Genomic DNA, 72,089 nt, shown 5'->3' with positions numbered 1-72,089 from the left:
CTTTGACGTAATGGAACTTCCTCTGAAGGGTGAAATCTGATCGGTTTTTGCTAAATGTACCCGCCAGATTGACACTGCTGCTGTGGGAGGACTGTCCACCACTTTCTACACACAGCAAATTACGAGAATTTCAGTGGAAAACTATTTTGTACAGATCAAAACCTACAGCAGTCATACTGCATTGACAGTTAAACGCTGCAAAAGTAGTCTACTTATCATGAAATATGGGAACCATCGCCAAAGACGTCAGTTATACTGCTGTGCTACCGTTGAGGAAATCTTGATTTTTTCGCATGAAACTGGTATCCAACCAGGCTATATCTCCACATACAGTTGTACCACCATATCATATACTTGTAGTAAACACACAATTCGTATCCTGTACCACACAAAATCATCACTTCTGCATCCTGCATATAGTTATCGACCGTCATATATACATCACGAAGACACACATCTCAAAAACATTAGCCCACGCACCGTATATAGTCTCAGCACTAGATATTCCCCGCAAGGTCGGTCAGTCATTTACTGCAGCCACTGTTCATCAGGCAACTGCCCCTCATATACTCTGGCCTGAGGCCGATCAGAACGTCTTCTGCAGACAGCAGTCATTCTACAAACTCGTGTGCCAGTGCTGCGTTGATTTCCCCAGCACAGATTCGTCCTCCAACGGTTGTGTTTCTGGTCCAGCCTGTTTGCTGCCATGGTTTCTGCAACAAGTTGCGACCATCTCCAGACTCTGGGATTACAAGAACATTTACTTTCTGAGTTCTGTCGATGAGAAATGCTTCGTCGATCGTGTTTAATTTATCAATCTCGAAACCGATATCAGCTGCAATTCCGATCTTAAACGCAAAAAAAAACAAAGAAAAAAACAAAAACGATGTGTTGTGACACTTGTGTGCGGAAATCATCGATTAGCATTTGAATATTTCCAGAATTTTATGTATTTTCACATGACTTGCCAGAATATCATGCGATGTTCTCGATATCGATGTTCTCGATATCAACAACATGGCAGCATGCTACAGATCACCTGCACAGTATAATTCCGACGATGAAGGGTGGAAATTATATCTCTAGAAAGCCGAAACTTTAGGGATGTCTTAAGTGGGACATGCTGCTAACCACTGAGAAACTAGAAACTTATCTCTTCCGCGAAGATTTTTACATGGAAATTCGAAAATGGAGGAAAATGGTCTTCCACTCATTTTTAACGAATACCGATGTCAATGACATAACTGATTCCAAATCATCCTTGTACTTTACAAAGTTGACTAAGCCTTTAATACTCATAATCATGTGTGTTTATCATGTCTAAAGAACCAGCAAATGCCTCATCCACCTGTGCTTCACCATCTCGATGCAAACAACACATCACAATGTATGTTTTCTCAACCTAATAAAGGCGGGAAATGTGTAAAACGGCAATACAAGCAGTCGACCGGTCAATTTACATGGGTGGGGGATAACTGTCCAGCTCCTACACTCGCCATATTGAATGTTCCCAAATTTTCACATAAAAGTCGGAGAATACTCGCGATCACGAAGGCTACGCAACACATCTCTCCCACCCAGAGGGCGACACGGTTAGGTTAACTGCATTCCCGTTTGTCAGTGACAGCTTGCTCCTTACGCCGGAAATTCGTTCCGGTCACCAATTACCTCCGCCACGCGCCCCGCATGTGAAGTGGTGCCGTCCTAGGAAACTAGACACACATTTATCAGTGTAATTATAATTAAATACTACGACAGCAGCCTCAGTCTGGTGACATTCGACAATGAGCAAAGCAGCGGAAATATCTCCGCCAGATGGCTGTGGCTCTGGAAATATCAATTGTCCATGTAAACCTATATTCTTCTTATGTTTGGACGTAACTTTGCAGGTAAAATCTTTCATCTCCCTTATGGCTATCGTTGCGCGAAATAGCAATTTTCCACGTCGTATACATACCTCCCTTATGACTGGACATAATAATTTTCTTTTGCACATGTCGGAACTCTGACTATAGTTACTTTACACCGCGACACATGCTTTATAAGCATCCTCATCACAGCGAATCTATCACACATCCGCTACTAAGTATAATACTTCACCTATAACTAAATGCTGGCGGTACCAAACAATATAGAGCAAAAATTCCGAGATGGACAGACATGCTCCATTTCTTTTTCTTGCAAGTGATACAAGTGTGTCGTAGGAAGAGAGACACAACCGTCTTATAAGCGACCAGTTATTAATATCATTATCGCAACGATTATGTTACTGTCACCCTACATAAAAAGCAGTCTTGGTTTTACAGGCACACACAAATATCGCTAACGATATCCATGTTAAAAACTACAGATGCGTTATAGATCGAAGTATGGTATTGCTTCCGATGAAGTGGTCTTCCACATAAATACCGCGACATTGAATACAGACGGTGATCGCTGGGGTGTGTGACCGAAAGTGCGGGTGCATGTCAAGTGGTTCAAATGGCTCTGAGCACTATGGGACTTAACATCTGTGGTCATCAGTCCCCTAGAACTTAGAACTAATTAAACCTAACTAACCTAAGGACATCACACACATCCATGCCCAAGGCAGGATTCGAACCTGCGACCGGAGCGGTCACGCGGTTCCAGACTGAAGCGCCTAGACCGCACGGCCACACCGGCCGGCGGGTGCATGTCGCCAGTGGTGTAAGCTCGTAATAAAATTACCCTTCTCACCGAATTTAGAATGTGATTCGGCTGAGGAACGTGGTATTAAGCCGATATTTGGAACTCCCTCGTGCCGCTGCTAGCTATTTCTCACTAACAAACAGTATTAGTAATGCATTCTATCTTAATGCTATGTAGACAGTATAACAGAGGTTCTGCGACATATCCACTGGGTTATTGCTGAGAGAAGATGATGGTTGGTTGAGAATGATCACATACAAAAGATGGTGTGCTATGCGGCGAAACACTTAAAAAATTCAGTGCTAGTAAAGTCGTAAGAAATGTACAAATTCCTATGACCAGTTCAATGGCTTTTCAGATCTATAGTGTTACGCTTTTTGGTAGAAATGTTGTCTGCAATTATTAATCAAGTGTCTCCATTCAAAACACACTTGTGTTGGATCCTATGGAAAAGCCTTTTATTGATTACAGCCACTAATGAATCATATTCGTGGCACTCTCACGTCCCTAAACGAGTCACCTTTTTCGAACCTATCTGCTAAGGACCTCACACAGAAAAACTCCAGTGTGGTTTTAGATACTCTCTCTGCATGTTGTAGCTATTACTCAGTCTCTGCTTCATCCTCCCTGCAGCTTTGTCCATGAAATAGTTCCAATTTAAGTCAGAAATGAGCAGAAGTCGCAGGACGCTACATCTACCACCTTCTACATCATGTTGAGAAACAGGGTGAGACAGGACCGTGTCTGACCACGGAATATAATGTCCTAGCTCTACCAACTGCGTACAGTGCGTAAGGTCAGGACCAAACGAAGCTTTTTCCAGCAACACGAGGGAGTAGAAAAGCCAGCACGAGCAGTTATAGTGGTGTTTCTTATCGGAAAAGTAAGGAAGACCACATCACATAGGAACTGGAAGAAGAACGAGGATTTTGCTATCTCATCGCGGTACGTTTCCAAGCTACATACAGGTACTGTAGTCCGAAAGAGATCTGCATCTCTCAGGGTGCATTCATGTCTGTCATCCAAACATCTCTCTCACTCTCTCATTGTTATTTTGTACCATGCAACAGAGAAAAACTACGAATTGTATGCAGCCAAACTTTTAAGCTCCATAACATACACTGTAATAACATCTTGCTAATGTAGCCTGGTAGAGAACTCAGTGAGATTTTACCGTACCTTTCTCTTCCGACATATCGGAAACAAACACAGTCTGCGTGTTGGCGTCGAGCGTATGTTGTGGTCCAATTAAATATAAATTTATTGATTCATTGGAGCAGGTGGTGAGTGATCGAAGTCTCTCTCACAGACCTGTGTAAGGTTTCATCGCGTGTACTGGAAGAAGACTGTATTCTGCAGACTATTATTCATATTGGAGGCTTCTTGTGCTATAGCTTCGTAAGCAGTTTCATAATTTTTTTTTTTTTTTTTTTTTTGCTGTAATGTAGCCAAGCAGTGTATGACAACAGCTGTGCACTGCCCCTTACATTTTGTTTTCTTTTCTACCACGCCCTCGAGGTCTGTATCAGGTGCTAAAACGACATTAACACTTTTTGATCCATTGGCTATCACAGAGAGCTGGACATCACACAGCATAAGGCAAGCTGTTCCCACAACACGCGCAGGGTGGTAAGAAGAAAAGAACAGAGGCGACTTTTCTTATTGACAAAATGTGAAAGACATTGTGACATATGGAAACCGGAAGAGGTAATCAATACACTCAGATATTCTGCTTTTGAAAGAGCAAAACACATGTTGCACACTGCCATAACCGACTAACACCAGTGATACAGAATGGCATTATCATGCCCATATCGTAACTGCCGTTTAATGAAGACTGTTCTGTACCGATCTTACTCAGCGCCATCCCAGTAGAAATGGTCCCTCTTGATGTGTGCTTACTGAGGAGGCTAGCACTCCTTCTGGGGTATAACAGGTATGAGCCCGAAATATTTGATAGTGTCGTGTGGTATAACTGACAGTTAAGAAGAGGAAAAAAAATATGTTTTTTATGCATCATGGGACTCCAGACGGACGAGTTTGAAACACTTTACGTAAATCACGGATCGTATCAATTCCCAAGTATTGTTCTAGTGTTGGTTGGTTGGTTGGTTGGTTGGTTGGTTAATTCAGGGGAGGGGACCAAACAGCGAAATCATAGGTCCCATCAGATTAGGAAAGGAAGTCGGCCATACCCTATCACAGGAATCATCTCGAAATTTGCCTGAACCGATTTAGGGAATTAACGGAAAACTTAAATCAGGACGGCCGAGCGCCGGATTGGACCATCACGCTCCTAAATGGAAGTCCTACCAATAGCCACCTAGCTAGGTGGTGTTCTAGTGTCTGGTGTCCGTACCAAGAAGGTACTGGAAAGAGAGAAATTATCTCAGAACATAAACACACATTCCAACGGCTACACGGTTCTGCCATAATGCTAAAGCTGTGCCATTTTGGATCTATTAGCCGTGTGGAATGCAACGCTGTTAATCTTCTAACGTGTGAAATATTCTCCAGTAATAACAATCATCCCGCTGCGCCTATCAAACGTCGGTTTATGCTCTAAAGACCCACAATGTCGGCGTGTGGCCGCCCTAGTCACGCTATTTTGTGTGCTAGACGTCCGTTGCATGGAGGAAGACAATCCCTCGTGAGCATCATTCTTATGTATGATATAGGACAACACATTAGTCGGACGGAATAGCACAGCACTGTACTAGAATGCACCTATTCGAATGCACGCAGTCATTTCCAGGCACGTATTCTACAGTTGCAGTGCATTTGCTCTATTCTCTGCATGTCTTTTTCTTTGCCTATATGGCGGAAATTCAATATAGCGAGTGTTTGCACTGAACAATTGTCCCCCACCCATGTAAATTGACCGGTTGGCTGTTTGTACTGCCATTTTACATATTTTCCGCCTTTATTTGGTTGAGAAAACATACATTTTGATGTGTTGTTTGCATCGAGATGGTGAAATGCAGGTGGATGAGACACTTACTGGTTCTCTAGACATGAGAAACACATATGATTATGAGTAATAAATGTAAGTCGGCCGGTGTGACCGTGCGGTTCTGGGCGCTTCAGTCTGGAGCCGCGTCACCGCTACGGTCGCAGGTTCGAATCCTGCCTGGGACATGGATGTGTGTGGTGTCCTTAGGTTAGTTAGGTTTAAGTATTTCTTCGTTCTAGGGGACGGATGACCTCAGATGTTAAGTCCCATAGTGCTCAGAGGCATTTTGTTTTTGACTTTGTTAAGCACAAGGATGATTTGGAATCTGTTACGTCACTGACGTCAGTATTCGTTAAAAAATATGAGTGGAATACCATTTTCATCTATTTTCGAGTTTTCTTGTAAAAATCTTCGTAGAAGAGATAAGGTTCTAGTTACTCAGTGGTTTGCAGCATGTCCGACCTAAAGACATACCTAAAGTTTCGGCTTTCTACAGATATGTAAATAAGTTATACAAAATTGCAACCAGTCACTTTGTTTAATAATTATGTTTTATTCCATGGACCAGTTTTTGAACCTTTTCAGGAAATTATTAAATCAGTTGCCTCCAGCAATGGGTACAACCCTGCAATAATAGATAAACTAGTCCATACAGCAAAATTAAATCAACCAACTGCTGAACAACCACCCACAAACAAGAAGACCACATTTACAAGCCTGCCTTTCCTAGGGAAGATTTCTCACCAAATTGCCAACCTCTTCAAGACATGCAACATAAAAATAAGTGTCTTGACCAACAATAAAATACAAAATAAAATCATACACAGCACCAAAACCAGTATCCAACAGTATCAAAAGTTAGGTGTATACAAGCTCATTCGCAACTCATGTCCAAGCTTCTGCATTGGACAAACTGGTAGAAGCTTCGCAACAAGATTTAAAGAACACATAGATGCACTCCGTCTTAACAACCTGCGTAGCTCCAGCTTTGCCTCACATCTTGCTCAACACAATCATTCTGCAAACAACATAGAGCAGAATCTGCAAATACTCCACTTTGCTAACAAAGGCACGGTGCTTGACCTTCTTGAAGAAATTGAAATATTTAACTACACAAATACAGCACCTGACTACCTACGCAATGACCAAACTGAACTGAGAAACAAATTTTTCCTTCAGAACTTTGAAGATCTGCTAGTTCAAAGCAAGTAACCACTCAACCAATCCTACACCGCCTCCCCATCCCCTCCTCCCTAACGACCCCCCTCCCCCATCCCTCTCCTTACATACTAACTACACTGGTATCCATGTAATATCCTACCACAGAATAAAACCTGTACTATATTTTACATGATAAAGCCCTTCACTGTTAACATAAAGCAGTACTTTTATACATATTACTTCTAGCTCGAGCAACCAGAAGCTGCGTCTATCAATATTCCAGATCACTTTAATATAAGAACAAAAATAAGTCAATAGTTCACTTGAAATTTTGTTCCTGGTTCTTACATCTAAATCTACATACATCCTCCGCTATCCACCATACGGTGCGTGGCGGAGGGTACCTCGTACCACAACTAGCATCTTCTCTCTCTGTTCCACTCCCAAACAGAACGAGGGAAAAATGACTGCCTATATGCCTCTGTACGAGCCATAATGTCTCTTATCTTATCTTTGTGGTCTTTCCGCGAAATGTAAATTGGTGGCAGTAAAATTGTACTGCAGTCAGCCTCAAATGCTGGTTCTCTAAATTTCCTCAGTAGCGATTCACGAAAAGAACGCCTCCTTTCATCTAGAGACTCCCACCCTAGTTCCTGAAGCATTTCCGTAACACTCGCGTGATGATCAAACCTACCAGTAACAAATCTAGCAGCCGGCCTCTGAATTGCTTCTATGTCCTCCCTCAATCCGACCTGATAGGGACCCCAAACGCTCGAGCAGTACTCAAGAATAGGTCGTGTTAGTGTTTTATAAGCGGTCTCCTTTACAGATGAACCACATCTTCCCAAAATTCTACGAATGAACCGAAGGCGACTATCCGCCTTCCTCACAACTGCCATTACATGCTTGTCCCACTTCATATCGCTCTGCAATGTTACGCCCAAATATTTAATCGACGTGACTGTGTCGAGCGCTACACTACTAATGGAGTATTCAAACATTACAGGATTCTGTTTCCTATTCATCTGCATTAATTTACATTTATCTAGATTTAGAGCTAGCTGCCATTCTTTACACCAATCACAAATCCTGTCCAAGTCATCTTGTATCCTCCTACAGTCACTCAACGACGACACCTTCCCGTACACCACAGCATCATCAGCAAACAGCCGCATATTGCTATCCACCCTATTCAAAAGATCATTTATGTAGACAGAAAAAAACAGCGGACCTACCACACTGCCCTGGGGCACTCCAGATGATACCCTCACCTCCGATGAACACTCACCATCGAGGAAAAGGTACTGGGCTAAATGTAAAGTGTACGGTCGTACAAACAGCTTTAGTCCATTACAAACACTAACTTTTATACATATACCTTTAGCGAAGATAAACAGAATCTACTCTTGCTAATAACCCAGAACATGTTAACGTAACAACCGAAATAAGTCAACAGTTCATCTGAAGGTTTGTTATTAATTTAAAAATTTAAATTTAACTATAAAGATTCTAGTCATACAGAGAGCTGTATCTCATTCCAAATTTAATAACTCTGTATCTTTGATTCCTGGGTATTCGTGGTTATGCCAATCACAATTAAAATATTTGCTATAAACTGCCTGTATTATATGTTAATATAAAAATAGAAATAAGATATTAGATCAAACTGAAGTTTGTTCTTGTACTAATTTATTTATTTCATTTTGTGCTCTCATGTTATCGCTAGTCTGATTAAAATATATGCGCTTATATCGACTTTAATACATGTAAGAAAGAACAAATTATACCTCTGTGCAAAGTAGACCTATGCCATGTCTTTTTGTCGATATCTTTGTTACAAGCAACAGTTGTAAAGAGCATGCTGGTTGCTGGAAAAGTCTCGCTGTCAGAGTGTAAACTAATATAGTTTGTGTGGAAATGTGTGTAGTAATATAACAACTGGACATCAAAATGTAGGCAGACAGATGGATACTAACCGAAAAAAGCCGCCTATACTGTAGCAGTAAGAAAAAAAAATTAAATTTACGCCCATATCGACAGATAAGCAATAGTCATGGCGTTACATTAAAGCGTGTTCCACCTTTTGCCATAGAGCCAGCGCCCAGTATTATGCTAGCAATAATGATGTAACTTCCTGAAACCATCTGAAGATGAACCTGAAAAGGTTTGAAAACCGGTTCGTGGAATAAAACATAATTATTCAAAAAAGTGACTGGTTGCAGTTTTGTATAACTTATTTACATTCAATTTACAGTCACGGTTCTATAATATCCGTAATGGATAAGCATAGTCTATAGATATAGTTTACACTCTTCATCTTCGGAATTATACTGTGCACGCGATCGGTAGCATACTATTATTTGGTCGATATCGAGAACAGTCACATGAATGGTATGATATTCTGGCAAGCCATGTGAAAATACACGAAGTTCTGGAAATTTTCATATACTACTCGTTGATTTACGCATACAGGTGTCATAAAGAGGTCGTGGTTTTTTTTAGGGGGGGGGGGCGTGTAAGATCGCATTCTGCAGCTGATATCGGTTTCGAGATAGATAAATTAATACAAGATTGACAAAGCATTCCTCATCGACAGGACTCAGATAGTAAATGTTGTTGTCGTCCCGGAGTCTGGACATGATCGCAACTTTTTGCAAAAACCATGGCAGCAAACAGGACGGACCAGAAACTCTACCGTTGGAGGACGCCTTTGTGCTGGGGAAATCAGCCCAGCACTTACTATTTCGGAGAGTGACCGCTGCCTGTCCAGAGGGCGTTCTGATCGCCATCAGGCCTGAGTATGTGAGGGGCAGTTGACTCATGTCCAATGGCTGCAGTGGATGACTGACCGTCCTTGCGGGTAATATCTAGCGCTGTGACTATATACGGTGCCTTCGTTGTATATATATATATGAGTGTCTGGCAGTCGACAGCTATATGCAGCATGCAGAAGTGATGATTTTGTATGGTGCAGGACACGAGTTGTGTGTTTACTACAACGATACAAGGTTTCCTCAACGGAAGCAGAGGAGTATAAATGGCGTCCTTGGCAATGGTTTCCATTTTTCGTGATATTTAGACTTCTTTTGCAGGGTTTAATTGTCAATGCAATATGACTGCTGTATGTTTTGATCTGTAGGTGACACCGGAGTCTCTAAGACTAAAGCCTGGTTCGAACAAGACAGGAGCAGAATAAGGTATCTACGGAAAATGTCGTGACGTCAGAGTCACGTGATGTCTTCTTTGTTTGTGTGTTCAGAGACAAGTCCAGGTAAGACCAGCTTTCTCTGGTTTGGACAGGTGGGATGGTGTCACCCGCCACTGTGAATTTAGAGCACCTCCAGACCAAGAGTGTAGGACATCGAAAATTCATCGAAAATTCCTGCCGTTTCTCTCGTCTATAGGACAGTGCTTCGAATTCTGTCAGTATTTTTTTCACGATCTGTTGTGGGTTTCGAAATATGTAATGATTTTAAGATACGTAATTGTTCTGATTTTGCCGTCTATGCTTAGACACCAGTGTACTTCGAAAAGCGAGGAAAATAAAAGATAAACGCCTTAATATCAGAAATTTTTCTCTCTCTAACAGTTACATCAGACAAGTAGCTAAAGCTCGGAAGTCGGTGCGCGTCCTATTGGGTTGGCTCTGAGCACTATGGGACTTAACATCTGTGGTCATCAGTCCCCTAGAACTCAGAATTACTTAAACCTAACCAACCTAAGGACATCACACGCATCCATGCCCGAGGCAGGATTCGAACCTGCGACCGTAGCTGTCACGCGGTTCCAGACTGAAGCGCCTAGAACCGCACGGCCGCGTCCTATTAGGGTTTACAGAGATATTTCTTTATTTATTTATTTCGCATTTTAGGTGAAGGCATGCTCTATGTAGAGTTTGGTCTGCATCTATTAATTTTGAGTCGTACTGTGAATTTTTTGAAGACCAGTTGTGTGTCTCAATTTCAAGCTGTATCGTTAGCTTCAGAAATAAATAAACTGTATGAAGTCCATACCAGTAGACTTCTGCAAATTGTTTACACAAAATTCCAATAACTTAAATTGTTTAATGCAATGTGATTGATGATATATTACCCTACTCTCTTGAGATTTCCCAGCCCAACAGTTCAAGATAGACTAAACGATTTTTCCCGCCTTTTTTGTTTGAGGTGTGGAACATCCTCTGGTGGTGGCATTCCCAACAGTTTACATAAATAAATTGTTTAAATAAATACTACATTGATCCTCCCAGTCCAACAGCTCAACATAGACTAAGCAAGTTCTCTGCCAATTTCCAGGTGGGGATGGGGGGGGGGGGTGGAGAGTGGGGGAGGTGAGTGAAGGGCTGGGGAATTTCCCAGGAGGAGGGGAGAGTAATTAATTGATAAGTTGAATTAATTATTCCATTAATTTGGTTTCTAAGTGTGCCTGTATCGGCGAGTGTGGGGGGAGGGGTAGTTTTGGGGATTATCCGGAGGTGTGGGTGGTGGTGGGAGCAGGGGTGGTGTGGGGGGTTTCTCAGAAGAACAGAGTATCCCCAGGGTGTCATAAATCAATTCTCAACTTCATACATCAATTAGCACAACAATAGGTTAATGTCATAAATCAACCAGGTTTGGCCCTGAATGTATGCTTGCTGCTGAATGTATGCAACCTGCAATGTGGGCGACACCATCATGTCCCTACTACTGCTAACAGTTGTCTGACTGCACAACTGCAAATACATTTCATGGAAATTCAATTAAGTTTCTTTGTCGAAAATGTTTTGGTAGGTTGGGTTAAAGTTTCTTAATTTACTTGTCTGGATAGATGGTGTACAGCCTACTGCGAAATACAATTTTTTTTTTTTAGAAAAGAAATGTCCTATGTTTGCTCTGTTGGCATGTTCCAAATCATAATGATTATTGCAAATATGTTCTATGAAACTAGAACCTAACTAACGATCGGGTTCCAAAAAATGCACAAGGAAGCTACTGTTAAATTGAAGTGAAGCAGTCATCCCAAAGAGAGGAAAAGAAAGCATGACGCTTCACTGAAATCTGGAATGTCACAGACGATGTTTACGAGCTGTCATGCTGCTATCTTATTTTCTTAAGGAACTGAAAAGTGTACTATGGCCGACGTAGTCTTTTCAGTTTATGCCATGGGCACAATTGAAATTAAAAGCCAACTCAGGTTTACCTAGCGTGTGTATAAACCTTTGCAGGTAATTGTACAGCTATGATAGGTATACGGGGACACGTGTGGCACAATGAAGATGCACTGTACGCTGTCTGATCAGAAATATCCGGGCACATATTGTTGTTGTGGTCTTGAGGTCGAAGACTGGTTTGATGCAGCTCTCCATGCTATTGTATCCTGTGCAAGCCTCTTCAAGTAGCTAAAGCTTGGAAGGTGGTGAGCGTCCTATTTAGAGCTGCAGAGATATTTCTTTCTCTATTTATTTCTTGTTGTAGTTGAAGGAGCACTCTATGCAGTGTTTGAAGTCTGCCTGCCAGTTGTGTGACATTGTTAATTTCAAGCTGTATTGTTATCTTTAGAAATAAATAAAGTGTGTGAAATCCATTCCAGCAGACTGTTTAAATAAACATTATTCTCTGCTGCCTTGACTCCTACAAATCATTTACACCATGTTCCAACGCCTGAAATTGTTTAATGCGATGTCATTGACGATATATTACCCTACTGCCATGAGATCTTCCCAGTCCAAAACAGACAGCTGTTTGAAGGACATCATCTTTACGCCAGTGAGTGTTATAAGTTTTTATTACACACTATTTCAATTTTGGCCTTAGGTCATTATCAAGTGCTGCTGAAAAACACAGAATGCTTAAAAAACTATTTTACAGTCATTACATATCTTGACGTTATGCTGATTATACAAAATATTTTAACTACGTAGCCATGTTATTCACATATTACGGCTTTAAGCCATGTCAGCGTAATATAAGCTGACAGATTTGCAGGTTTTTTTTCCTTTATTGTGATTTCATTCCCTGCCCCATATGGGCAATGGAGGGCTGTCAGCGGCACAATCCGCCGCTCTTCAGCCGAGTGATATGACAACTAATACAAGAATAAAGTGTTACATATAAGGCGATAAAAAAGGGGGACATAGAACAGAGTAAGTGGTGATAATGGAGGTAAAAAGACACTGACAGGGAGACGTTCATGGGGGGGCCAACTAAAATAGTCGACATTAAGTTAAAAAAACACAGTTGGCGAGTTGTAGAACACAAAAAAGACACTGAAGTCACTTGTTCAGGTTAAAACTAGGTCACAGTAAAAAAACACTCCAGAACAACACAGGTGGAGCCCACACGAAGAATAAAACTGCCAGGTGGGATCTGCCAAGGGAGAGGCCGGAGAGGATGGAGAAGGAGGAGAGAGAAAGGTGCAGCAGGGGACGGGACGGGATGGAAATAGTAGGGGCGTCAGCGGGTGCACCAAGAGGCAGGAGACAGGTGGGGCAGGAGATGAAGAGGGAAGACAAGGCAGGAGGGAGTGCAGAGACACTGAAGGGGCGCCCAAGAGAGGGAGGGAGAGAGGGGGAGTAGGAGGGGAAAGCCGCTCAGGAGAAGGGATGGGGAGGAGAGGGAGCCCTGAGGAGGAGGTGGCAGGAGGAAGATAGAGTTGGTAGGAAAGGTAGATGTCAAGGCGAAGCTCATCATTTGGGAGGAGTATATGGTGGAAGTTGCATTGGGAAAGGGGGCGGAGGGTGTGGAGATGGAGGGAGGGCGGGGCACAACGGTAAAGGTGCGGCCATGGGCTGGGGGTGTAGAGGAAGGGAGAAACCAGGGGATCAGAGGGATCAAGGCGGTGGACAATATATAGTGTGTGGATGTGTTCAAGGAGAAGGAGAAGGTGGGGGAAGGGGATGAGGTCATAGAGGATGCGCATGGGGGACGGAAGGCAGATGCGGAAGGTGAGGCGGAGCACATGGCGTCGAGGGTTTGGAGGGATTTATAGAAACTGGGAGGGGTGGAAATGCAAGTAACGCTAGCATAACAGAGGATGGGGTGGATCAAGAGTTTGTAGGTGTGAAGGATGGTGGAAGGATGCAGACCCACATCTGGCCGGACAAGAGTTTCAGGAGGCGAAATCTGTTGTGAGCTTTGTGTTGGATGGTAAGGAGATGGGGAGTCCAGGTGAGGTGGCGCTCGAGGGTGAGACCAAGGTATTTGAGGGTAGGAGTGAGGTGGATTGGACGGCCGTAAATGGTGAGGTAGAATTTGTAGGTCATTGAAAATCCTGTTAAAAATATATTCGTGTAGTTGTTACACAGTGCGAGCACACATATTCAAACATCGTGAAACAACATAATCTGTAAATGCACATGTTCGTTAACTCATCACTAGTCACGTATGCATTAGACCACAGCTGCAGACTACTGTTTGCAGGCTACTAATAACCGTTTTGCAGCGTAAACGGATTACAGACATTGTTTTACTATGTGTGGGGCGCCATTTCAGTCCAACGACTGTATTAGGAAGTAAAGAGTATGCCTTCGTCGCACAATTATGAAGTCTGCTATAAAATCTTACGTGAGTTATTCTTAAACCATCATAGATAAACGTGAGGATTATACATCAGATTACATACACAAGCGTTATTCATCATTATACATAAAATCCTATGTGACTTATTTTTAAAACATCATGAATAAATTACATACATAGGGGTTGAACATCGTTATACAAAACTGTAGGTATTCGTTTTTGCCCACTCTTACTGTTAAATTTGTACAAGATATATATTAGTATGTCGTAGGTTTATTGCATTAATACTATATAATCAAACATGCACGTGTTAGGTAAATGTGGAGAGAAACCTTGTGCATCTTTTGTGTGAATAATAGCCATGCATAATAAAAATACCGACATCATGTACACTTCATTAGAAAAATAATATGCAGAACCTAGGAGAATGGAATCACAAAACATTGTAACAAAAACAAAAGCATTCCGTAACAATATGGACATTCTAAGAACTGGAATACGTAATAACAAAAGGAGCATGACACTAAAATTAAGTTCAGAATATTACATTATAAATATAACTAATTAAAAGCAAACAAAACAAACTATACAGGTTGGTCCATTTATAGTGATCGGGCCAAATGTCTCACGAAATAAGCATCAAACGAAAAAACTACAAAGAACGAAACTCGTCTAGCTTGAAGGGGGAAACCAGATGGCGCTATGGTTGGCCCGCTAGATGGAGGAAAAAGTTGGTGATTGAAATTTCTTGAGAAGATTCCGCTGCAACGGAAAACGCCTCCATTTTAATGGTGTGCATTCCAAATCCTGTATCATATCCGTGACACTCTCTCCCCTACTTCGCGATTATACAAAACGTGCTGTTCTCATTATGCCCATAATAACTGCTCGTAAACGGTCTACATTTGTCTGGAGTCGTTGTTTTATGTGGGGTCTTATGATGCTTCCACGACATGAAATATTGACGATGCAGCTTTCTCCTTGATATGTTTGTGCAAAACGTAGGCATTGCAGCAACTGACACCATATGATAAATGGCCACCTTCTAGTCCGTCTATTATAATGTCCGGCTTATCATTCTCTTCGTCGACGAAATCATCATGGTGCACTGTAGACAAGAGAATCACAGCCGTGCTCTTCTTTGGTGGGTAGGAAAGAAGAGTCGGTTCTTTGGTGAATCCGCAGATGCTAGAAACCGACTGGTTTGGTCATATCTGGAAGAAATTCCCTGAGGATTTGTGGCTTGTTTATCTACATATTTCCAAACATCCTGAGTCCTTTGAGCCACAACGGCTGGGCAGTTTCCACCGACGACAACCAATCATCGTAAGTGATTTTTCTATGTGTATTGTAGACAAATTTCGGTAAGTGTGCAACTGCTTCAGAGGGCTTACTTAGCTGTTATTCCTCGACAGTCAGCCCTACCCTGAGACTGGTTTTGCCGACATACACGTATGCATTATACATGTATGAATGTCCGTCAAACACATTACTTCTATCTCGTATCTTGCCGGTTTGTTGGGCATGTACATTTTAAATCGGCATCGACCTCTGAAAGGAATCAGGATCTTATCTTTGTAAGCAAACCCTCCAGTTTCGTAAAACCGCTGACACTTGTCAATAAAATTTTTAAACAGTGATTAAATAACTGCAAGTGGGCCTAATTTCGCTCCCTCCTTTCTCGTTGTTAAATCATCAGAGAAAAAAGCCCTGATCAACGCTTAACACCTTTTCCGACGTAGTAGCTCGGAAAATTGGCGACCAGTCGGACCAGTAGAAAAAAAGATAAGTTCTGCTTGGACGACCTGGAAATTCCCGATAGTAAAAGGAGACCAAAAAGTGCAGTATCTCTTCTTTTGAGGCGTTTTTATATGAAACGCTGTGTTGTTGTTCTAGGAATTAGTCCACCCCACAATGTCATCTATTACATTGTCGGAGGAGTAGATTCGCCAGATATCTTCGGGACCGTGATTGGTAAACTTCGAGCGACTCCCTTCAGACATGAAAGCCGTATTTTTATAACAATTGTCGCTTAACGCTCGAGGCAGTTGGTTTTGAATTCCAAGAAAAACGTCCCTCGATTTCCAGAATAGCTTACAGCATGTTCTATATCTTCACTGGATGGTCGTTCACACCGTCTAATTCTGCTTCCAATACCTCAGATGAAAAAATATAATCATAATGAGGATAATATAGAAACTGCAGCTCTTCAGCGTCCACTAGTTGCATCTTTACCCACCTGAGAGGCGGGTGGTCCACGTTAAGCGTTAACGACAGACCCAACCTTGCATATTGTAAGATGGCAAGAACTATGCCCCTTACATGAAGTCATTAAAGATCACCTAACTAACATTGAGCGAACAGTAGGGCTGAACAATAATGACTGACAAGGCACAATGCATCTTGTAGAGGGTATAGTATGGAAGTATTGCAGTAATTAATGTCAGGTGATGGTTTTAAAGTAATTCACATGACATGAAAACTTTGTGGAAACACGTAGATTTACTGGAGGCTAGTTTACCCCAGGGAAGTATTCAGAGTTGACCATGGCCAGCTGGGGAGCGGCGAAGGGAAGCGACAATAGGCAGCTTAGGGCAGCTCAAGCTCTGAGAAAGCGGTAACAGGGCGCAGCCTCCAGCTGCCTTAAGATGAGTGACAGTGAGTGGGTGGTTGACCCCAGGCTGGTGTACTGGGAAGCAGATGGAGAACTTGTACGCCTGTTGATAAATGTCCATTGTCCCGTTTTCAGTGAAACATGCGAGAAAGCCGTGCAAAGCTACAGTGGAGCGGTCAACAGAGGCCAAAATACGCATGTTCGTGACTATAGCAACTTCACGCTGAATTCACGGTCCGCAGAGCCTGAAGTAAATCAGATGAAGAGCGACAGAATGAAATACGCCGGCCTCCGATGGGAACGTAGGACCAAGGAATTTGAAGTACTCTCCTGGGAATCAGAATTCCGGAAAAATTGGTGTTTTGTGCAGACGCTAACCTTGTTGGGTGGCCTGGGAGGAGCTAAATAGCAGAAGTTGAGAGGAAGGGAAATTTTGTGGGAATTTGTTCACTTCCCAAAGCAGGCATTGGTCGGCGCTGGGAAGCGACGCATAATTAACGTGACTTGCGTTGCAATTGGCGTAAGTGATTTTGCTGGAGGGGAAACTGAGGCAAAGAGCGGACTGGGAGAAGTCTCCATAGAGGTCTTCCGTTCCCAGCTTGCCTAGAGTGCGGACATGGCGTTCTTTACTCAGCTTGCCTGAGAGATAGTGAGCATCTCTGCAGTATAGGACTTAGCAAACGGAACGATTGAGCTTGGAGATAGAAAGTTTTGGTTCAGCTATGTACTGAGCAAGATAGTTAGGAGTGAATAGACGAGTGCAGCCTTGCAGCACCACGAGGCCGGCCGATGTCCGCACAATGACTCCGCCCCGCCACGCTGAATTCGGTGATATTACACCTGCTCCGGCTTGAGTTAGTCACTGATTAATTTGTTGGATCATGTCGGCAAAGTTTCCACGAGGGTTTCATGGGCCGTGTATTGTGGAATTCTTCTCCCACTTCGCATTATGCCTGGGTCAGTTGATAGGAATTAGATTTATCGCGCTTTACTCCACGTAAACGCAATTTATTACCACTGCCTGTTAGGAGAGTCGTGTAATGTGATGATTGAAGGTCAGGAGTTAAAATAAATTTGTGCTGATCGACTGCATCCGTTTTCAATCAAGTAGTTGAAATCCCAAGTCACTTTCTTAATTAATTTTATGTTCAACATTTGCATCTGGTGTTCAATAGCTGAATATAACATCAATGTGCACCCCTTTTTAATTGAAAGTGATCAATTCTTTATCAATTAATGTCAACTCTGCCACTGCAGCTCAATCAGGAGTCACAGGGCCTTATTACTTTATTTGCCTTATCCGATATTGCGACAGTTTTGCACTCTCTGTTGATCTGTTAGTCAATTAGCTGGGGTGAACAGATGCCAAAAGCCAGAAAAGTGACGGGTGGGGTGTTACAATATGTCGTCCTTCATGCATCACAGCCTGCACTCGCACACGTTACGTAATTCCCGTACAGAGGGAGGACATTTTCATCGAAAGTCACTGCCTGGTATCGGTGGATAAATACCACGCTCCAGTACCTGGGTTGTTAAGAAGAATCATTGCATCGTACTTCTTAAGAACAAAGGCACTGCAGTATCGCATTAACTGAATTTATTAACAGTTTTAATATTTGAAATATTTAATGTGCAAATTGTGTCATTAATACCGCTACCCCTTTGGCATCCTTTGATTACATCGTAATAGGAATTTACAACTATTTATAAACTAGAGAAAGGGAAGTGCAGAATTTTAAAGCACACTACAATACACTGAAATAAACAAAAAATACTTCTATCCTCCACTGAATTTAGAGTTTTGTGAAAACACAAAACAGTTATGTTTTAGTTACGAGAATACGTGAATGTCTACATTTACAGAGAGAGATACGTAACTAAGAGCAAATTGAATTTCAAAGTGTTTAAACTGTTTAGAAATTCCCAAAGTTGAAAAACTGGTATTTTTTGTTTATTTACAGACGCTATCAAAAAATTTTACAAAATAATCAATCACTCACTCCATTGACAGAACGTCGTTTTCTGAAAAATTCGTTCACTACCTCAAACTGATTCTGAAGCACTGCAATAGCTCTACCAAACTGTTCCTCATAGGATAAATTGTAACGAAAATATTTACACATTGGGAAATGCATATGTCTTATTCTGAGAACTAACCTTCCGAAGAATCTAGTCTATGTTGTCGAAAGCAAAGCAATGAAGAGGTTAGATCTTCACAGATGCTACACAGCCTGTGTCGAGCAATTTTGTTCTGTTAAATGCTCCATGCAGTGCCATTCGTACAACAAACATTTGATTAAAAAAATGGTTCAAATTGCTCTGAGCATTATGGGACTTAACTTCTAAGGTCATCAGCCCCCCAGAACCTGGAACTACTTAAACCTAACTAACCTAAGGACATCACACACATCCATGCCCGAGGCAGGATTCGAACCCGCTCGGCCACCCCGGCCGGCAAACATTTGATATCTCGACAGTTGGCTCTGAAGCAACGACTCTGCGTATTTCAGGAAGAATTGTTGCGGACACTACGATTGTGATACGAGACAACAGCAGCAGCATAGATTTTTGAAATACATTCTATGGCTTCCATCGATTGGTGTCAATTATACTTTTGCAAACACTGTGTCAAGATTCATTTCACTGTTTTCTGTGGGGTAATGCTTTGGGTGAGGCCTCCAGAGCCCTTACAATGTCGTTAGCTTTAATATGTAACTAGGAGCAAGGTGTTCCAGGTGAACTGAATGTGTAAGACAGAAAACCAACATACGGTAATTACGAGTTCATCAAGAAACTGTGCCTTCCGGTTTCACACTGACGTAAAATTTCGAGGCATTATGTTTCTTGTTCCCGACAGATGGCTCAGCTACACAATCCTGCTTTTCCTTTTCCATCTTTTCTTTCAGGCCTCTTTGTACGTGGTTACTGCAAATACTGCGAAGCTGCTACTCTCTAAGAGAAGTCTACCACGTTTCATTTAGCACTGGACATCGACCTACATATTACTGAATCGACAGGTTGTGTCCGAATCATGTACCAGAATTAAACAGTGGAAGCCAGCTGTAAACATTTCTTTTTCTAGTCTTCATGTACTCGTCAACAATATGTTTTGAATATTTCGTCCATAAGGACGACATAGTGAGGGCAGCGAATGTTAATAAATACAAATAAAACACTTTACTGCGTCAGTCACTTGTTTATTTCCCTACTAAGCGTTTCGATGGTTTCTCCCCCTGTAAGGAAGCAGCCTACTCACGCCGTAATAAATTCATATCAGTCTTTCCATTGTGTGCCAGCCAGGTCGCTGTAACTAGCTCTGACGTCATAAATGTTGCGCAATACTTTAAAAAATCAAGTAAATAACCTGAAATGGTTCTAGCATGTCAGGAGTAATACTAAATTAATATGTGTTGAATATCAGTTCGATAACTTTAATCACTTTCGAAATTTGGACGTTTTTCTGTAAAAATCATTGGCGCAACAGAAAAAAGCTAGAGACTTAAAAATTTATATTTAGATTCCTTTTTCATAATAATTTAATAGAAACAGTACTTTGGATTTCACAAATTAAAATTTTAGTGGAAATTCATGATTCTCTGGTTTTTGTCTTAAAAATTAAGGAAGCAAGATAGATTAAGTAGACTAATAAATAAAGCTAGGATGTTTAGATTTAAGTAGAAGGGAGATCCGCTATAATCATAAAGATGTGAGAAGTTTCAATTGAATAACTATATAACTACAGCGATAGCGTATCTCCAAAGGGCAAGTTCAGAGCTCGTCTACTGCGTGTAGTGTAATTAAATTAATTCTCTCGCCCAAAATATTTTACTTAGCCACGTCAGACTGTTCTTATCATTAATTACCTGTGTGCTGATTGCGCATTTAAATTGAGAGCTTCATCTGCCATCAGCAAAGGAAGCAATGATTTATTCAATAACTTAAAGTGGTGCATTACTAGCCCAGAGGCTAGTCGGGAGAGCCGATTTGATCAGGTGTTCCCTTAGCCGTCCGCACTGCGGCTTTATATATAGGAACGTTGCGCGAGGAGAAAAGGCCCCAGTTCTCTCCAGACGCTGAATAGCACACCATCTGTGTCGGGAGTCGCGTCGCGTCGGTATCATTGCTATAAACAGCCTCGGATGCCGTATTAAGTTACTCGGGATACGCGTAACCATGAAATCGTTTTCGAGTGAAGTGTTAATTCTGGGATGACTTTAATTATCTATCTTCAGTTTGCGTATGTCGTATTTTCACGTGCCGTCACGGGACAGACATTCTACCATTATTTAGCGTGGCGTTTGATGAACCTAATCATCAAATTATGGCGAGCATTCACTTAAACATTTAATTTGGACAGTTATAGTGCATCAGCGCATTAGACTCTGAACTGTTCTGTTAGATTGTGTGGATTCTTTTTTTTTTTTTTCATCTGTGTCTTTCAGAATATATCGTACGTTTTTTCCACAATCGTTTTTGATTATGAATCCCACACAATCTCCTAATTCTTCAGAGCTTTAAGCTGTAGCTATAAGTGTATTTCTCAGATGAAGTGGGCACTAGGAATTCTAATTACAGGCTTCACGTTTTGCTAATCACTTTCTGGTTGCCAATATTGTAGTTAGAGAGCCAGTGTTGAGAACGGCAAAAGACAGCATAAATAATAGGAACATTTTAAACAACAATTATTCGACCCGCCAGCCCACATATGGTGCATCGGCCAGGAAAGAAACTGAGGAAAAGTGAAAGTGATTTTTAAATATTCGGATTCGTGAGTGAAATGCGACACGCAACTGAGTAATAGAACAGTGAAAGTGTTACGTGTGCCTGTGGACGACGCAATTGGATTAACAACGCATCTGGATTGACGGAGCTGGCACTGAGTCTAGCGGCGTGGCCGGCATCGCGAGAAGCCAGTTTCGCCTCACCGCAGTCGTCCGCCGGAGCAACCGGAGCCGCGCCTGCAGTTGCGGGCCACGCAAACACACAACAGCCATCGGAGTGCCGTCTGCAGTTCAACGCGCTTCGTCGCATCAGTAATCCTGGTACGCCGCGCCGGCAACGCCATACATCGTGCAGAGGGAACTAAGTTAAGTGAAAAGCTGTTAAAAATTTTACTAACCTGCACTAAAAGACTGTCAGGGATGGAACTGCCAGAAGAAACTGAGGTTAAACTTAAATCAGAACCTATGTCTGTTGAGGGAACTGTAAAGCCAGACAACGGTTCAAGTGTAAATATGCATGAAAATAGTAATGTTAAAGTGAAATATGAAGTATTGTCTCCTGACAGTAGTGTGAAAAGGGGCAATGATTCAATAATAGAGACCCCTGTAGTAAAACAGAAATCAGAAATTGTTAATTTATTGGATGATAGTTTCTCTGTTGAATTAAAAATGAAACAGTCATCAGAGGTGGTAGAGTTTAAAAAGGATAAGTTAGATATGACTGATCAATCAGAAGTTTCATTTAGTTTTGATGATTCTGGTATTGGAGCTAGTTTTTCGTCACCTGAGTGTGATAAAAAGCCAGCTAGTGAGCAACCCAAAAAAGCTGGGGCTATTGATTTAAATGTTATATTACAAGCAATAGCTCCCAGTAATGCAAAAATGTCAGCCAGTAAAGCAAAAATGACAGCTGAATTAAAGTCTGAAATTGTGGCCAGCCAAACCAATTTTAATAAACGGTTTGAGGAAATGGACAATACCTTCAAGGCTGGTTGCAATAAGTTGAAAGAGGATCTGGACAGTTTAAATTATAAAATTGATTACAATCATGAGGATATTAAGAAAAAGGTTGCTCAACAATTTTCTGAAATGTATAAAACAGTAAAATCCGAAGTTGCTGAGGTTCGCAGAGACTTCCAAATGGAAGATGCGAAGCTGGAGCACAAGTTAACAGAAAAGATCGAGGCGGAATCTGAACTGTGCTCAGATAGATTCAAAGATGTTAATGTAAAAGTAAACATATGTCAAGCAGAAGTAGATGCAATCAAAACTGATACTACTCATATTGTGCAAAGAGTAGATAATGTTGAAATGAGAGAAGAAAATATTAGTACTAACATTGCTAACATTGAGAGTAAAGTAGCTTCAGTAACTTCTGGTAATGGTAGTATGCAACAAATTGTAGCTACAAACGCCGCTTTTATCGGGTGTCGGCAGTTCTTGCGGTTCGATCCAGATAAAAATATCCACCCGCTAGATTTCTGGAACGATTTTGAAGATGTGATTCCACCAACTTGGTCCGAATGAGAGAAAATCTCATTTATTAGAAGCCATTTAGCAGGTGAGGCCATGCGTTGGTCAGCTGATGTTATGTTGAAGTGTAAAACATTAGCGGAATTTAAAACAGCTTTCATTAATGAGTATTGGTCTAATAATAAGCAAAATGAGGTGTTGAGAGAATTTTGGAGTGGAAAACGCTTCAACGCAGGCAAGGAATCTATTAAAGAGTTTGCTAGGTCATGGATCTCACGTTTGTCACATTTGGCCGAAAAGCTAAAACCTGAAATGATAATACTAGGTCTTGAAGCCAAACTGCCATGGTATTGGCAAACTAGAATTATATCTGCCCCTAGAGACAATCTGGATCGTTTCATTGAATATTTGGAACGTTTAGAGCGTGTGGCTGCCAATGAGGAGCAAGCACGTAATAACAGAAATGCTAATAACACTAGTAGTAATTTTAAGAACGAGCAGAATGGCAATGTAAACATCAGAACAGTAGGTGTTCGCCATCCTAAGAGAGGTAGGAATTGGAGAAATAATTATCAGAACCAACAATGGCATCCAAATAATAGTAATTTTGTTCTGAACAAAATTATGCAGGTAAACAACAGTACGGAAAGCAATGCTGTGCCAGTTAACTATAATGGAAATAAAGGAAACAGTAGTAGGCTGAGGCAGGATAACTAGTTCACCAGGCGGTTATTTTTCCTAAGCCAGTAGTTACAGTAATTGGTAAGACAGATCAGAATACTCAGACTGAACATGTGGATGAAGGGTCGGTAGCATCTAAGAATACAGCAGAAATATTAGATCACTCACAGTATTTGATAGATACCGTGTTAGAGACGCTTTCTAAGTGGGAAGAGAAAGAGAAGGCGCAGCAGTGTAATGGTAGGGAAGAGCTACAAAATACTGAATTGTCAGGTGAAGAAGCAGAAGAAATTCATGCTTACATTTACGATGAGGATGATGTGCTCTTATCTAAAGTGCCTGTGCAGGATGTTGATACTGTACTAATAGGTTTAGAACAGGAGGTAAGTGAGAATGTAGAGAGTAGCCTGTTGGGGGTCGATGAACCCAGTAGCTGTGACCAGTTGTCATTTGAGAAGGAACCCGACGATAATAATGAAAGTGGTTTAGCTGTAACTAGTGTTATGCCCGGTCTGGAGGCGCAGAATCGCTCAGACTACAGTAATTTGGGTCATGCTCAACAAACTAAATGTAATGAAGTTGTGCAGTGTTTCGATTTGAAATTAATAGACCGACTGGAAAAGGTAGCTGAAAATATAGTTCAGGAAACTCCTACACACTTTGATCTAAATGTAATGAAGACAGATGTCGATCACTTCAGTTGGAGACAAGTCCAAAAGGAACTATTGGATGAGTTTGAGGAACCACCTGTACAACAGAGAATAAGCCACCCTATAATAATAGTGAATATGTCGGGTATCAATGTACGTTGTCTCTTAGACAGTGGAAGTGAGGTGAGTGCGATATCTCAGTCCTTCTTTGATGCGTTACCTGGTAAAGACAAGCTTACAGTAATGAGGGTATCAGGACTAAGAATAATTGACGCTACTGGCAAGGTGTCAAAAACGGTAAAGCAAGAAGCTTTGCTGCCCTTTAACATTAATGGTAATTTAATTGATCATCCATGTTTAATTGTAAACAATCTCAGTATTGAGGTTTTAATTGGCATAGATTTCTTGTCAAAATATCAGAGTGTTGTTGACTTTGAAAGAAGCCAGTTAAAAATGGTCTTGCCGATAACCGAAGTAATTACGGTACCTTTTATTGATAAACATGTAGTAACTAATGATGAAACTTGGGAGCTGCCTATACGAGTTCTGAAAAATAGGAGATATTGGGACGAAGGTGTTAATCTTAGTACAAGTAAGTTAAACACAGAAGAAGAAGAAGAAGCAATTATTTTGGACAAAATAGAAGCTAAATTGCAGGAAATCGATAAAATTTCAGCTCTTCAGAAGGAAGAACTGAGACAGGTTTTAAAAAAGCATCATAAGGTATTTTCAAATAGACCTGGCGTGGTCAAAGGTTATGAATGTCAATTAAAGGTGAAACCTGGCCAAGTGTTTTTCAGGAAGCCATACGAAATACATGTAGCTAGGAAGGAGGCAGTTCGAAAGGAGATACAGAGAATGCTAGAGTGGGGTGTGATTGAAAAAGCGGTCAGTGAATACAATAATCCTCTTGTTGTTGTACCATAAAGAGACGGGAGAGTCAGATTGGTCTTGGACGCTCGTTGGTTGAATGAAATAGTGGTTAAGGAAAGTGATAGACCGCAGAACATGGACGAGTTATTGCAAAAGTTCCGGGGAGTAAAATTCTTAACTTCTATGGACATCACGTGTGGATATTAGAATTTGCCACTGGCGGAAAGTTCAAGGAAGTACACAGCTTTCTTGTACGAAGAAGTTTGTTACCAATATCGTGTAGTACCTTTCGGACTTAATATCTCTGTTTGTGCCTTCGTACGTGTGATGTGCCATATTTTAGGACCAACCTTAAGTAATATAAAACAGTCTACGTAGATGATCTGTTAATAGCAACTCCTACCTGGGAAGAACACATAGCTTTATTAGAGGAAGTGTTAGAGGCTATTGAGAGAGGTGGCATGAAACTAAAGATTGAAAAGACAGAGTGCGTTAAAGACGAAATAGGTTTCTTGGGATATATGATAAGTGGAAAAGGTAGCAGTCATTGAAAAATTTGAGGCTCCCAGAAACAAGAAGCAGTTGAGATCGATGTTCGGTCTTTTCGGCTTCTATAGGCGTTTTGTTAGTGATCAGGCTTTTAATGCGCCCTGTCTTCACCTCCTGCTGAAAAAGAATACCCCTTGGGTTTGGACAGCAGAATGCCAACAAGCGTTTGAGGTGCTTAAACAGTCTTTAATTAATAGTCCTATTTTACATCATCCTGATTTTGAAAAACCATTCTGTATGTCTGTTGATGCTAGTGGCTATGGTATAGCTGTGGAGGTATTCCAAGTAGAAATAGAGAATGAACAAGAAGTGCACAAGACTATAGGTTTCGCAAGTCGATCTTTACAGGCAGCAGAGAGAAATTATGGCATCTCAGAACTGGAAGCATTGGCAATTGTATTTGGGGTACAGAAGTTTGAGCACTATCTATTAGGTCACAAGATAATTGTTTACAGTGACCATAAGGCGTTGACCTTTTTAAAGACCTGTAAGTTGAGGAATGCTCGTTTGGTAAGATGGTCATTGTATCTCCAGCAGTTTGATCTTGAGGTTAGATATATTCAAAGGAAAGACAATCTGGTAGCTGATGGGTTATCTAGAAGTGCGGAGCTCTGTGATGAGGCGGGAATTACAGCAACAGACCTAAGTGAAGTACGAATGTTTGCGTTGCACGAAGTAAAGGAATAAAGTGCATTGAAGAGGGTGATTAAGAACTTGAGACGTGAGCAGAATGCAGATGACCAGCTGAAATTAGTGAAGAGCTATTTAGGAAATGCGAACTATTTTCGCAATACTATTGTCTGCATAAAGGTATTCTGTTTAGGAGGAAAGAGGTAGGTGTTTCTGAGTGGAAACTGTGCTTTCCCTCACAACATGTAGACTTACTAATCGACTATGTACACCTGAGGTATGGGCACTTCGGTGCAAAGAAGTGCATTGCAAAATTAAAAGAGAAGGTTGTGTTTGACAACATGTACCGCCGTGTTGCCAGGCGTCTAGCATCTTGTGTAGTGTGCCAGAAAGTCCGTGCTGCTAACACCAGAATACAAGGGGATATGCATTCAGTAGAGCCAACTGAAACCCTAGAATTACTGGCTTGTGATTTGTTTGGCCCTCTTCCTGCTTCGAGAGGTGGGTGCACCCATGTTTTTGTTGTTGTGGATGGATTCAGTAAATATGTTAAGCTATACCCAATTAAAAGAGCAAATGCAAAAACGTTGGTAGAAAAGTTGGAAAAAAATTTCTTCGTGAACGTTGGCATTCCGAAGAATTTGCTGTTAGACAATGGGCCTCAATTTACTTCTGATAGATTTAAGGAATGTCTAAATAAGGCCGGAGTGAAACATCTGAAAATATCTGCGTATTTCCCCCAAGGAAATATGAGTGAACGTATTGTGAGAGAATTGAATAGGCTTTGCAGAACTTATTGTGCTCGGAAACACTCAAGTTGGGCAGAGCACATTAAGTATTTTGAGAATGTAATTAACAACTTAAGACATGATGCAACTGGTTTTGCGCCTTGCGAATTGATATTTGGCCAAGAACCGCACAATGTGATTGCAGGTATGGTAGAATTCCCTATTCTAACGCAAATATCCACAGACGAGAAGAAGTTAAAGGCTAGGGCAAATATAAGAAAAAGAGCATTGGAAAGGAAGAAGCGTCATGACACAAAAGCTGTACCCACTAGTTTTGAAATAGGTCAGTTAGTCCTTGTCAAAACCAAGGAAAAATCAAAGAAAATAAATGCAGAAACAAAGAAATTCATGTTCGTATACCAAGGACCTTTCAGGATCATGGGAAAACCACATGCCAATGCATATAGGCTAGAGTACCCTAAGAGTGAAAAGCTATTAGGTCTCAGGAACGTGATCGACCTAAAGAAGTTCATAGGTAGTGAATGAATTCTGTAGGGAGGAGGTTGTTCTGTAACCTCTACACAGTGTGGCAGCTGTGCAGTCCCAGCTGTGTGAGATCTTCTTTCACATTTCAGATCTCACTCAATCTTCATCTTTCCTATCCACCAAAGTTTCGACTCCTTCTTTGCAATACAAAGATTTTCCGTCATGGATATCAAGCCATGAGTTCTGTAACCTTCCTATCCACCGATTAGTGGAAGAAAAATACCTAATGTGACAAACCTAACAGTGGCATAAACAACAGAGAAGTATGATGTAATTAAGATACAAAGGTATTTGAGTAACAAGTATGTATATAACCCTGGTAATATTGTAAGTACAAAGCGTTGTGTTATTGGAAATGGTCCACCAACAATATTTTAAAAAAATATTCAAATTCATGTACAAGCAGGATCTGAAGTGGCAGTGAAACCTAGTGTATGCATTAGAGCTAACTGATAAATAGTAAGAGAGAGTGCTTAGTGTTATGAAAATATGCAGACAAGTTGTAAGAATGAACTCACCTTGTGTAGCAAGGAATGGCAGTGTAATAGAATTGAACAGTGTTTGTGGTTGAGACGTGAAGGACACGTCCCTGAAGTATTTACAAGGTTGGAGCTGGCCGTTATTTGGTGTAGTGTGTGACAGGACGCACCTACACGTATTGAGGTTATGAGTTGGAGGCGTGAATGCGACCATAGGTACCCTATGTTAGATGAGACAGAGCAGCTCATGGTGTCCTATAGGTTTAAGGAATGTAGCATTACGCTTGGCCATAATTACTTAATGCATTTTAGTGGTAAGTCGAGAGAGACTACCTGTGGTTTCAGCGTCCGATCGAGTTGAAATGGATTGCCACATGAGCAAACTAATCAGATGCTGTACACTATGAATATGAAATAAATGTGCTGTCCTATGCTTTAAATGTTAATAGAGTGAGTGTTAAATAAGTACACACACTAGCAACATAATTGAGTAACATAATGGCAGACGTGAAACATTATTTATAGCTCAGCATAAATACACTTCGATGAAGTAAGTACATAATTGCAGATGTGGAACTGAGACAACAGCAGAGGACCAATAAGTGAAGTTAGTAGTCAACTAAACGTAGTGTGTTTTGAACACTCAGAACTGTACTATTACCACAAGTTACTCACATGTGCAAAGAAGCTGAGAATACAACTACTAATCAAATATACTCATGCTATCTCTAAGAATAAGGTAATCGAAGATGAGTCAGCTAAGTAAATAAAATACAAATGTATCAGGAATGTACCGAGCATTGGTTCAGTGTTCCGGCACAGAAATAATAAATTGAAATTAAATAGGATTTACGATTGTATCCCTAGAGCATAAATTTTCTCTAGTACGTGACTAACGGCGTTTTGAGCCATTTGTTTACCAATTTTATGACAGTTAAGTAACCGCATGAGTAAAATTGAAAAAGTTCTGTCAACTTTGTTCCAGTAACATATTGAAAGGTAAAATGTATATATCCCCATTTCATTGTGACCCACCCTTAGATATTAAGTGAACAGAGTCTGAGGCAATCTTTTTGTTTGTTCTACAGGACAAACCAGATGATGGCAGCCTGGTAGCTGTGTGAAAGCGTGGAGTGACTTGGACACAACTCACAGTGACCCCTCCCCTTTCCCCATGTAATTTAGAGTGAACGTGAAGGACGCACACCATAGCAACTTCCCCTCCTATACCCTTGTGAATGGAAGTGTAGACCGCCAGCCAAAGCGGCTACAACCACGTGTGTAAAAATGATTTGTGAAATTTTCTTTCAGGTTTAGAAAAGACTGCTAAGATATAATCATCTGTTTATGTATCATGAATAACTGTGTTATTTTCTTTGAATTTGTGTATGTAAAAATGTATTTAATGAATTTAAGATTTTTATAATTTTACATAATTTTATGTATTTGTTTGTCTAGGGCAATATGTATGCCAAAACGTTTCATTGATTTTGCTTAAATTTTGAGGGATAATATTGCTTAAGAGGCAGTGAACATGCCAGTAATTTAAATAATTGAAGTAGGTAATCAGTTTTCTTTTAGTATTTCTATATGTTTACAATTCAATTTTAGTTTCCATAGGAAGTTAAGCTGTACTCTTGCTTCCCTTTTTGTAATTAAATTTTTTTTCGTTCATTAACATTCAAAAACAAAAAATTTAAGTAGAGGGTGATGTAGGGAAGCAGCCTACTCACGCCGTAATAAATTCATATCAGTCTTTCCATTGTGTGCCAGCCAGTCCGCTGTAACTAGCTCTGACGTCATAAATGTTGCGCAATACTTTAAAAAATCAAGTAAATAACCTGAAACGGTTCTAGCATGTCAGGAGTAATACTAAATTAATACGTGTTGAATATCAGTTCGATAAATTTAATCATTTTCGAATTTGGACATTTTTCTGTAAAAATCATTGGCGCAACAGAAAAAAGCTAGAGACTTAAAAATTTATATTTAGATTCCTTTTTCATAATAATTTAATAGAAACAGTACTTTGGATTTCACAAATTAAAATTTTTGTGGAAATTCATGATTCTCTGGTTTTCGTCTTAAAAATTAAGGAAGCAAGATCGATTAAGTAGGCTAATAAATAAGGCTAGGATGTTTAGATTTAAGTAGAAGGGAGATCCGCTATAATCATAAAGATGTCAGAAGTTTCAATTGAATAACTATATAACTACAGCGATAGCGTATCTCCAAAGGGCAAGTTCAGAGCTCGTCTACTGCGTGTAGTGTAATTAAATTAATTCTCTCGCCCAAAATATTTTACTTAGCCACGTCAGACTGTTCTTATCATTACTTACCTGTGTGCTGATTGCGCATTTAAATTGAGAGCTTCATCTGCCATCAGCAAAGGAAGCAATGATTTATTCAATAACTTAAAGTGGTGCATTACTAGCCCAGAGGCTAGTCTGGAGAGCCGATTTGATCAGGCGTTCCCTTAGCCGTCCGCACTGCGGCTTTATATATAAGAATGCTGCGCGAGGAGAAAAGGCCCCAGTTCTCTCCAGACGCTGAATAGCACACCATCTGTGTCGGGAGTCGCGTCGCGTCGGTATCATTGCTATAAACAGCCGCGGATGCCGTATTAAGTTACTCGGGATACGCGTAACCATGAAATCGTTTTCGAGTGAAGTGTTAATTCTGGGATGACTTTAATTATCTATCTTCAGTTTGCGTATGTCGTATTTTCACGTGCCGTCGCGGGACAGACATTCTACCATTATTTAGCGTGGCGTTTGATGAACCTAATCATCAAATTATGGCGAGCATTCACTTAAACATTTAATTTGGACAGTTATAGTGCATCAGCGCATTAGACTCTGAACTGTTCTGTTAGATTGTGTGGATTCTTTTTTTTTTTTTCATCTGTGACTTTCAGAATATATCGTACGTTTTTTCCACGATCGTTTTTGATTATGAATCCCACACAATCTCCTAATTCCTCAGAGCTTTAAGCTGTAGCTATAAGTGTATTTCTCAGATGAAGTGGGCACTAGGAATTCTAATTACAGGCTTCACGTTTTGCTAATCACTTTCTGGTTGCCAACATTGTAGTTAGAGAGCCAGTGTTGAGAACGGCAAAAGACAGCATAAATAATGGGAACATTTTAAACAACAATTATTCCACCCGCCCCCCCCCCCCATCCCCATTGTCTTCAGGCTCTCCAGCTGCAGAGGATGGCGTGAAACATCGGAACACGCAGTGGGAAAAGTATACAAGTGATTAACGCAGCAAACTGTTTTATTTGAAAATGTATCGTGAATAAGAATCTCTTGCACTTTGCCATGTTAATCGTCTGTAGAAGTATAAACGACTAATGCAGCCGTAATCACAACATCAAGCGTTCAGCATAACTCCACAGATTCATGTTTACCTATTTGTGATGTTTGGGAACATGCAGTACGCTCCTTGCCGTTTACTTTCCATAACCTTATAATCTTCAATGAATTCCTCAGTAGTGTTGTTCCTTTTACTATATGCCAAGTTGATAAATTAACATACTACCTGGAAAACAAAGGCCACTGATAACTGCACAACAAATTAGCATAACGCAAATAGTTACGGAACTCGGTTTTAAACCTGTTGGGGGGAGGGGGTTTGGGGTTGTTTTAGGGAAGGAGGCCAGACAGCGAGGTTATCGGCCTCATCGGATTAGGGAAGGACGAGGAAGGAAGTCGGCTGTGCCCTTGGAAAGGAACCATCCCGGCATTTGCCTGGAGCGATTTAGGAAAATCACGGAGAACCTAAATCAGGATGGTCGGACGCGGGATTGAACCATCGTCCTCCCGAATGCGAGTCCAGTGTCTAACCACTGCGCCACCTCGCTCGGTTTTTTAAACCCGTCACATGTTGCAAAGACAAAGGGCCGCCGGCCGGAGTGGCCGAGCGGTTTTAGGCGCTACAGTCCGGAACCGCGCGACCGCTACGGTCGCAGGTTTGAATCCTGCCTCGGGCATGGATGTGTGTGATGTCCTTAGGTTAGCTAGGTTTCAGTAGTTCTAAGTTCTAGGGGACTGATGACCTTAGAAGTTAAGTCCCATAGTGCTCAGATCCATTTTTGACAAAGGGCCAAGTAAGTGCTCTAAGCCTGAAATCTTTGCAGACGACTTTCACAAACCTTCCAGTCTGGACGTCAGTACAGTTAACAACTATAAAACTCGGAACTCCGTCCGGTCTCTGAAGACCCTATGGTACTGATCGGCCGCAGTGTCATCCTCTCTGGCTGCGTATACCGGAGGGCGTGAGGTCAACACACCGCTCCCCTGGTCGTTTTCGTGACCAGAGCCGCTACTCCTCAATCAAATAGCTCAATTTCCCTTACAAGGGCTTGAGTGCGCCCTGTTTGCCGACAGCGCTCGGCACACCGGGCTGTCACCTATGCCAGTGCGAGCTAAGCCCGACAGTGCTTAACTTCGGTAATCTGACGGGAAGGCCGTTGGCACAGAGTTAAAAAAAGAATTGAATTTTTTTTTGTTTCTTTATAGACGCAATCACATGTTGATGACACCGTCATAACCGGTTTCGGCCGTACAATGACCACCTTCAGATTCTAAAGGCGGCATACATTGAACACAGGTTCATGCGTTGTCAAACTACGCATGATCCTTTGTTCGATGTATGCAGCCTTTCGAATCTGAAGATGGTCATTGTATGGTCGAAACCGGTTATGACGGTGTCATAAACATGTGACTGCGTCTACAAATAAACAAAAAAGATTTTAGAAAAGAATCAATCACGCACTGCATAGACAAAATGTCGTTTTTTCCGAAAAATAATTGAATTTATAGTATACCCCACCAGAAATATAGCAGTGTAGTACTTTCACCTGCACAGATTTGATGGCACATACAGTCCGGTTCAGCCAACAGCCGTACCTGAGCTTCTTCCCCTTTAGACCCAGTAGCGCACGATGTAAACAGGTGCCGAGTGAGTCAATGCGAGCGCTTGTCCCGAGCGGCCACGGGTGTTCACAGAGCAACGGGCGGGGTGGGCTGGGGTGGGGGGGGGGCTTAGGGGGAAGGGGAAGGGGCGGGGCTAGAGCAGTCCGTGTTATCAGCGGCAGCCGCGCACGGGCGCTGAGCCGCTGTTAACCTCTGACTCCCGACATCACAGATAGTCGCCGCTGCTGTCATACACGTCGACAACCAAAGCCGCCGGTTCAGCAGATGTGGACAGGCTTTCAAGTGCAAGCGCTCAGGCGGTCGACCGCGACAGGAATACAAGTCGCGGCCTTGCGGCGTACGCTGCGACAATTTCGATGGAGTCCTCTGACTCATCTTGCACCAGTAGTCCGTTCGACTCACCGCATCCGGGACGCATTACTAAGCGTTACTCTTAGGCAACAGATGTTCCTGAAACGGGAGACCGCAAGATACTTGAAACAAAGAGTGACAATGTCCTGTAGCACGTGCTTTTGAGCTTATCTTTTAGAGCGTCAAAGACCCTCACTGACGGCGAGTAATCAAGTCCTACAGAGTATCTCCCTCTCTCCAATAAAAGCCTGTCAGCATAACTATAATTGCTTTATCCCACAGTGGATATCTCATGCTGGTCTCACACAAAATGAACTTTAAAATTGCCATCATTAGCCGTATATGAGCATTTTGATTGTTTTATATTAATAAATTACTGTTTATTGTTTATGGCATAAATGTTACAAACTTCAGACCTAAGAAGGGTTTGATATAACTCTCTTACGCTACTCTTTCCTATGCAAGACTGTTCATCTCTGCGTGACTACTCCAACCTTCATCCATATGAACGTGCTTAATGTATTCAAGCCTTAGTCTCCGTCTACAATTTTGTACCTCCTGCACTTCCTTCCCTTATCAAATGGGAGATAACATTATGCTACAACAGCATTATACCATGATGCAGTTCAGATGCTTTCCCCTCATCATCAGGCAAATAAGACAGAAATAACGTACTACTCATACTACACAAAAGACTGAACAGGCTACTGGAACACAGAATTTCAACGGGCCGATGACTATTATCACCACTAACGGCAGGTTTGTAGATGAGAACAACAAATCTGGACTAAAATTAATAGCAGAAGTTTATATTCACAGCTACCATGCGCTATTAATTCACTTCCAATACGTTGCGTACGCTGTATGGTTTGCAATGTTGTCTCTTATGTATGTACTAACCACCCTACATACACGAATTACAAATGATACTCGGATAGTTACTTGTCGTTTCTAATTATAACATTTATTTTTTTCGACAGTTTCTTAAGACGAAAACTTCCTAAAGACCGAAATTGTATCTGAATTTAGTCGCAGCAACTGGGCCGAAAACTTATTTATTCATGATACCTGTCGTGAAAGACTCTGATGTCAAATACACATCCCCAGGCTGTGGCTAAGCCATGTCTCCGCAATATCCTTTCTTTCAGGAGTGCTAGTTCTGCAACGTTCGCAGGAGAGCTTCTGTAAAGTTTGGAAGATAGGAGACTAGGTACTGGCAGAAGTAAAGCTGTGAGGACGGGGCGTGAGTCGTGCTTGCTTGGGTAGCACAAATGGAGCCGGCATGGTAGCTCAGCGTGTTCTGTCAGAGAGCCGTAATTAAAAAAACTGAGTGTAAGGATCAACAACAAACTTGAACGGATGTCATGTGACGTCCGCAACGACCAAACACAATGATCAACAACGAACCAAAAAAAAAAAAAAAAAAAGGTAGAGCACTTTCCCGCTAAAGGCTAAGGTCCCGAGTTCTAGTTTTAATCTGCCAGGAAGTTTCTGTTGTCAAATGTTCGTCAGAATTTTGTTAAATCCATCATTTGATAGATTAGTACCAGATGCAAACATAAGATCGCGTCCACTTTTGGCTGTCATTTTCTAAGTCCGCCTCCGTAGTTTTTTGAAGAGAGCAATGTGAGAAGCATTTCTGGATAGATGCAGGTGGGGTGTGGAGATGGGAGACCAAAAAAAAGGTATGAGTGGTCAGCGTGTCTGATTACCAAGTGGAAGACGCGGATTGAATACCGGAATTGTCAGAGTGCCACAGTTTTTCCTCGGAAGGGAACGCTTTAAGCCTCGAAATGGAAACTGATGACCACTTTGGTGAGAAGCAGCGGCTCCAAGTTCTGGTAAGCTGATAACTTTAGGGAGAAATGTGTCCTGGCCCAAAGAACCTACGAATGGCATCCGAATGGCGCCATTGGCATGGAATGGCACGGCAGCCAGTCGACAAGGAACAATCTATATCTACACCTATACTCTGCAAAGTTATTAGACCTCGGACATTTAGGTTCTAAAAATCTTAAATTAGGTACCTAAAGTAGGTTCTATCACTTACAAAAATAGGTTATAAAAATTAGAAAATAGGTGACCCAAATCTGACATTTTACTGTCTAGATACACTCCTGGAAATTGAAATAAGAACACCGTGAATTCATTGTCCCAGGAAGGGGAAACTTTATTGACACATTCCTGGGGTCAGATACATCACATGATCACACTGACAGAACCACAGGCACATAGACACAGGCAACAGAGCATGCACAATGTCGGCACTAGTACGGTGTATATCCACCTTTCGCAGCAATGCAGGCTGCTATTCTCCCATGGAGACGATCGTAGAGATGCTGGATGTAGTCCTGTGGAACGGCTTGCCATGCCATTTCCACCTGGCGCCTCAGTTGGACCAGCGTTCGTGCTGGACGTGCAGACCGCGTGAGACGATGCTTCATCCAGTCCCAAACATGCTCAATGGGGGACAGATCCGGAGATCTTGCTGGCCAGGGTAGTTGACTTAAACCTTCTAGAGCACGTTGGGTGGCACGGGATACATGCGGACGTGCATTGTCCTGTTGGAACAGCAAGTTCCCTTGCCGGTCTAGGAATGGTAGAACGATGGGTTCGATGACGGTTTGGATGTACCGTGCACTATTCAGTGTCCCCTCGACGATCACCAGTGGTGTACGGCCAGTGTAGGAGATCGCTCCCCACACCATGATGCCGGGTGTTGGCCCTGTGTGCCTCGGTCGTATGCAGTCCTGATTGTGGCGCTCACCTGCACGGCGCCAAACACGCATACGACCATCATTGGCACCAAGGCAGAAGCGACTCTCATCGCTGAAGACGACACGTCTCCATTCGTCCCTCCATTCACGCCTGTCGCGACACCACTGGAGGCGGGCTGCACGATGTTGGGGCGTGAGCGGAAGACGGCCTAACGGTGTGCGGGACCGTAGCCCAGCTTCATGGAGACGGTTGCGAATGGTCCTCGCCGATACCCCAGGAGCAACAGTGTCCCTAATTTGCTGGGAAGTGGCGGTGCGGTCCCCTACGGCACTGCGTAGGATCCTACGGTCTTGGCGTGCATCCGTGCGTCGCTGCGGTCCGGTCCCAGGTCGACGGGCACGTGCACCTTCCGCCGACCACTGGCGACAATATCGATGTACTGTGGAGACCTCACGCCCCACGTGTTGAGCAATTCGGCGGTACGTCCACCCGGCCTCCCGCATGCCCACTATACGCCCTCGCTCAATGTCCGTCAACTGCACATACGGTTCACGTCCACGCTGTCGCGGCATGCTACCAGTGTTAAAGACTGCGATGGAGCTCCGTATGCCACGGCAAACTGGCTGACACTGACGGCGGCGGTGCACAAATGCTGCGCAGCTAGCGCCATTCGACGGCCAACACCGCGGTTCCTGGTGTGTCCGCTGTGCCGTGCGTATGGTCATTGCTTGTACAGCCCTCTCGCAGTGGCCGGAGCAAGTATGGTGGGTCTGACACACCGGTGTCAATGTGTTCTTTTTTCCATTTCCAGGAGTGTAGATAAATAAATTGACAAAAATTCACCCGGGTTCCCGGGTTCGATTCCTGGCGGGGTCAGGGATTTTCTCTGTTCGTGATGACTGGGTGTTGTGTGATGTCCTTAGGTTAGTTAGATTTAAGTAGTTCTAGGGGACTGATGACCATAGCTGTTAAGTCCCATAGTGCTCAGAGCGATTTCAACCATTTGAACAAAAATTCACATAATATTATTGTCTATGTTCATAATTACAGTCACAGTTAATAACTAACCATGTTTCCAGATTTTCAGTTGACAAACTGCTGCTCTTGTCTGTTAACAGCATCTTATATGCCGAGAACGAGCGTTCCACGTCAACAGATGTCACAGGAGCCTATTTAAATGACGTTATTAGGCGCAATGGGACCGCACACTGATGCTCTGTTGATTTACCGGATAAGATGTCAGTCCCCGTGCAGAGAGTGGTCAGTCCAGTTTTTTTTTTTTTTTTCTTTTTTTTTTTTTAGCAGTGTCTTTAGTTTCTCACTAACTATCATACCAATAGAACCTGGGACCAAGTTGATTTTTTCTGTCACCTCTTCTATCAATCGCAGTTGCGTGTAGAGTGGTTTCCCTGAACACTCTAGTGCTTTAATAATAGGGACCAAAAATGCACAACGAGATTTTGTGTGCCGGCCGCTGTGGCCGAGCGGTTCTAGGCGCTTCAGCTCAACCACGCGACCGCTAAGGTCGCAGGTTCGAATCCTGCCTCAGGCACGGATGTGTGTGATGTCCTTCGGTTAGTTAGGTTTAAGTAGTTCTAAGTTCTAGGGAACTGATGACCTACGATATTAAGTCCCATAGTGCTCATAGCCATTTGAACCATTTTGAGATTTTGTGTAAGCAATATCGTTGGAAATTGGTGGGTTCTTTAGAAGATCTTTAGCTGAAGTAATGCTCACTGCCTCCTCCCGCAATTTAAGAACAATGTTCTCAATGTCTTCCAAATGCTCGCTGTAATATTCCACGGCCTCTAGCCACGTTCCCCAGGGAGTAAGTATGGGTTCCGATGGAAGTGGTACTTTGTGAAGTTCCTCTCGAAATAACCGGATTCTTGTAGGTGCTTTAACAAAAACATTTTTGATGCTTGAAACTAGCTCATTTACATGTGGAAAATCAAGACGTATCGGCTCAGCTACACGATTCATAGCATAGGCAAAACATGTGATATGGAGCAAGGCTGGGTAAAATACTTTCAACAATTTAACAGCAGTGATCATTTATGCAGCTGCATCGGTGTAGATTACTTTATTTTCATCCAGACTGTTGACAAAAAGTAATTTCAGGGCTTTATTAACGAAGTGAGCAGTTCCACATATCGGCCTTGCCTTCAATTGCCTCATCGACAGAGATCCACATGTATGCATCGCCCTTATCTTCCCTTATCCTCTTCAATGTATTTTCATATGAAGTACCTAGATCTTTCTCAGTGTGAATTCTGATGGAATGCTGCGGTGACAGTATTTCTCTAGAAAACTTTTTTCAACTGCATTGAATGGAATGTTTGCTGCAACAGTGACTCGATACAGGTCAAAATGAAATTCGTTTATGTTTGTTGCATTTGATTTAGTTACAAACGTTTGTTTCAAGTTTGATTTATTTTTTAAATTGTGCCTGGTGTTTAATTCCTCCAACATGCGACCTCTGTTCAGAACGACCTAAAAACAAAAAGAAATGAGAAATACTTACTGGAAGAATTTACGTACGAGATCTACTTAGCAAAATTAACCTACATTAAGGATTTAGAAACAATATTTTTCCATGTGTCTGGTCCACGTTAACTCGGGAAAAACAGTGGCATCTCTGAGTGGGCGTAGCAGATACAAGGTTAACATTTTACTTACGTCTTTGTTGCACACATTGCGGTGAGTAACTCTTCCGTCTGTAGAGAAAAAAGGATATTCTTGAAACCACAGACGAATCAAACATTATTTAGAGCGGGCTACTTTCGGCATGGTTGACTTTCCACAAATACTCTGTCGCTGTGAAATACTTCACCACATCCAAGCAGCACGCTGACCGACTGAATGAAGACAGTGCAGGTGTTTTAAACAGGCTTTTCCGACAGGGCAGGAAGGCGCCGGAGGCAGATCACAAGGCTCCTCCGTGCCCTGCCGGACCATTTGACGGTTCACAGCGAGCGACAACGCTCTGCTGAGCTGGGCGGGCTGGAACAGCCAGGCGTATCCAGTCGTCGTCTGACAACGACTGGCGTTCACGCGTGCAAACAAACCAGTTATCATTTAATTACTGCTTTATAAGTAGCTGGAAAGACGAGAAGAGTAGTTTTAGTCATACAAATTTTATTTGACTTGATTTTTAAAAATTAGGTTCAGTAGGCTCTAGCATGAATTAGGTATTTTTAGGATTTTCAAAATTAGTACAATCAGGTTCTAACATGAAATTAGACGTTTCAGGTACCGTAAAATTACAATTTTCGATAAAATACACACATCAAAAAAAGTTTTGCATCATCCCAGTTCCCAGAACTCCTGAAGACAGACGTTGACTGTGGTTATTGTATCACAGACACAGTCCCTTTGACTGTTCAGACATGTCATTAAACCCGCCCAAAGATGTAAACAACCATGCATGAGCAGCGCCTATTAGATGGAGGGGGGTACGACAGCTGATCAGTTCCAGCCATTCCACCAGGAAGGAGGTACACGGCCCTAGTTCAACCATGCCTAGACGGTCAATACCGCGGTTCGATCGCGCCCGCATTGTTACTTTGTGCGAGGAAGGGCTCTCAACAAGGGAAGTGTCCAGGCGTCTCGGAGTGAACCAAAGCAATGTTTTTCGGACATGAAGGAGATACAGAGAGACAGGAACTGTCGATGACATGCCTCGCTCAGGCCGCCCAAGAGCTACTACTGCAGTGGATGACCGCTGTCTACGGATTATAACTCTGAGGAACCCTGACAGCAACGCCACCATATGAATAACCTTTTCGTGCAGCCACAGGACGTCGTGTTACGACTCAAAGTGTGCGCAATAGGCTGCATGATGCGCAACTTCACCCCCGACGTCCATGGTGAGGTCCATCTTTGCAACCACGACACCATGCAGCGCGGTACAGATGGACCGCTCAGGATTGGGAACACGTTCTATTCACTGATAAGTGTCGCATATGCCTTCAACGAGAGAATCGTCGGAGACATGTTTGGAGGCAACCCGGTCAGGCTGGACGCCTTAGACACACTATCCAGCGAGTGCAGCAAGGTGGAAGTTCCCTGCTGTTTTGAGGTGGCATTATGTGAGGCCGACGTACGCCGCTGTTGGTCATGGAAGGCGCCGTAACGGCTGTACGATACGTGAATGCCATCCTTCGACCGATAGTGCAACCATGTCGTCAGCATATTGGCGAGACATTCGTCTTCATGAACGACAATTCGCGCCGCCATCGTGCACATCTTGTGAATAATGACTTCCTTCAGGATAACTACATCGCTCGACTAGAGTGGTCAGCATGTTCTCCAGGCATGAACCCTCTCGAACATGCTTGGGATGGATTGAAAATTGCTGTTATGGACGACGTGACATCCAAACCACTCTGAGGGATCTACGCCGAATCGCCGTTGAGGAGTGTACAATCAGGACCAACAGTGCCTTGATGAACTTGTGGATAGTATGCCACGACGAATACAGGCGTTCAGCAGTGCAAGAGGACGTACTACTGGGTATTACAGGTACCGGTGTGTACAGCAATCTGGAAATTTGGAAATTTGCCGTAAGGACTATAGGACCAAACTGCTGAGGTCATCGGTGCCTAGGCTTACACACTAATTAATCTAACTTAACCGAACTTACACTAAGAACAACACACACACACGCACACTCATGCACGAGGGAGGTTTCGAACTCCCGTTGGGGGGGAGCCGTGACAAGACGCCTCGACCACGCGGCAACCTAATTCGGCCAGCAATCTGGACCACCACCTCTGGAGGGATCGCTGTGTGGTGGTACAACATGCAATGTGTCGTTTTCATGAGCAATAAAAAGGTCGGAAATGATGTTTATGTTGATCTCTATTCCAAGTTTCTGTACAGGTTCCGGAACTCCCGGAACCGAGGTGATGCAAAACTTTTTTTTGTGTGTATTTGCGTAATTCTTAGCTGGCAATATCACGAGAGCATGTTTGTCATATAGAATTTTATTTAATTGGATTTTTAGAATTTAGGTACAATCAGTTGCTAACCTGAAATTAGGTATTTTTAGGTGCTATAAAACTAGCTTTTTCGATCATAAATTGGCGTAATTCATGTATGTAGGACTTTTATTGCCTTTATTTAAGGAGGAACAAAATAGGTTTTTACCCAAAATCCGAGGTCCAGTTATTAGGGAATTTTCCCATTCCTTCTACGTAGTTAACGCGGGAAGAATGACAATGTCTCTGTGCGTACTGTAATTGTCCTAGTGTTTTCCTCGCGTTCCCTATGTGAGCAATACTTGGGGGGGGGGGGGGGGGCGAGATTTGTAGCATATTCCCAGAATGATAATTTAAAACTGATTCTTGAAACTTCTCGGGATATTTCACCTCTATCTTCAAGAGTCTCCTAGTGTAGTTTCTTCAACATCTTCGTGACACTCGCCCACTGGTCAGACAAACCCATTGTAAGGTGGCTATAATTTCGCACCTTACAAGCACTCATCAACATACTTTGCCGTGAACTACAAAGACAATTAGGTATAATTTGGTAGGTTGCACATCGTATATATGAATGTTTAAAGGAGACTGATATTGTCTCGTATGCCTTGTAAATAATTGTTAACGCTTATTGCATGAAACGTGACGGATTATCTTTATTATCAGTACGACGAAATGAATGATTGCCTATGCTAGTAGAGGTTGGAACGCCGTGGAGATGAAACAGCAGGCAGAACTTAAGCACTGGGTGGAAGGCCTTCACAGGTGTTGATCCTGCTTAAAAACAGGAAGTAGGTAGACGGACGTCGTGGCACCTGAGCTTTTGAGCACAATAGTGTGACGGCCGGCCGCTATTGTAGCAGGACCGGAAGGATAACCAGGAACTCTGCAAATCTTGAACGCAGGTGAGAGGAACGAAGAAGCGGCACCTCAGAAACCACGCAGACTGGGTTATTTCCAAGGATTTTTACTCAGAACCGTACCATTGTACGAGTATCGGTTTTTCCTCGCCAACTTCCAGCGATGGACGACAAAAGACTAAAATATGGTAAGACGGCGTTCGGTTGAATCTGTAGAGAGGGAGAATATTCCGTGGTTTCGGGAATATGATTCGTTTTCGGAATTACGAGGGTGGGGAGCCGAGCCTTGCTGGAAGCCAGCGTGGAGAGACGTGGTCTTCCGTTGTGAGCACCCGTGTGTGACGGTCGCTGGGTATCAGCTTTGTTGGTACAGACGGACTTGCTGTCTTTGCTCTCAGGAAAGTTTATAGTTAGAACAGTTAGGCACTGTACTGGTGCGAACCTATACAATTCTGGACTTCATCTCTGGGTTGGAAGTCGTTGAGTATGCAGTGTGCAGTAATTGAGAGCACTTCTTCTGCCTATACTTGCGTTGAGACGTTATCTGAACTCCGTCCTTGTGGTTGGGAGTTCACGTTTCAAGTCTGTAGAACACAGATAGGATAAGACTGTATTGGAGTATATTAGTCAGAGGACCACCTTCTGCCATCCTAGTATTCGAAAGAATTTATTTGTGGCTGGAGTTCTTCCAGTGTCGCAGACTAGTACGAGTACCCTCACTTCGACACACCGGACGCAGTACATACGGTGATGTCGCAAATTGCTTCAGCTTATTAGGGCTATAAAGCTGAACAGCTGTGATCACGTTAGTTTATTTCCACTGAGGTTCCACATCACCGTAGATCATCTTTGAAAGTAGTGTCTTGTAGTGTTTGGTACGCAGATGATAGTCATTTCGTGTTAGTGATATTAGACCACGCAGTCATAATAAGGAGCAGAGTTGGGCAATTGATTATTAATTTTAGTTTGGAAATATAGACAATTGTACTTAAAGGGTTGATTTTAATCTATAGTAAATATACAGGGTGAGTCACCTAACACTACCGCTGGATATATTTCGTAAACCACATCAAATACTGACGAATCGATTCCACAGACCGAACGTGAGGAGAGGGGCTAGTGTAATTGTTTAATACAAACCATAAAAAAATTCACGGAAGTATGTTTTTTAACACAAACCTACGTTTTTTTTAAATGGAACCCCGTTAGTTTTGTTAGCACATCTGAACATATAAACAAATACGTAATCAGTGCCGTTTGTTGCATTGTAAAATGTTAATTACATCCGGAGATATTGTAACCTAAAGTTGACGCTTGAGTACCACTCCTCCGCTGTTCGATCGTGTGTATCGGAGAGCACCGAATTACGTAGGGATTCAAAGGGAACGGTGATGGACCTTAGGTACAGAAGAGACTGGAACAGCACATTACGTCCACATGCTAACACCTTTTTATTGGTCTTTTTCACTGACGTACATGTACATTACCATGAGGGGTGAGGTACACGTACACACGTGGTTTCCGTTTTCAATTACGGAGTGGAATAGAGTGTGTCCCGACATGTCAGGCCAATAGATGTTCAATATGGTGCCCATCATTTGCTGCACACAATTGCAATCTCTGGCGTAATGAATGTCTTACACGCCGCAGTACATCTGGTGTAATGTCGCCGCAGGCTGCCACAATACGTTGTTTCATATCCTCTGGGGTTGTAGGCACATCACGGTACACATTCTCCTTTAACGTACCCCACAGAAAGAAGTCCAGAGGTGTAAGATCAGGAGAACGGGCTGGCCAATTTATGCGTCCTCCACGTCCTATGAAACGCCCGTCGAACATCCTGTCAAGGGTCAGCCTAGTGTTAATTGCGGAATGTGCAGGTGCACCATCATGCTGATACCACATACGTCGACGCGTTTCCAGTGGGACGTTTTCGAGCAACGTTGGCAGATCATTCTGTAGAAATGCGATGTATGTTGCAGCTATTTGGGCCCCTGTAATGAAGTGAGGACCAATGAGGTGGTCGCCAATGATTCCGCACCATACATTTACAGTCCACGGTCGCTGTCGCTCTACCTGTCTGAGCCAGCGAAGATTGTCCACGGACCAGTAATGCATGTTCCGCAGATTCACTGCCCCGTGGTTTGTGAAACCCGCTTCATCGGTAAACAGGTAGAACTGCAACGCATTCTCTGTTAATGCCCATTGACAGAATTCCACTCGATGATTAAAGTCATCATCATGTAATTGCTGATGTAGCGACACATGAAACGGGTGAAAGCGGTGACGATGCGGTATGCGCATGACACTATTTTGACTCAGTCTACCGGCTCTCGCAATGTCCCGTGTACTCATGTGTGGGTTCATGGCAAGAGCAGCTAACACACCAACTGCACCCGCTTCTCCTGTGACGGGCTTGTTACGGACCCGTTTGCGTGCTACGACCATACCTGTTGCATACAGTTGGCGGTAGATGTTTTGCAATGTGCGGCACGTTGGATGCTCCCCGTCCGGGTACCGTTCTGCATACACCCTGCAGGCTTCAGCTGCATTTCGTCGACACTCGCCATAGATGAGTACCATCTCCGCCTTTTCAGAGTTCGAATACACCATGGTCACAGTTCCTACAACACTACACTATCACAGACGTCTGGTAACACGGTGTACTGCAGTTGGTCTGCGTGCGGAGACGAATGCAGAATAACAATAGCAGCAAGCGCTACATGCGGACACTGCGACAGCTAGACCAAACCACAACAGTGCCCTACAGCCACACTCGTAAACACGGTCGTCATCGTAAACATGTCCCTGCAGATGCTGCTCGCCGACCGTGGCCCGTGTTTGTTACAACACGCAACTGAACGTCGGAGGTTTCAAGCGTCAACTTTAGTTTACAATATCTCCGGATGTAGTTAACATTTTACAATGCAACAAACGGCACTGATTACGTATTTGTTTATATGTTCAGATGTGCTAACAAAACTAACGGGGTTCCATTTTAAAAAAACGTAGGTTTGTGTTAAAAAACATACTTCCGTGAATTTTTTTATGGTTTGTATTAAACAATTACACTAGCCCCTCTCCTCACGTTCGGTCTGTGGAATCGGTTCGTCAGTATTTGATGTGGTTTACGAAATATATCCAGCGGTAACGTTAGGTGACTCGCCCTGTATATTGAACAACAACGTTTATCACTTAGTAGTATTAGTTGCCTTCATCATTCATTTATGTTTATATTGTAACTAATATGTAAAAAAGAGCATTAAGATATCCTAAGATCTGCTTCAGGGGGTAGTCAGACAGGACCAAATCATCATTTTAGCATTTATTATTTTCCGTTGCGCACATTCATTTTTACACCCGCCTGGAGTAGCACCTTGGTCCGTGACCACTCGTCCTGCGCGTCTCTGTATATGTCCAATATCCCCTGTAGGTCCTATTTGATACGGGTCCTACACACTTGAGCAATATTCCAGAATGAGGCGCATGACTGACTTGTAAGAAATCTCCTTTGTAGACTGATGGAATTTTCCAAGTATTCTACTAACAAACCGTAGTCTACCATCTGCATTACCCACGACTGAGCCAATGTGATCATTCCATTTCATGTCCCTACAAAGTGTTACACCCAAGCATTTGTATGAGTTGGCCGATTCCAACATTGACTCGTTGATATTATAGTCATAGGATATTACGTTTTCCCATTTTTTGAAGTGCACAACTTTACATTTCAGAACATTTAAAGTAAGTTGGTAATCTTTGCACCACTTTGAAATCTAATCAAGATTTGACTGAATATTTATGCAGCTTCTTCAAGACAGTATTTCACTATAGGTAACTGCGTCATCTACAAAAAGTCTGAGGTTACAATTAACATTGTCCGCAAGGACGTTAACATACAACATGAACAGCAAGGGTTAGAGATTAGATTAGATTAGTACTTGTTCCATAGATCATGAACACGACACTTCGTAATGATGTGGAACTTGTCAGGTTAATAAAAGGTGTCCATACAAGATATTACATTACACAAAATATTACATGACACTCAATATTTTTTTATGGATGTTGGGGAAGTTACCCACTTACTATATCCAAAAATTCATCTAATGAGTAGAAGGAGTTGCCATTAAGAAATTCTTTTAATTTCCTTTTAAATGCTATATGGCTATCTGTCAGATTTTTGATGCTATTAGGTAAGTGACCAAAGACTTTTGTGGCAGCATAATTTACCCCCTTCTGAGCCAAAGTTGGATTTAACCTAGAGTAGTGAAGATCATCCTTTCTCCTAATGTTGTAGCCATGAACACTGCTATTACTTTTGAATTCGTTCGGATTGTTAATAACAAATTTCATAAGTGAATATATATATATATATATATATATATATATATATATATATATATATATATATATATATATATATTGTGAGGCTACAGTGAAGATCTCTAGTTCTTTGAATAAGTGTCTGCAGGATGATCTTGGATGAGCTCCAGCAATTATTCTGATTACACGCTTTTGTGCAATGAATACTGTTTTAATCAATGATGAGTTACCCCAGAATATGATGCCATACGAAAGCAGAGAATGAAAATAGCCGTGGTAAGCTAATTTACTCAGATTTACGAATAATGATCGGGATCCAAGTTTGGACCTTTGAGTGGACCTTTGATCACTCTAACGTTCATAATTTCTTTGTAAAATGTCTTCTTAGTTGCCACACAGTCAAGTTGGAATTCCCTTAAGTTAGAATTTGGGAGAAGCCCATGTTTTTTTGATTTCGGGGTGATCTTTTGAATGTTGTAGCCTACATAGCAAAATTTGCAATGACCCTAATAGCATAAGTAGCTGAACTCAAACGTTTCAGCAGATCCTCAGTGTGTTTTTTCCAGTTCAACGCCTCATCAATGCATACACCTAGAAATTTTGAATATTCTACCTTAGCTACCGATTTCTGATCGAAGTCTGTATTTATTAATGGTGTCATTCCATTTACTGTGTGGAACTGTAAATACTGTGTTTTGTCAAAGTTTAATGAAGCCCATTAGCAGAGAACCACTTAATAATTTCTGAAAAACATCGTTTACAATTTCACCAGTTAATTCTTGTCTGTTGGGTGTGATAGCTATACTTGTATCATCGGCAAAAAGTACCAGTTTTGCATCTTCCAACACATTTCCCTAGCGAAGAACACCCGACGTTACTTCTGCATCTTACGATGACTCTCCGTCCAAGACAACATCCTGCGTCCCCCGTACCAAAAAATTCTCCGTCCAGTCCCAAATTTCACTAGATCTCCCTTTTGACCGTACTTTGGACAACAAGAATACACGTGGTACTGAATCAAACGCTTTTCGAAAATCAAGAAATATTGTATCTTCGTAGTTGCCTAAACCCAAAACTTTCAATATGTCATGTGATAAAAGGGCGACTTGGGTTTCGCGTGCCAGGTATTTTCGGAGTCAAAGTTGGTTAGCATGGAGGACGTCATTCTGCTCGAAACACCTCATGATGTTTGAGCTCTGAATATAATCTAAGATTCTACTGTAAGTCGATGTTAAGGATATTAGACTGTAGTTTTATGGATCACTTCTGCTGCCTGTCTTGTAGATGGACGTGACCTGGGCACGGTTTTTTATTCGAATGATCTACGATAGGTCATAGTTAAATAGGGACTAACTCAGCCGAGAATTCAGTATTGAATCTGATAGGAATTCCATCGGGCTCTGGAGCTTTGTTTAATTTCAACGATTTTACCTGTTTCTCGACACCACTGACACAAACATTTATTCACTCGTGTTTTCAGTGTTGCGAGGGCTAAATCGGGACAGTAATCCAGGGTTTTCCTTTGTAAAGGAACATTTGGAAATGTAGCTCATTTCAACTTTTGCCTTGGTAATCATTCAGCGCCGTGACGCGGAGCACGCATTCAATCCTAGGGATTCCTTCAGGTCGAAAATAGTGCGCAGGCTAACCAAAATATAACAGTTAGAGCAAATAATCTCATTTTAATCAAACTACTTCACTTACACGACAGATCACATATTCCTTACATAGTTGCTCGAAGTGACGAAAGGTCCTTCACCAATTAACTTTGGGCGCTGATGACCATGCTGTTTAGCGCCCGAAAACCTCAAACCACACACAGACACACACACACACACACACACACACACACACACACACCAATTAACGTCACTTCAAATGGACTCAATGCCCTGTAACTGCTGTTTACGGTCAAAGACGTGTGGCACGGAGTCACTGAACCACCATAAAACGCTGCTAACAAGTAAAATAGAAAAACGACTACTTGCGTCATAACACAGTTTTTTCAGTTGCTGTTTTTCTTTCATTTTTTCAGAATATCCATTCCATTTTCTTCGGTTTTATACAACTTTTTCTAGACGATGTTCACCTTTACCAGAAGTAATACCATAATTTTTAAAGTATTAATGTTTACATTGACTATGACATTTATTAGTCACAAGTTAAATGAAATACAAATTGATCTGATATGTAATAAGTAGAAGTCCCTCTCCTTTTCAACTACAGTAGCTATGCTTCTGCTATAAAATCATTAGGAAACGGATGATAGTGAAAGTGGAACACTGGGGAAAGTGCTGTCAATTGAAAACACGATTTAAGTTTTTGTGAGTCGACCGAAACGAGGTTATAAGAAATAAAAAGTGGAAGTGAACATAGAAAAACCCCATACACACCAAATCATTGGAAATACTCACACGAAAATAAATGCATTTTTTGTTTAAACCCAGGAAAACACGTTTTGTAGACGATACGCTCACTAATGTAACGCATAATGTTCACTTTCACATGTCACATCCAGAATAAAAGGATTTGCATGAAAATGGTACATCACCACTGACGCAATTCACGTTCAGGTTTTACTAACCGGAACCACTTTGCACTGTGGTTAACTTTAAGCGATTCCTCCCTCATTCAGTTAAATGAAAAATTTACAGCCTTTTCTTTGACACTGAAGGTTATTACCGTACATGTTTTCTTCGGGCTGGGAAGGCACTGTGTTTATGTTCGGAATTTTGAAAAGCACAGCAATCATCTTTCGAACCACAATTCATGAAATCGTCAGTTATTTTCTATTTCTTCTAATGTTTCATAATTTGCGACGAAATATTCAAGAAATTAACTAATAAGTAACTCATATGTAGGTCTTCAGGAGTAGTAGATGATTTCGACTCCGTACCACATTGTTCGTATTTCATCTTTGCAAGATGAAAAACGTCAATTAGATTCCAAATTATTGTGAACCTCTGGAGCCTGTGCAAAGACAAATGCTATTAACTGGCATATACCAAGAAAACACTCAGAAAATTAATTCAGTTTAGTACGGCAAAGGCAACTGCTTATAATTATGGCTATTAAAGGGGTTGCAAATTTAAGTGAATACTGCTAACAATTGTGTCAGAGAAACTATAGACGGAAACTGAAATTCACTTTAAAAATTACGATCGCGTTGTGCAGTGTTATCTGTCAACCGTTGTGCCTCAAGGAAGGCTATGCACCCGCTATGTTCCGCATGCGCTGTCTACCGCAGCTACGGTAGGGGTGTGCATTCCTCCAGCCGCCTGGTAAGCTATGTATTTGGCAGTTTTCAATGTTTTTTTTAAAAAAAAATGCTTGCAATGAGCCTTAGCAGTTAAAATTTTGACATTGAGTTTCTTTCAGTGTATGCTTCTGGTACAAAAGTTTCAGAACAGGTTTCGACATGTCGGATTGGACGGTTCCCTTGTGAGTAATAAAATGCTATGTCTTTAACAAAGGTGTACTTTTGTTTAATGTTTATTTCTCTGAGATACTTAAATATAATATTACTGTCGATACATAATGACAGAAATTCTTTAACCACAAATCTGTAGATTGCAGTTATAAATAACCTGAGGACACTATAACAGAAGCGAAACATTAGGTTAGTTTAAATGTGTTTTTTGTTCATTAGATCCATAGTGAGGAGGGCCTCAGCGCCTTATAACTTGTAACAAAACAAGAATAGATAGCATATAGTGCAATTCTCCAGTATCCTACCAATGAACCGAACGCTAAACAATCACAAAATAATTAACCATCTTTACAAGATACAAGATTTGTAGTCACAGATAACTTTGATTTAGTAGGTCTTAAGATATATCAAGGGGAAATAGAAGAGAGAGTAATGAGGAACGTACCGCATCTTAGAACACCCTTTATAATAGACAAAAATAATTTAATTTGATAGTTAAATTTGATTCCCAGTCTGAAAGAATCTCAAGTCTTAACCTTTAAAAGTACAAAGGAAATGTACACTTTTATTGATAGACGTACTCTCATAACTGAAGACAACTGGCACCAACTAAATGACCTTATCCAGAAAATTCCGGAGAAAAACATCATCCTTCTTGAATATTTTAATGCACAGATTGGCAAAGAAAAAAGTATTAGAAAATCGTTGGAAGCTACCCCACCAATTATAGAACAAAGAGAATGGCATCAGGCTAATAAAACCCTGTCGTGCACATAATCTAATTCTTAAATGTAGGCTACAACATTCAAAAGATCACCCCGAAATCAAAAAAACATGGGCTTCTCCCAAATTCTAACTTAAGGGAATTCCAACTTGACTGTGTGGCAACTAAGAAGACATTTTACAAAGAAATTATGAACGTTAGAGTGATCAAAGGTCCACTCAAAGGTCCAAACTTGGATCTCGATCATTATTCGTCTAAAATCAAGTTTAAAGTCATCCCAAACAGAAAATACAAAATCAAACAAATTAAAGGCCGGAAACAGAGTTCGTACAACTTCAGGTTCACAAAGGCAACAGAAAACACCCATACTCAAAGCTGGGAAAATACTGGGTGGCCCAAAAAGGATGGTCGGATTTGAACTGCGTAGTACCATTGAAAGGTGAGGAGGGGGGACCACTGCCGGCCGTCTGCAAGTCGGCCATTACACCCAGTTTGCCACGAGATGGCGCAGTGGACGGTCGAGCATCGTGTTTTTGCTGTGGAACAGTTTTTCAGAAATGATGAATCGTTTATTACTGTGCAACGATTGTTTCGACAACGTTTTGGTGTAGCGCATGATGGACCCATTCCAGATCGCAGATCCATATCACGTTGGGTGACTGCATTCCGGACAACAGGGTCTGTCAAAAGTGGTAAATCTACAGGGCGTACACGTACGGCAGTTACTCCACAGAACATTGATGATGTTAGAGCGTCAGTGCTGCAAAGCCCGCGTCGTTCCACTAGGCGTCGTGCTCAAACTTTAGGCCTCAGCCGTAGTTCGTTGCAGCGTATTTTAAGCCGTGAGTTACAGTTTCACCCATACAAAATTATGATCACGCAAAAGCTGTATGATCGTGATTTTGAGCAGCGAAGACGATTTTGTGAATCAATGCTTGACATTTTGTACTCTAATAATGATGTTGTGCTTCTTATGTCAGATGAAGCCCATTTCCATTTAGACGGCTATGTCAATAAACAAAACTGCAGGTATTGGGCAGCAGATAATCCCAGAGAATTGCACCAAAAGCCTCTTCATAGTGCTAAGGTAACAGTCTCGTGTGGAATTTCAAGATTGGGGATTGTTGGTCCTTATTTTTTTGAGGAGAACAACGCTACAGTCACAGTGAACTCGAAACGTTACGTTAACATGCTACGTAGCTTTTTGGTGCCGAAACTGCGAGAGTTACATGTAAATCGAGATCGAATTTGGTTTCAACAGGACGGGGCCACGGCCCACACAGCCAATGACTCCATGTGTGTTTTAAGGCGGATGTTCCCCCACCACATCATCTCGCGTTTTGGAGATGTCCACTGGCCCGCGAGATCACCTGACCTCTCAGCCTGTGAGTTTTTTCTTTGGGGATACCTAAAGTCAAAAGTCTACGTAAAGAAGCCCCGAAACTTAATTGATCTGAAGGAGGCAATCAGTGCGGAAATTATGGCAATTCAAGAAGAAACAGTAGTGAAAGTGATGGAAAATTTCGAGGAAAGACTTGTGGAATGCATCACCGAGGAAGGACACCATCTTCCGGAAGTCATTTTCCGTACATGATTTTTTGTGGTTAGTTCTTGTAATTGGGTGCCTGGGAGCATTTAGTTACGTAATTGAATAAAATTAATTTGTAAAACTGATGGAGTTATAGTTATTTAAAATGTGACCATCCTTTTTTGTATTAATGAAAACGTAGATAACAAAGTTGAACAAATAGCACCCCAAACTGAAATTTAAAAAAAATTCGGGGTGGTCGATGAACTGTGTTACACACACTGCAACAAGAAAGCAGGGTTGGCAACAATGGAAAGAAAACGGGGGAAACACCTTAAATTCGTTAGAATTATGAATATGGTAGATAAAAATATGTAGTTCTGATAAACCAGATTCAGAACCACCAGCAGTTGAAGAATTACTAACAACCATCTCGAAATTAAAAAATAATAAAGCGGTGGGTGAAAAAGAATGAGATTTTCACCCTGCAGCGGAGTGTGCGCTGATATGAAACTTCCTAGCAGATTAAAACTGTGTGCCGGACCGAGACTCGAACTCGGGACCTTTGCCATTCGTGGGCAAGTGCTCTATCATTTTTTTTTAAATCTCATTTTGTTCGCTTTTGTTCGTTGCATCTGCTCGGGGTGGACGTCGTAAGACACCCATTTAAGTTCGTCGTTGATCGATTAACTCAGTTATTATTATTATTATTATTATTATTATAGAGGGCAGCTAACCCTGTGACAGAACACGCTGAGCTAGCGTGCCGTCTACCATCTGAGCTACCCAAGCACGACTCACGACCCGTCCTCACAGCTTCAATTCTTGCCGGCGAGAGGCAAAGGCCCCTTATCTGCAATTACTTTTATGTGGTTTTTTTCGCTGTAAGTCTCTCCGTATGCAGACTCCTGCACATTTTATGATTGTGACTACTTCCCGTACTTGTTATGCAATAGTGTAATCATAAAACAACGGGTCTACCTGCTTATTTACGCAGAATACACTAAACTAGTTTATGTCGAGGATAAATTGCACATTCCTGTACCTAGCGTCGATCCTCTTCAAGTCTTCCTGCATCAAGCTACAGTTTTCTAGCTTGAAGCTTCGCGTGCAACTGCATCAGCCGTGAAAAACTTCATGGAATTACCGACGTTGTCTATCAGGCAATTAATACATATTCGAAAAGTAATGGCGCTATAACACTCCCTTGGGGTACGCCTGAATATACTTATACGTCTAAAGATTTCTCTCCATTGAGAATAACAAGCTGTGTTCTGTTTGTTAGAAACTTTTCAGTCCAGTCACATTGCCAGTCTGATACCCCATACGCTTGTATTTTGTTCATTAATAGGCAGTGCGGAACAGTATGCTTCCGATAGTCGAGGAACAAATATCAACTTGGGCACCGGTATCTACTGCTTGCTAGGGCTCGTTGACGGTTAGATCGTTGTTTTCGGAACTCATGTTGATTCCTACAGAGCAGATTTTCGGTCTCCATAAATACTCATCCTATCGTATACATATCTATTCAGACTTGGTCTATTACCTGTAGATATTTTGGAGGTTCATATAATTGTGGTGGACGTAATGACACTGATATGCGGTATCCACATATACAGATGGCGATAATAGCGCGCACACAAGTTATAGAAGAGCAGCGCATTCGTGGAGTTGTCATTTGTACTCAGACGATTCACGTGAAAAGGTCTCAGACATGATTTTGACCTCACGACGGGAAATTAACAGAATTTGAATGGTAGTTGAAGCTACACGCTTGGGACATTCCATCTAGGGAACCATTAGGAAATTCCACATGCAAGATCCACAGCGCCAAGAGCATACCGAGAATACCACATTTCAGGCATTACCTCTAGTCACGAATAACGCAGTGACCGACAGCCATCACGTAACGACCGAAAACAGCTGCGTTCGTGCAGAGTTGTCATTGATAACAGACAAGCAGTACAGCTTGAAGTAACCGCAAGAATCGATGTGCGACGTACGACGAACGTAGTCGTTAGGACAGCGCTATGAAATCTGGCGTTAATAGGTAATGACAGAAGACAACCGACGCGACTGCTTTGGCAACAGCATGACATCGCCTGCACAGCCCTCCTGGGCGCGTGACCGTATTGGTTGGACCCTAGACGACTGGAAAACCGTGGTGTGGTCAGATGGGTCCCGATTTCAGTTGGTAAGAGCTGAAAATGGTTCAAATGGCTCTGAGCACTATGGGACTTAACATCTATGGTCATCAGTCCCCTAGAACTTAGAACTACTTAAACCTAACTATCCTAAGGACATCACACAACACCCAGTCATCACGAGGCAGAGAAAATCCCTGACCCCGCCGGGAATCGAACCCGGGAACACGGGCGCGGGAAGCGAGAACGCTACCGCACGATCACGAGCTGCGGACAGGTAAGAGCTGATTGTAGGGTTATTATTATTATTATTTATCCTATGGCTATAGTGACCCTACGACTTATCTTAGAAGCTAGATTAAGGAAGGGCAAACCTACGTTTCTAGCATTTGTAGACTTAGAGAAAGCTTTTGACAATGTTGACTGGAATACTCTCTTTCAAATTCTGAAGGTGACAGGGGTAAAATACAGGGAGCGAAAGGCTATTTACAGTTTGTATAGAAACCAGATGGCAGTTATAAGAGTCGAGGGACATGAAAGGGAAGCAGTGGTTGGGAAGGGAGTGAGACAGGGTTGTAGTCTCTCCCCGATGTTATTCAATCTGTATATTGAGCAAGCAGTGAAGGAAACAAAAGAAAAATTCGTAGTAGGCATTAAAATCCATGGAGAAGAAATAAAAACTTTGCGGTTCGCCGATGACATTGTAATTCTGTCAGAGACAGCAGAGGACTTGGAAGAGCAGTTGAACGGAATGGATAGGGTCTTGAAAGGAGGATATAAGATGAATATCAACAAAAGCAAAACGAGGATAATGGAATGTAGTCGAATTAAATCGGGTGATGCTGAGGGAATTAGATTAGGAAATGAGACACTTAAAGTAGTAAAGGAGTTTTGCTATTTGGGGAGAAAAATAACTGATGATGGTTGAAGTAGAGAGGATATAAAATGTAGACTGGCAATGGCAAGGAAAGCGTTTCTGAAGAAGAGAAATTTGTTAACATCGAGTATAGATTTAAGTGTCAGGAAGTCATTTCTGAAAGTATTTGTATGGAGTGTAGCCATGTATGGAAGTGAAACATGGACGATAAATATTTTGGACAAGAAGGGAATAGAAGCTTTCGAAATGTGGTGCTACAGAAGAATGCTGAAGATTAGATGGTTAGATCACATAACTAATGAGGAAGTATTGAATAGGATTGGGGAGAAGAGAAGTTTGTGGCACAACTTGACCAGAAGAAGGGATCGCTTGGTAGGACATGTTCTGAGGCATCAAGGGATCACCAATTTAGTATTGAAGGGCAGCGTGGAGGGTAAAAATCGTAGAGGGAGACCAAGAGATGAATATACTAAGCAGATTCAAAGGGATGTAGGTTGCAGTAGGTACTGGGAGATGAAGAAGCTTGCACATGATAGAGTAGCATGGAGAGCTGCATCAAACCAGTCTCAGGACTGAAGACCACAACAACAACAACAGCAACATGGCTTTACCAGTGCAAGTGCGGTATTGGCATCGTAAATTTACATAACATAACATATAAATACAAATATACATATACACACATACATAATAATATAAACAGAACAAACACCAGTCATTATTAAATCTGAGCAATTCGTCAAAAAGTTATGTCCAAATGTGACAGCCATTTAATGGCAACAGGGCTGGCCCCCACGAAGTCTCTCCACCCACCACAGAATCTTCGCAGTGGGCAATCTTGCACTAGATGTCGTATTGTTTGTTCATCAGTTTCACAGTCACACATTGGGTTATCATTGATGCCCCATTTGTACAGCATGGATTTAGTTCTCGCGTGTCCAGTTCTCACACGGTTAAGCTGGCAGCAGATTTTACGAGGAAGCTACATTCCTGGGAGTTGTTGGCTGGGGACCTCTATATTGTGTCGGTTAATATCACTATTGTTCCACTTGGTTTTCCAGGATTTCCTTGGGCAAGTGTTCTGTCTTCCCAAATTGGCGCTCTTGATTTAAGGCGATATCGACAGCGGTCATCTAGTACTTTGTGTATCGTAGTACTCTTGCCTTATCTGCATGATTTATTTTTTGCCATTCCTGAATTGTTGCCTGCTGTCTACGGATTTCAGGTGGAGTGATGTTTGAGAGGACATGAAGCCATTGTAGAGGTGTTGACTTTAGTGTCCCTGTTATTGTCCTCATGGCTGCATTGATCTGGGCGTCAATCTTCTTTGGGCACAGTACTCTGCCACGGAATAGACGTGTGATATTGCTGCAACACGTAGTGTATTTGCATCCGCTCCCCATGTGGTACCTGCTAATCTCTGGATGATATTTCGGGTTTTCAACTTCTGGATGGTTAGTTCCAGGTGTTTCTTGAAGGTTACTGACCTGTCAAGAGTTATGCCTAAATATTTGGGAAGTTTGGTATGTTTAATTCGTTTTCCGCAGAAAGTAATATTTAGTTCTCTGTCTGCTAGTCTGTTATTTAAATGGAAGGCGCAGGTCTCTGTTTTATTTGGGTTTGGGCACAGTCTCCATTTTTTGTAGTACTGGTTTAGTACCTCTAGGTCAGCAGTTATAGTTCTTTCACCATCTTCTAGCCATTTGCTTTGAGTAGCTATAGCCATGTCATCAGCGTAGCAAAACTTACTTGACTCAGTGTCTATCATGTCACTGATGTAAATATTAAAAAGCGGTGGAGCCAATACAGATTGTAGGGTTCGAGTGTAGTACAGACCCACGAAGCCATCGACCCAAGTTATTGACAAGGTCCTGTCCAAGCTGGTGGTGACTCTGTAATGGTGTGGACTGTATTTACACCCATCATTGACTGGAAATTATTATGTTCGGCTACTTCGAGACCATTTGCAGCCAATCAGGGACTTCATGTTCCCAAACAAGGATGGAATTTTTACGGATGGCAGTGTGCGCTGCCACCGGGCCCCAGTTGTTTGAGATTGGTTTGAAGAACATTCTGAACAGTTTGGGCGAATGATTTGGCCAACCAGATCGCCCGGCATGAATCCCATCGAACATTTATGGACATAATCGAAAAAGTGAGTTCGTGCACATAACCCTGCAACGGCAACATCTTCGCAATTATGGACGGTCATAGAGGCATAAGGGCTCAGTATTTCTGCAGGGGACTTCGAAAGACTTGAGTCCTTGCCACGTCGAGTCACTGCACTACGCCGGGCAAAAGGGGCTCCAACGCAATATTAGCAGGTATCCCATAACTTCTGTCTCCTCGGTGTACAACTAACTACAACGAGTCTAATTCATGAAACATGAAATGATAATTAAATGGATACCCTAGCTGGAAACAGGCGTTGATGTACCTCATTGGGGACATGTTGAAAATGTGTGCCCCGACCGGGACTCGAACCCGTGATCTCCTGCTTATATGACAGACGCTCTATCCATCTGAGCCACAGCGGGCACAGAGAATAGTGCGTCTGCAGGGACTTATCCCTTGCACGCTCCCCGTGATATCCACATTCCCAACATGTCCACACCACTATATTCGTAGTGCGCCTAATAGAATGTTTGCCCATCATACTCATTACTCGTGGCAGATTAATCTACCAAGTCCCGTACGAGTTCGGGCATAGCGTGTGCGTTCGCACAAGAAGGTCAATGGCCGGGAAGCCATATTTTGACTATATATGACGGTAGTATCTGTTCCCGAAAGAACAGTTACCGTGGATGACCATGCAGCTTTGTTAGAAATGAAATGATAATTAAATGGACACCCTAGTTGCAAACAGGCGTTGATGTACTTCATTGGGGACATGTGTGCGAACGCACACGCTATGCCCGAACTCGTACGGGACTTGGTAGATTAATCTTCCACGAGTAATGAGTATGGTGGGCAAACATCTATTAGGCGCACTACCAATGTAGTGGTGTGGACATGTTGGGAATGTGGATCTCACGGGGACCGTGCAAGGGATAAGCCCCTGCAGACGCACTATTCTCTGTGCCCGCGGTGGCTCAGATGGATAGAGCGTCTGTCATGTAAGCAGGAGATCCCGGGTTCGAGTCCCGATCGGGGCACACATTTTCAACATGTCCCCAATGAAGTACATCAACGCCTGTTTGCAGCTAGGGTGTCCATTTAATTATCATTTCATTTCTAACAACGCTGCATGGTCATCCACGGTAACTGTTCTTTCGGGAACAGATACTACCGTCATATATAATCATGAAACATGGTTTTCGCAATGATTACACGGTTGTGTAGTCCATTCAATTCGACCTGGGTGTTCATAGCTTTCGGTATTGCAATCGTACTTACATAACTGGTAAATCTAAAGTAACATTTCATACAACCAAATTATTTTATCGATGTTTTTCATTACTATCTGTCAACGGAACAGCTACCTTATGTAACAAAATACCAAGCACTAATGCTATCTGTTCCTCTAACGTGGTGAAGATGTCACGTACCGCGTTAGACCAACGCGGACTCAAAGGAAGGCCTCGGCGCTTGTTCGTGACGTCACGTCAGCTAGGCACGGCGAACGCCAGGTCTGTTGCAGGCATACTCATAATGGTGGTGTCTCCCTCCCTGACACAGGAAAATGTGAAACTATTGGTGCTAGTTGACCAACACACATTGTTCTGAGAGATTTCTGCAATCAATTAATTGTGCAATTCATTACACTTCTTAACAAATAGTGTACTCCTGAACTTAAATTTCCACCTGTTTTAAGGATTGACATACAAAAACAACTTCATGGTCCAGCAGCAACAGAATTCGTGCTTCTTTACCTTATTTGTAAATCTGAGGAAGTTACGTTTGTACTGGGTTGCTTTCACAAGAAACTGTGAACATATTGGTGCTCTTCTTTAGGTATCTTGGTTGACTATGGGGTGAGGAGCACTCAATGTTAATGAAATATCTTGCGATTGTACACGTTTGGGGATGGGATGGGGGACAGAAGAAGAGGCAAAAGAGAGATACTTGTTTTATCAAATAATTTTTTTTTTATCTTATAAAGTTTCTCCTTTCAGTTGCAAGAGGGGAATATTTTTCTTTTCTAATGTGTATGTTTAAAACAGTTTAAGCTCAGCAGTATTTTCGATGTATGAAGCTATTTTGTTTCCTGTTTAGAATTCCTTTTGTTGAAAACGACTGTAATCCAATGACTGGCAACAGTTGGACATTTACACATGTAAATTAGTTCACATTTCTAGTGACAATGTCAAACGAAAATAAATAAATTAATTAAAGAAACGAGTTCATTGTAAGGAGGTTGGGGTAAGTTTCGTTAACAAAATGGATCAAGTAAATGTAGTTACTTGAATGTAAAATTTCCGAAGTTTGCAATGGAGCAAAGCGTCTTCTCATATTGATCTACGTTTGTTTCGGCAGGATTCAGTAATAAGCAACTATGACATTCATTTGTAGCTTTACGTTAGTAAGAAAATCTTTCATCTAAATAAAACTGCAGAATCCAAAACAATACCAAACATTTTGTCCAAAAATAAGGGATTTATAGTGATAAGCACGCCCAGGCGTTTCTGCCTGCAACAGACCTGGCGTTCGCCGTGCCTAGCTGACGTGACGTCACCAACAAGCGCCGAGGTCTTCCTTTGAGTGGGTGTTGGTTAGACACGCGTGCGTGGGCAGTATTTGACGGCGAGCGTTGCGCTCTGCGCATGCACGGCCGGTGCCCTAGCCGCGTCTGTCTAGCCGTCTAGGAGGCGTCGCTACGCGCCAGGACGCCACACACACGCCGTTACCTAGGTCAGCACCTGGCCTGCTGCACTCGCGGCTCACAGCACGGGTAAGACTGCAGGCATAGCGCTAGTCAGCATCGCCATTAATTTCGCGGCTGAGAGAGTACTGTGATATGCTTTCCTCTTTAGTCTTGTTGTCCAACGTGGCACTCTTCACCATCACAATTTAATTTTAATTTAATTATTTTTGGTATTTATTTACATATAGATTGTGTAGTTAGCCATTGTTTCCACTGCATGTTTGTAATTTTATGTTCAACATCTTATAAATTTCACTGAAACTAGCTCTGTGTAGTTCAAATCAGTAAATGCGTAAATGTGTGGCTTTTATATGTAGCGTGTAGCGAATTGGAGTGAATATACTGGACCCGTCTATTTACTCTTCGTGCTCTCTCTCTCTCACGCACACACACACACATTCATACGTTTATAGTGTTGTGGGCCACCTGAGCTGTTATCTTCACATATTTCGTTAACTGCCGAATATGTTGAAACAATATTTTCGTCAATTGGAATTACACAAAGGAGCTGGTATTTTTCAGTGTCACAAGCTCTCGTTAACTTTTTTATCCATCGAGAGACTGAAATAACACGGGCTTTTTAAATGGAACGACGTACTTTGACAACCTTCGAGAGTCCTCGAGAAGAGTAGTGGATCGGCATTTCCTTTCTTTCGCTTAAAGTGACCCTTCTCGCCTTTTCTTCCAATACAGCTCGTGTTCCCTTCCGTAACTCGATGCAATAAAAAAAACCTTACAAAAAAATTCACTGCAAAACACGCCCATCTTCACATCACCTCTCTTCCCTTTTCAACCATTTCGTTGACGGTTCGAAAGCAAATGTTCCCTGATAAACGCAAGTTTGTTTTCAACATCTCAGTAGATAAATAAGTTGCGAGAATTTGCCATATGTAGCAAAACTATTCACCATGCAGCAAAAAACACACCGGTGTGCGTATTATCACTTAGGGGAATCTTGTTCCGACGTCAGTAACGATTTCCGAAATGTTTGATATTAACAAGGTAGGTGAGTCCATCTATCTGTTACACTGCAATGGTTGACAGACAAAAATTACTCATAGAACAAGGTACAATGTTCTCTGAAATAAACTACTGCTAACCATCAAACATTATTCCTACGGTAAAAAGATCAAGATTTTTGTGGTTTGTTCACGTTATACGTTTCTATGCCGTTGACAGATTTGGCAGTCAGTGCCATAAACCACTTGCCCAGTATTGCACTAAAAAATGTTCACTAATGGAGAGTATTTTTAAACACACAAGGTAAGGTACTGTAACTGCGTGTGTCATATTAAGCACAGCACTTTATGCTAAGAATGAGAAATAATGCCTTACCTACATACTGTAGTGGAAAAATTTCGCCATCTACCGATGTATCTCCAATAAACTCAGCCTGGTATCGATCAGTATATCGAAAGAAATGCATCTGAAAGACTGCCTTTCCTCTTTATTTCATTGTTTATCCTAGGCCATCCAAAATCTTTGGTAATTCCTTGTATCAGTAGTTTCTAATCTGGAGTTTATGAATGAGAATATTTAATCTGTCAATTCTGACTGAAGGCCTGTCTACCAGTTTCACAGTTTCATAAATTATCGATCGAAATATTCGACCAAGTTTTCAAAACTGTTTTTGACATTCGAGACGTTGCATTTGAGTACGGCAAGAATTCAAGTTCCTTGAAAATAGGGAAAGGATCGCTTGTCTTACGGGATTTTGAATGTTATATTTGTTTGTGTTTTATCAGGCTGTTCTCAGACTTCAGCACCACCAAATTGTTTTCACAGTTCTTTTAAGGTATGTTATTCCTTCTTTGCTACTATTCATCCAATCATAGTTCTTCCGTCGGTTCAGAACAAAACTCGAATAAAGTTCTACGAGTGTTCCTATTTTCTCTACATCAAGTTATTGTGTGTACATCACCAATACAAATACATGTGATCTAGTTGTTCGTGTCAGAGCTGAAGCCATCCACGACATTCAGGCTCATTATTTCATTTTGATATCCGTCGAATATATCAGTGTCATCTAATTATAATTCATACTGATGTGTCTACGCTTTACAGGTGTTTCTATTTAAAAAGCTTCTGTTTTCGGTAAAACTCAGACGAAATATTTAACATTCATATCTTATTTTTAAAGGACATCATCTTCGTCGTTCACTGCAGAAATTATTTCACAACTGCAATTTCGGCCTTGAGCCTACTATCAAGTGATAATTTTTCTTTAGATCGTGTCAAACTTTAAAATCCTCCGACATGTATATAGTTTAAGGTTTGGCATGTTCTAAAGCAAAATTACCACTTGATAATGGCCTCACGGCCGAAATTGCAATTCTGGAATAAATAATTTATACAGTCAACGGCGAATATGATGCCCTTTAAAAAATTCTGCATGACTGAACCCCAACCATGAGAAATTAATAAATTTCTTGGTGCTTCGTTATCCTTATTGTTCGTTTGTGTTCTACCAAATTTCAGTAACTTTTACGAAAGGAATTCTCATTCCGACTTAGACATCAGAATCTTGCATGAGAAAAAGAAGGACAGTTATATAAGGGTGCTGAAGGATATTTTCTGTCGCCTATACTTAGTTATGGAAATCGAGCAAAACCTAAATCCGTCTGGGCGAAGACGGATTTGATCCCGCTAAACATGAACACGAATCCAGTGTCTTACACAATAAAAGATCCTAACGAGAATTTTAACGTCTTCATCGTGGATTTTGTTGACTTCTGAGCCTTAATTTTTTATCATCGCGTTTCGTTTGTGCATAATTATTGGGAAGCGTAGTCTTCCAAATCAATGGCCATCGAGTGCATCACTCTCTTTGTTATCTGTTTTTCATGTTTTGCCTCATGTGTCCTACAGTTGTTGATTACATATGTATTGGTAAGCTTACTCTTTTGATAACAGAGGAATGTATTTCTTTATTCAGTCTAGGGCATATTTATAACGGAGCAGTCTCCTTCTGAATTAGTGTAGATGTTTGATATTAGCAAAGTAATTTTCATATGAAGGAAAGTTAAGATAGAATAGTTTCACTCTAGTGTTTTTGTCGATAGTTGAGTAAGGGTACTTCCCGTTACACATGTATCAGGAAACTAATTTGATATGCCTTAAATCGGATAGGTGACAGTAGTAGTCTTTGGTCAAAGCAGAAAGTGTTCCTAGTTTTTCACGTTAAGACTGGTCTGTTCCTTACATTCAAGAGATTTGTCCAAGGGATGTACCTGGAAACTTGCCGCAGGCGGATATAACATTAATGAAGCCAGAAGAAATCTTAATATCTTTATACGAAAATAGTTATTTCATTTCGTAAATTAAACTTCACCTTGTCACTATCGCGTGAGCCACTAAGCAATACGTCGTCAAGAGTGTGTGATGTTTTCTACGGTTAGGATCGATAAAAATCTATATTTTGGGCTCCCATTCAATGACGTCACTATTCCAATTTGCTGATTTCATCAGTAACATGCGATGAATTAAACTGACTGCAGTCCATTCCAGGGTTCAACTTCTAGAGCTAACTTATGCTATGTCTTACGTAACTTGTATCCATATTACAGTATTTATTACATAAAAACAAGTCTTAAAAAGAATTTCACAGTAACAACAGACGTCGGTAATGTTGTCGTACTGTTGGCAACCTACACCAAGCCACTCTGAAGTACCTTTTGGCATCTCTCTACAATTTATTTATAGACATTCCTCTCCCCACCAGTTTAAGGGATGTGAAATCACAAAAACGAAGTATAAAATATGTACTTCATATCAGAACTAACCTGTTTGGTAGCTAGTGCTACGTATAACTATTAATGAGGTATCAGCCATACTTGCGTACACTGCACAACCCTTTCTACCATCTTAGTACAATAAAATAAATATTATTTTATCTAAATTTAAAACGACTGCGAAAAAATGTGTAAAATGTCTCGTCTTAGATGATTTCTTTATGCTGATTCCAAAACTCACCACTTAGTATCTTAGTAATATCAATTCAGCTGCAGTGTTTGGGATACAGCTGAGGTTGTAAAATATCGTCTTCTGTCGCTTGAATGAAAGTTACTTTTGAAAACAGGCGTTTAATATATTGAAGTTTAATATGCCACCAGAGATTAATTTATTAATACGTGATACAAGGTGCCCCAGGGAATTGTGAGAGGACCGCAGTTTATACGTAAATAATCTGGGGTACAGGGTGAGCAGACATCTGCGGTTGTTCGCTGATGACCCTATAGTGTTTGGGAACGTGTGGTGGTTGAGGTGACTGAAGGAGCATACAAGATAACTTCGACAAAATTTCTAGTTAGTGTGATGAATAACAGCTAGCTCTAAAGGGAAAAAAATGTAATTTAATACAGTTGTTGTGGTCTTCAGTCCTGAGACTGGTTTGATGCAGCTCTCCATGCTACCCTATCCTGTGCAAGCTGCTTCATCTCCCAGTACGTACTGCAGCCTACATCATTCTGAATCTGCTTAGTGTATTCATCTCTTGCTCTCTCTCTACGATTTTTACCCTCCACGCTGCCCTCCAATACTAAATTGGTGATCCCTTGATGCCTCAGAACATGTCCTATCAACCGATCCCTTCTTCTAGTCAAGTTGTGCCACAAACTCCTCGTCTCCCCAATTCTATTCAATACCTCCTCATTAGTTATGTGATATACCCATCTAATCTTCAGCATTCTTCTGTAGCACCATATTTCGGAAGCTTCTATTCTCTTCTTGTCCAAACTATTTATCGTCCATGTTTCACTTCCATACATGGCTACACTCCATACAAATACTTTCAGAAATGGCTTCCTGACACTTAAATCTATACTCGATGTTAACAAATTTCTCTTCTTCAGAAACGCTTTCCTTGCCATTGCCAGTCTACATTTTATATCCTCTCTACTTCGACCATCATCAGTTATTTTGCTTCCCAAATAGCAAAACTCCTTTACTACTTAAGGCGTCTCATTTCCTAATCTAATTCCCTCAGCATCACCCGACTTAATTCGACTACATTCAATGATCCTCGTTTTGCTTTTGTTGATGTTCATCTTATATCCTCCTTTCAAGTCACAATCCATTCCGTTCAACTGTTCTTCCAAGTCCTTTGCTGTCTCTGACAGAATTACAATGTCATCGGCGAACCTCAAAGTTTTTATTTCTTCTCCATGGATTTTAATACCTACTCTGAATTTTTCTTTTGTTTCCATTACTGCTTGCTCAATATACAGACTGAATAGCATCGGGGAGAGGCTACAACCCTGTCTCACTCCCTTCCCAACCACTACTTCCCTTTCGTGCCCCTCGACTCTTATAACTGCCATCTGGTTGCTGTACAAATTGTAAATAGTCTTTCGCTCCCTCTATTTTACCCCTGCCACTTTCAGAACCTGAAAGAGAGTATTCAAGTCAACAGATGAGTAGGAAAAACAAACCCGTAGTGCTGGAATAGAGGATTAGTGGTGTGCTGATGGCACAGTCGGGTCGATTAAATATCTGGGCGTAACGCTGCAGAGTGGCACGAAATGGAACGAGCATGTAAGGATTTAGTAGGGTAGGCGAGATCAACTTCGGTTTGTTGGGAGTATTTTAGGAAAGTGTGATTCATCTGTAAAAGAGAGCGTATGTAGGATACTAACGCGATCCATTCTTGAATACTGCTCGAGTGTTTGGAATCCGCACCTGATCGGACTGAAGGAAGAGAACGAAGCAATTCAAAGGCGGCCTGCTAAATGTTACTGGTAGGTTCGAACAACAGGAAAGTATTACGGAGATTCTTTGGGAACCCAAATGGGAATCGCTGGAGAGAATGTGGCGTTCTTTTCGCGGAACACTATAGCGAAAATTTTGAGAACCGGCATATAAAGCTACGGCAAAACGATTCTACTGCCGCCAACGTACATTTCGAGTAAGAACCTCGAAGATTAGAGAAATTAGGCCTATACCGTGGCATATAGACAGTCGTTTCTCACTCTCTCTGTTTGTGAGTGGAGCATGAAAGGAAACGACTATTAGTGGTACAGCATATCCTCCGCCACGCACCGTACTGTGGCTTGCTTATTATGTGTGTAGAGGTACACGCAAAATTTTGGAATTAGCCAAATTAAGCTTATTATCCTATTAAGGTCTGTCGTTACTCATGGTAGCATAATATGGGGCGATAATTTAACTGATTTCATAATTTGAAATACGAATGTCTTACAGGGACCCTGCAATACAATTTCAGAAGGGTTGTATGGTATCTATGGAATCAGCAAGCTATCAGGAATGTTCTGCTGATATTACGAACTTGTGTTACGTATAAAAATGGATGTAAAGTGATATAAATTTAGGTTCAAGTCAAAGAGTCCGTTGCTAGGGGTCTTCAACAATCGATAACCGATACTGAAATTATATCTCACGTGTAAGTACTTTGCCGTAATAGCCACTACAGCAAATCTGGAGGAGCAATGGATAGTGGAGGTATGTCATACGTGTACGCTTTTAGATGCACGCTGCTATTACGACTTGATACCCCTGGAAAACACTGAGTGACCAGAAACATTTGCGATTTCTCCTTTGTAAGAGATCCTACCAAACAAAGCAAAAGATGTGGTCCCATTACTAACAAACTAATTTGCGTAGTGTATTCACGCGCGGCCTCCTTAATAAAGATGATAGAAGGAATGTTACTAACTACCGACTTGTTTCATTGTTGACTGCATTTTCCGAAAGTTTTGAGAACGTGATGTATTCTGGAATAGTATCTCACGTGAACGACAATAATATCCTCAGCAAACCACAATTTGGAATTCAGAAGAGTTGTTCTACTGAGAATGCCATTAACATATTCACACACCAAAATTTATAAGCATTAAATAATAAAATAGCGCCGGTAGATATTCTCTGTGAGCTGTCTAAGGCATTTGTATGAATCACAATATTCTCCTAGATAAACTTAAGTTTTGTGGGATTCATGGTATAGCCAACCAATGGATAATGTCATATGTAACCAAAAGAATGCAGAAAGGTGTACTTAGTAATTCAACCACTGTAGTCTGGTACATTATTCTGACTGGGGAGAATTCACGTATCGGGTTCCCAAGGCTCAATATTAGATCCACCAATGCTCCTCATATACGCAAACTATATTCTTTCTAATGTACAATACGCAGAATTAGTTCTTTTTGCAGAATACACTAGTAGTGTAATCAATCCAGGTGTACATACAAAAACAGAAGAAATAGTAAACAATGTTCTTAAAAGTTTTTTGCGAGTGGGCTCACCCTCAATTTTAGAAAGACATACATTCAGTTCTGCAGGTCTGAGGGTATTATATCAGTGATAATTGTAGTATATGGTAAGGAACAATAACCAGGTCAATAACTTCAAAATTCTTAGGTTTCCATATTGATGAGAATTTTAACTCGAAAAAAGTACAATCTGAAATTCCTAAAACAACTTAGTTCAGCCACATTTGCACTTCGAATCATTGCAAATCTTCGGGGGAGACAAATCAGTAAGTTGACATATTTTACATATTTTCATTCAGTAATGCCATATGGAATAATGTTCCGGAGTAGCTTATCTCTAAGAAGGAAAGTCTTGATTCCTCAAAAACGTACTGTAAGAGTAATGTGTGGTGCACACTCACGATGATCTTATATACAGCTGTTTGAGGAGTTGGGCGTTCTAACTACTGCTTCACGTCAATTTATTCCCTCATGAAGTTTGCTGTCAATTGCAGCACAAAAGGGACAATGATCTCCATAATTACAGTACCAGAAGGAAAAATGACATTCAGTACTCCACGTTAAGGTTGTACATAGCGCAAAATCAGGTGCACAGTGCTGCAACAAAAATTTTTGATAGCTTACCCAGTAACATAAAATGTATGACAGATAGCAAAGTAAAATCTGGAAACTGACTGACAAAGTTTTTCTTATTCCAGAGAAGAATTCCCATTGCTGTACCGTGTAAAAGGTGGTGGATACGAATTTGTGTGTGTGTGTGTGTGTGTGTGTGTGTGTGAGTGTGTCTTGAGGGTGTGGCCATATTTAAAAATCAATTTGCGATGTGTATGTAAAAATGACTCGTACCACATCATTACGACTTATCGTGCAAATGATCCACGGAACTTGACACTAATTGTATTCCTTGTAAATTGCACTCCCTTTGTGACAAGTTTTATTCGATTTTTTTTCTGTGTTCCCATGCAGGTGCAGTTTACTGTAGACGCGGTTTTGCAGTCCATCAGAAAATGGTGTGTACCGAATTTTCTTGGTTGTCTGTTCATAATTAGCGAAAAAATGAGTCTCGAATGTGTTTATGAAGATGTCAGCTAAAGTTCCCGCCAAACAGTTGCCCATTGCGAGACCCTCCGATTTATAAATGGCGCTCTGGAATATGAAGTAATTCTGGGAAGTGACTAATTCGAATAAGTCAATAAGTTCGCAAATCTCGCCCACAGTCAATTTTTTATGCTTAATTAAATTATTCCTTATTATTTCTATCGTCTCCTTACACATTTGAGTACATATTTGTGATGTCAAATGATACAAATATCCCGTCCCCTGGTATGGGCATAGACTTAATGTCATGTGCAACTTCATATGAGTTGCGCACAGTGTACTATTTTTCGAATGTATAAAATTCTCTAAGCAAGACATTGAGGTTTTTGCTAACCTTATAGGCTGGGCTATCGATACAGTTACAAATTGGACGGATCGGGATCTGCTGTTTATGCACTTTAGGTTGCGCTCTCAATGTAGGAGCGCTAGGATTCATGTTAATACATTCCTTTATTTGCGCATCGGTAAAAAGGATGTTACACGAATTAAGCTTTTACTTTAAATTATCGTTGAATTTTTTAGTGAGGTCTTTATCTATCTTGGTAATTGCATTGGTATCAAAAAACTGTAAAACTTTGTCATGAGAATCAGATTCATCCATAATAACGACTGTATTCGTTTTATCGGCTTTTAAACAAATGGTATTTTGTGTCCTCAGTTTTTCGTTAATACTTCCAATAGTTAACTGGTCTTCACGTACTGAATGGCTAAAATGATCCTGATTACGTATTTGGTTCTGTATAATGTTGGCGATTTTACATGGATTAAATTTTGTTCATCTACTGGGAGTTTTTCCGTATCTAGCGCTAATTTAGTATTTGTTATGAGAGTCTTAGAAAGCTGTATGATGTCGACATATGAAAATTTTTTACGACATAAAGCTTATAAGTTGTATCCTTGGTGTGCACTATCTTTGCTGCGTGCACAGGCAGTATCTTTAGTGAATGTGTTTTCGCGCCAACAGACTTAGCTCCACATGTTGTCAGTGCACCTGAGCTTTATTTGTGATAGATTATTAGAACGATGGTAACATTGACAATTCAACACATATTTAACAACATGTTACGATCTAATAAGTGTCGTACTCATCCGATCTAGCGGGACTCTCGCATTCAAAAGGCAGTACATGTCATATAGTCTTGTATTCTGACAGAATGTGAATTATGTACATGTCTCCCCAATTTTTATAATTACGCTACTATCTTAATGAAATGTTTGTTTAATTATGTATATACACTTTTGTATTTTTTGTGTTTAGGTAACTTTTGCAGTGTTACTTAAAATGGCCCTAAGGTCGGAATTGCAATCGTAATAATAAATATTTCATACAGTCAACGGCGACTATGATGTCTTTTAAGAAATATTATATGACTGTGAATCCCAACCAAGAGAAGTTAATCAATAATAAACCAACTGCTACAAATAAAATGGAAAAGATACCCACTGCTTGCATACCACTCTCAAGCAAACTCTCCTACAGAATAGGAAATAGCAGACCACACAACATTACCATTGCTTCTACAACACATAACAAACTGCGTGACACACTGAGACACAACATAAACGGACAGCTCAATAACCAAACACAATTAGGCATTTATAAAATAGTGTGTAGTACATGCAAAGCCTTCTCTTCTCGCCAAACTGGAAGAGACTTACAAAAAGGATGTAATGCACAAGTAAACGCTGCAGAGCGCCAGTAGGATATGTTGTTGTTGTGGTCTTCAGTCCTGAGACTGGTTTGACGCAGCTCTCCATGCTACTCTATCCTGTGCAAGCTGCTTCATCTCCCAGTACCTACTGCAGCCTACACCCTTCTGAATCTGCTTAGTGTATTCATCTCTCGGTCTCCCTCTACGATTTTTACCCTCCACGCTGCCCTCCAATACTAAATTGGTGATCCTTCGATGTCTCAGAACATGTCCTACCAACCGATCCCTTCTTCTAGTCAAGTTGTGCCCCAAGCTCCTCTTCTCCCCAATTCTGTTCAATACCTCCTCATTAGTTATGTGATCTACCCATCTAATCTTCAGAATTCTTCTGTAGCACAACATTTGGAAAGCTTCTATTCTCTTCTTGTCTAAACTACTTATCGTCCACGTTTCACTTCCACACACGGATACATTCCAAACAAATACTTTCAGAAACGACTTCCTGACATTTAAATATACACTCGATGTTAACAAATTTTTCTTCTTCAGAAACGCTTTCCTTGCCATTGCCAGTCTACATTTTATATCCTCTCTACTTCGACCATCATCAGTTTTTTGCTACCCAAATAGCAAAACTCCTTTACTACTTTACGTGTCTCATTTCCTAATCTAATTGCCTCAGCATCACCCGACTTAATTCGACTACATTCAATGATCCTCGTTTTGCTTTTGTTGATGTTCATCTTATACCCTCCTTTCAAGACACTGTCCATTCCGTTCAACTGCTCTTCCAAGTCCTTTGCTGTCTCTGACAGAATTACAATGTCATCGGTGAACCTCAAAGTTTTTATTTCTTCTCCATGGATTTTAATACCTATTCCGAACTTTTCTTTTGTTTCCTTTATTGCTTGTTCAATATACAGATTGAATAGCATCGGGGAGAGGCTACAACCCTGTCTCACTCCCTTCCCAACCACTGCTTCCCTTTCATACCCCCGACTCTTATAACTGCCATCTGGTTTCTGTACAAATTGTAAATAGCCTTTCGCTCCCTGTATTTAACCCCTGCCACCTTTAGAATTTCAAAGAGAGTATTCCAATCAACATTGTCAAAAGCTTTCTCTTAGTCTACAAATGCTAGAAATGTAGGTTTGCCTTTCCTTAATCTTTCTTCTAAGATAAGTCGTAGAGACAGTATTGCCTCACGTGCTCCAACATTTCTACGGAATCCAAACTGATCTTCCCCGAGGTCGGCTTCTATCAGTTTTTCCATTCGTCAGTAAAGAATTCGCGTTAGTATTTTGCAGCTGTGACTTATTAATCTGATAGTTCGGTAATTTTCACATCTGTCAACACCTGCTTTCTTTGCGATTGGAATTATTATATTCTTCTCGAAGTCTGAGGGTATTTCGCCTGTCTCATACATCTTGCTCACCAGATGGTAGAGTTTTGTCAGGACTGGCTCTCCCAAGGCTGTCAGTAGTTCTAATGGAATGTTGTCTACTCCGGGGGCCTTGTTCCGGCTTAGGTCTTTCAGTGCTGTGTCAAACTCTTCACGCAGTATCGTATCTCCCATTCCATCTTCATCTACATCCTCTTCCATTTGCATAATATTGTCCTCAAGTACATCGCCCTTGTATAGACCCTCTATATACTCCTTCCACCTTTCTGCTTTCCTTTCTTTGCTTAGAACTGGTTCTCCATCTGATCTCTTGATATTCATGCAAGTGGTTCTCTTTTCTCCAAAGATCTCTTTAATTTTCCTGTAGGCAGTATCTATCTTACCCCTAGTGAGATAAGCCTCTACATCCTTACATTTGTCCTCTAGCCATCCCTGCTTAGCCATTTTGCACTTCCTGTCGATCTCATTTTTGAGACGTTTGTATTCCTTTTTGCCTGCTTCATTTACTGCATTTTTGTATTTTCTCCTTTCATCAATTAAATTCAATATTTCTTCTGTTACCCAAGGGTTTCTACTAGCCTTTTCTACTAGTCTTTTTACCTATTTGATCCTCTGCTGCCTTCACTATTTCATCTGTCAAAGCTACCCACTCTTCTTCTACTGTATTTCTTTCCCCCCATTCCTGTCAATTCTTCTCTTATGCTCTCCCTGAAACACTGTACAACCTCTGGATCTTTCAGTT

Source organism: Schistocerca serialis, chromosome 4, assembly GCF_023864345.2.
Source record: "Schistocerca serialis cubense isolate TAMUIC-IGC-003099 chromosome 4, iqSchSeri2.2, whole genome shotgun sequence".
Classification (NCBI taxonomy): domain Eukaryota; kingdom Metazoa; phylum Arthropoda; class Insecta; order Orthoptera; family Acrididae; genus Schistocerca; species Schistocerca serialis.
The sequence above is the reverse complement of the archived record's forward strand: the minus strand, read 5'-3'. Positions refer to the sequence as shown.